Here is a 72,089-nt window from a genome sequence, read left to right on the forward strand (position 1 = left end):
GTAAGTAAGGCCTTAACACACACCACATAACTGCTGAGGTCTTTTTGTACTTGCAGAGTAATTGGTTTTTATCCCAACAACAGCTAATGCACATTTTATCATATCCCTTCATTGCTGCAGGCGAGCAAATGAAAAACTGGCATGGAAAATAAAAGAGCAAAGCACGAAGATCATCCATCCCCGCCAAGAAAGAGAAAGTGGAAAGAGGAGAGTTATATTTATGTACTGTGTGTGTGTGTGTGTGTGTGTGTGTGTGTGTGTGTGTGTGTGTGTGTGTGTGTGTGTGTGTGTGTGTGTGTGTGTGTGTGTGTATGTGTGTGTGTGTGTGTGTGTGTGTGTGTGTGTGTGTGTGTGTGTGTGTGTGTGTGTGTGTGTGTGTGTGTGTGTGTGTGTGTGTGTGTGTGTGTGTGTGTGTGTGTGTGTGTGTGTGTGTGTGTGTGTGTGTGTGTGTGTGTGTGTGTGTGTGTGTGTGCGTGCACATGAATCCATCTGCAGGATGTTGGGGAAGCTCGGCAAATTGAGGTCAGAAGACTTAAAGCTGAGCTTGATGAGAGGGGGATTGAAGAGGAGGATATCCAGGTATACACACAGAGAATAAAGTGGGTGAAATCTCCAAATATTGCTCTGCAATGTCAAATGATTAAGTTTGTTTTTTATACATAGGTTATGTATTACAAAAACACACAAACAGAGGCATTATTGCAGTACTTGAGCATTATGTCAATATTTTAGCATAATGTACAGTTGTATTTCTGAACAGGCCTATTTTGACTATTTTGCAAATAGTAAACATCCTAACATTTCTAACCAGACGAGCTAATTGAAAACTGTATTACTCAACTTACTGGTAATTCACCCTTAACACCCTAAATGCAAAGCAATCAGTAGATACATCAAATATTGCAGTCTGTAGCTGTGAACAAAGTGTGTTGTTCTTTTAGCAGCACAGGGTAGACTCTCTGTTAAGACATGAAACAAGAAACACATCCTTTTTTGTCAGGTTGCACAAATGTTTTACTCTTTTCTTTAGACACATTTTGCTTACTAACTGTTGCTTCTGCTAAGCATACAATTATGCTTGTCAGGCATCTGAAGCCTGGCAAGAATCCTGCACTGTGTTTTCTGACTAAGTGTTTTTCCACTTGATGGAAAGAAAACTATTATTACTGATTTCTACCATAGAAACTGAAAACTCATTATTTGTAGCTGTTATGCTTCTTTCTTCTGCATCCTTTGACCCAGTTTACTGTACTATTGCGACATCGCAGACTCAGACGGTACACGATTCTGATCATTTTACTCTGTTCAACTAGATGGTAAAAACTCTACATATCTCTCCTCTCTGTGACCACATGTTCTCTGCTTTTGCTCTGGCCGACTCCAGAGACAGCGTCGGTGACAAAGCAGTGAACTTTCAGACGGAGCGAGAGTGTTTCTGGAATGGATCATCTGAAACACGGGTCAATACAAACACTCACCAGCACATCACAGACAGTATCACTGAAAAGCAAAGCTGCTACATAACTCCCAGGATTTTATCGGCTGTCATGTTGATTTTTGCTTGTTCTAGGATTAGCATAGGCCTCAGTGTGTGTTTGTGTGACTAATGGTCTGTGTTTTCTGGCTGTGAAATGAGCAGCCTGAAAGCCCTGAACAGCCTGCACATCAGTGTTAGAAGTCAACCCCCCCCCCCCCCCCCCCCCCCCCTTGGGTTGTGCCTCTGGGCCCTGGGCTAATGCAGCCCCAGCACATTTTGTCTCTCCTTTACATACAACCACATTTAGCACTCCTCTCCTCCTGACCCCCACTGGCTGCCCTGCGTCCTCCCCACCTGCGTGGCCCGGCTCCGACTGATGGCTAAAGGCTGTTAACACATTTATGCATTTAGTTGGAAGATGTTGAGGGTGGCAGAGGGAGTTGGAGATCAAAGGACACGGTGCTGCAGAGGAACAGGTCTCACCTCACCGGCACAGTTTGAGCCTCTAGAAAATGGCAAACTTTTCAGCCAACTGACCCGAGGATGTCCTCTCAGACTGACAGAGAGTGTTAGTCATGTTCACCGAGACCACACAGGATCCTTTTTAAGTAAGCATGCCACTCAAGCGATGGTAATGGTACATTTGAAAGTTTGCTAAATCAAAATGTGAATTTTATGTGTTGCCTGGGAAAGGTTTGTGGTTGGTGCCCCACAGTAGAAGCCATCTCATTTTTTTTTTTTTTGGTCAGCCAATACCACCTTGCCTAGAGTAAGCCAGATTTGTGTTACCTGGCATTTGCCTGCAACACATTCCTGTCTGATATCCTCTCAGATTGAAAGCAGGGAAATTGGGGCTGATTGAAGGGATAAGTTTGGCCGGTGGTAGGAAAGAGGCAGAGCGAGAGCAAGGGGAAAAGATGTGAACCCAATCTGCCATGTGTTGACTGTACTGATTAGGGGCTTGTGCTAAGAAGAGCCTCTCTATCCCCTCATTCCTTCTGTTTACTTTGAGCCTCAACACAGGCATCACCGCAACCAGAGTGCCCTCCTCACCCTTCTCCTCTCAGCTTCAGCCATATCACCTGCATCACTGGAAGCACAAATGTGCCTTTGTATGCCAAACTAGTCCAATTGAAAAGATGACAGCTTAACTGGGGCTTGAAGGAGTTTGTTTATCCATTAGAGAAAGTGGAGTCAGCAATGCGGTTGCTAATAAGATCTGTGTATGTCTGAATATTGGTGGATTTACCGTGGTCTGACAGCTTCTCATGTGTTTATATTTGTGAGGACCAGTGGAGAGCTGAGGCAAACTCAAAGCCCATTAAGGGCCGCAGGGTGTGTGTGGACCAAAGTACAGCTAATGTTTTGGGACATTTAAAAGCCTGCAGGGAAGCGAGAGTACAGAGGTGGGCTGAAAGCAAACCAGAGATCCCGGGAATAACAATAAATAGATAAATAAGTGGATGGAATGGCATGAGAGAAGCTAGGGAAATAGCACATCTATTCTCACGCGGCACGTTTGTTTATTTATGGCGTCTGAAGGCCGGGTCTGATGCCTGGGGGGGGGCTGGGGAAGCACCAGCACAGAATTTCCCTCTCAGAGCTCAGAGCTCCCTTGCTTTTATTAAGTGTCATTACCAGTACTTTCAGAAAGCTGGCCAGGCTGAGACCTGACATCCCCTCTACAGATAGTTGGCCATGCATATGGATGGATTTCTGATCCCTCTTATCCACCACTGAGGAGGGGGAATTAGGCCAGCGAGAAGGAGAGCGGGGGGCTTAAAGGGTGCATCCATATCTGAGTTAAATGCCAAAGATGGAGCTATTACTTCAATTGAGGGACATTGTTCATGCTTGGTTTGTTGTTTTCCTTTTATGAACGGGTCATGTACACCCATGTCTAAGCGATCAAATACCTTTTACGCTCTTGTATTTTCATTCCGGACACTTTTATAACATACCCCACAATGCCATTTTAAAATGTGGATTTCCATTTGCATGGTGTTCATTAGCAATTTGCTCTTCCACTCCACTTCACTTACTTTACGAACGTCCCTTGATTGACAGGAGGGGGGGTTGGGTGGGCTTTTTATTTTTATTTGTATAGCAGTGTATGAAATATTCATATTGTACGCTTTTCTGAGCAGAAGTTATCTAGATTCAGTGTAAATGGTACTTGGGATTAGATTCTCACTGCAGATTGCTGTTATTAAGGGGGAAAAGGCTACTCCTTTGAGCAGTCATCTTCCTGGGAGGCAATCTATTTCTCTTTCGAGCAGGAAGAGTGCTGGACCGGGCTCTTAATGCACTGAAGCAAAAGTGCTTTGGTCCGCAACCTTTCACGCCTTGAGCTCTCCTTCATGTGATTGAATAGTTAATAACTATGAGTCGCCTCTGAAAGCTCTGTGCCGTTGGTCCTTCTGAGGCACTTCTCTTCTGTTTGTCTTGTTTGGTTGCTGTACCTGCCCATTGCTGTGTCTGCCTGCACATCTACTTGCCCCAGATGCCAAGTCGACTGATAGCCCACCTCTCCTCCACCACCAGCCCCTCTCACTTTTGTCTTTGTCTCTCGCATGACTTGCCGCTTGTGTGTCTGGCTGTCTTAGTCTGTACATCACAATTTTGAGGGCTTAGGGATCAGCTTTTTCATCTGTTACTTCCTCTTTCTCTCTTTCTATACACATTCACACAAACAGACACACTCACACACACAGCTCATTAGCCCATCCCACGCTCACAGCTCTGGCAGAATGTGACCCTGCCTAATTGTGTACCATGCTCATTTGTTCTCCCTGCATGATGTGACGATTGCTTATTTATTCTCCTCAGGGCTCCCATCTCACATTAAAATGATTGACTCATTTCATTCACTGCACATTTTCAAGCTTTATTTGATAAGCTCATTTCCCTTGGCATTCAAATCCCTCCTTTTCCAATGCTTAAAAGTTATAATGTTACCGAGGCACATTATTATTCATACTCTGGATTGTTTCTTTCAGCTAATTATCTGTGTTAGGAAATAATTTTGCACATGTGATTTTGTTTATTCCAGTGGAATTGAGCTGCACAAAAGGGCAGACATTAACGATAGTGTTGGAGCGGCTGAAGAGCCAATTGTACACAAAGCTGGCAGACGCGGTCAACAAGGAGCTTAACAGGGATTGGGACACTGGAAGCTCGGTCATATAAGCAGAGCACATTTGCATTCTGTTCGAATTTACATCTGGTTAGAGACCTGTTTTACAAATAAAGAAGCCATCGATCATGTAATAAGAGAGTGTTTTGACACAGAGAAGAGCATAACAAGTCATTGCTGATTGGGGATTCGGGCAGCATTGTTACAGAAGGATTTAGCCCTTGTTATTTTTGCCAGCTGACAGTCGATGTTTTCTCCCTCCAGCTACTGTATATCGACCAGGCCTCAGTCACACAGCAGCTGCTGGAAACCTGCTGAGTGCGCTGGAAGGTCAATTCAGACTGAGACTTGTGATAGTGACGAAAACAACGAGAAGTGATACGCTTAGGTCACTAACCTCGTACATATGAGGCGTCATTATCTGTATCGAAACTTTTTGGGTACAGAAATGCCCCAGAGTATCCGAAACGAAGCAGTCTAATGTTTAGTTCATTTTAAACCTAGATTTGAAACTGTTTTGTTTTGCCTAAGTTTGAGTTTGTATGCTGGTTGACACCATTTAACTTTTCTAAACTTATTTCCTTATTTAAGGGAAATGCAGCGATTTATTACCGCACTTACACAAAGTTGGAGGCAAAAAACTTGGATGAATGAAGCAGAGGATGACATTCCCTGACTTCTAGTGCCTACTATCATAACAAAAGATTTAAAAAACACTGGGTCCTGCTCTTCCTATAATGCAACCCAGTAGTTATTTGTCCAACTCTGGGAATCTACCTCTAGAGAATTCAAACAAAACCTGGCCCTAGGCATCATCTTGTTGCTTTATAACAACAATAATAGTTAATATCATTGTGAAATCCCTTGTTCTTATCATCTTTGATCAGCAATGTATTTCATGTATTGTCTGAATTAAGTCTCTTGTGATTTAGTTGTGCTCTGACTGCAAGAGGAGTTTTGGTTAGCAGACTAACATATAATGTGAGAAGCCTCCCCGAGCCTCCGCTGCAGGGTTGAATTTCCGAAGATTTGGATATCACTTTGATCAGATCTCACCTTTCTAATTCCAGGGATGGAAATGTTTCTATTTATGATAGGCACTCAAAACAAACAAATGTAAGAGTTGTTTAACCTCACCAAGTTTTCATGAAATATTTTACTGTACTCTTCACTCAAAATCTGTACAGTTTAGAGTCTCATTTGATGATTAAGGGGATGTGTTTTTGTTATGAATGCTAAGATGGTCTATGCAACTTTAGTTATACCTTCAGAATACTTTTAGTAAAGCTTAAAAAACAATCTTGAAACAGTTCTACCTGAAAATGTCCCCAAATGATCGTTAATTGGAGCCATAGTTAGTTTTTAGTACATGTGAGGTAAATAAGTGATGATCTAAAATAAATAATATCTATATTTTATGATCAAGCTGCTGTACGTCAATTTCTACAGATAAAAAAATTAAGCAATTGATGTATTTTGAGTCACATACAGTAACTACTCCCAGAACCACACACCCCACGGCCAATGTAGCCGAAATCTTATCTTAATGAATATGGGCAGATAGACAAGAAATTGCAGCTGAATAAAATAATAATAAAGGCATCTAAACCCTAACAAGTCTGCCTTTGTTCTTCCACTCCACCCACCACAAGCTGGCTGTGTGAAAGCAGGCATTGTTGCAGCTTTGAGGGCAGCTCTGAGAGTTCCATGCCCATCGGCCTTCAATCACAAGGGATGTCTGAGTTTGACAGTATAAAGTATTTCTTCTAGAACAAAATAAGACCCCTAAGCAATAGTGGATGAGCTGTTAGTAACCATGCAGTCCGCTGGGAGTGAGACCAAGCATGGTAGTACAGTATACACAAAGTGTTGGTTAGGGATAAGGCAATGGACAAGTAAGAAGATTACTGTGTGATGCAAACACTCTTATACTTATTTCTTCTGTTACTCACAAAGGTAAGCTTTATTTAGTTTGGTTAATAATGTTTGTTAGAAACCAAAATTAAAGTTCATAGAAAAGCAGCTGATGATAATAAAATGTTCCCTTGCAGAGATGTAGTAACTGGTTAGTGTTAGAACAGCCAATGTCTTTATTTTGCAGCATTCTGTCATTTCATGAGTTTGTTTGTCCCTTATTATGTTTGACTTTTCAGAAGGTGTCAGTGAGGATTTACCGTGCGCTCACACGGAAGCGGTGAGCGGGGTCTCCAGTCACAGGTCTTAGTAGGTAAGTTATTCACTAACTGGCAGCATGTAAGTATTAATCCCAGCCTCACAGGAAGAGGGCACCATCGGTTTCTGCCTCGGCCAATCAATAGACAACGTTCTTTGTAGCAAAGCAGTCAATACGCCACACTTAACGTGTCTGTGGAAACCAAACAATACCAATAATTGGTATTAATGTATTGGATGTCCCCAAGCATTACATTTAGAGGCAGTTCCCATCGAAAATACATTTAACCATCACACACTGTGCAAATCCCATCAAGGCCTCCGAGGCTCTAGTAGGCTCTAGTAGGCTCTAGTGGTGGACTTTACAGGAATGTTAACACACAATAATGGAGAACAATACAATCAAGTCCTGTTGACATTCTGGGGATTTTTTTATTTCTGTCTGTTACTATTATCAAATGGGTGCTACTGAAATGTCTCAGCTAATGAAATGATAACCATAACATTTTGCTAAACATTCAGAGGATGAATTGTAATACATTTGGCGATTCCTCAACTTACTTTGTCCTACACTTTTACATCTGTCTCAGCTGGCTTTCTGTTTATGGCTATTTCAAATGTAACCATGCTAAGATGTAAAAAGAAAAAAAAAGTGTTCTTTAGACTTTGGAGTAGGTTGTGTTGGGTTGAACTGTTTTGTCACTTGTAATTGGCGATTAAACTTGATTTAAAACAGTGCCACCTGTCATTGTGTCCTTGAAAAACTCTATTTTGTATTATAGTTCAAAAAAACATAGTTGATTTAATCAGTATAATTTACTTGTCTGACTTGAATAGATGTTTTAAATCCCATCCCATCAGTGCTTATTCAGTTTCACACACAAATTATTCACAAGAATATGCAGTGTGTTGCAAGGACACAACACACAAGCAGGCTTTAGTGCACTGATTCGCACCACCTATCAGACTTTGTATACAAAGCCACTCTATCAATGCAAGCGGTGAAGGACAGCCAACAACAAGCATACATTGCCTCCTGCTTCCATCATAAACCACATGTGGGTTCAGAACTGGTGAAGGTAAGGGATTACAGAAGACAGTGTGTGTATGTGTGTGGGGGGGGGTGTGTAACATTCAAAATTCAATCAAGTGAAGGCCATCTCCAACAGGGTAACATGGAGTGGAGGGGGGGGATGAGGGGAAACTCAGCTGAAGTTTCCACTGGGCCTGCTGTGCTCCTAATGCAGCCTTGGATGTAATTGGGTCCCAGAAGGCTGTTCATTATCGGGGGTGAGCGAGGCAACAAAACAGAAAGGGGTGGAAAGAGAAAGAAAATGTCTCATTCTTTGCTCAGTGCCTCCGTCCACGCACCATTATGGGACAAGAGTTAATTAAAAGAGCAGTTGATGCCTCTGTTTTTCTCATCAATCTCACTTCTGGTCTTATTAAGTTCGTAATGACAGCAGAGCTTGTCCCTGTCTGCTACCAGACACACAACAAGGGGGGGTTGGCGGGTGGGGGCGCAAGGCGAAGGCGGGGCGCCTAATTTGAGGGACAGCTTGTCTCATAGTGGTCAACAACAAACATTCACCTTAATCCCTCAATCACATCTCAGGGCACATATGTAGACGTCGGAGGAGAGCTGTACTTTATTTCGGGTGTGGCAGGAGAGCCCATTTAAGAGGCGTGGCTTTGCACCCTAATCCTACGGCTCCCATCTCCACCGCCTCGGAGGCCATTTTAATTCCCTCCATCATTACAGGGACCATCCCTGGAAGGCTTTGGTAAAGGTGACTGCTGACACTCATTCAAAAGGACTATTTCAAAATGTCAGCCCGTAGCAGAGATTTGTCTCATTAAAGTTGCTGGGGTACATTATATCCATCCTGCCTTCGCCTGCCACACTCAATCAAGATGACTTGGAGAATAGAGGGGGTCGAGGGAACGCTCATAATCATGCTTATTTGCATGAGGGTTACAATAAGACAGACACTGACCAACAAGAAAGCAGGGCTGCACAGGGATCCAGCTAAGAGAAAAACACTGCTCGTTGTTGTGCACTACATTGGAAGAAATCAAAGGCAGGCCAGCGTCTTCTTTTGTCTTTTTCCTCCAAATTGATGCCATCTAGTAAGAGCTGTTTGAGCTAAGAGACATCAAGTGATGTCACCCTAACTGTGATGAAGACACTGGAACACCAGGCTTTTGTGACCTGAATATTTACATACAACTTCAATAAAGCCAAACACAATATCCACCCACATATAGCCTGGCACTTCATCTAAAGCGTATCAGCGTCTTTAAGGCTGATGGGATTCAAAGCCCGGGGATCACTCATGTAGATGTGTGACACATCTGGGTTTGAGCGCCGGAGTGAGGGAGGGACAGACCCAGGCTTTTTGTTTCTCTGATCAGTTTCACTTGCCTCAGTTTGCAATTGTTAAGCTGACGATGAAAACAACCATTCTGGGAATTTCATTTCAGTTTATGCTGCTCTGTATTCACATTTAAATATAGTGTACTGCAGAGGCCCATGACCACACACCTCAAGTTGTTACTTGCACGATTGTCAACTGTAAGGACAGTTTAATTAATGTGAAATAATTTCCGAATCAGGAGTTCAATGTCTTTATCATCTATCCTAATTTAGAAGTTTTATAGCTGATTGACAGAAAGTAATTAACTTCAATTTTTATACTATCACTTGATAGTTTCAGTCGAGAGAAAAAAAGCTTCTTAAATTTGAGGAAATACATTTCAAACATTGTGCCTTCAGATTTGTGTGGATTTTCTGCTTGAATTGATCAAATGACAGTGAACGCACCTTCTCTTTTGTTCGGTTGGATACAAACAGTAATTGTAGTGCTGATTAAATAAGTCATTAACTATTGGTTAAGCATAATAGCATCATGAGGATTGTGTTATGTTAAGTTACCTTGGACGTTTTTATGATTGACAAACTAATTATTCAATACTGAAAATGATTGACTAAAATAAGACTTTTGTTATACTATGACATTTTTGTGAAGTCATACTATAGTATGACATAAAAAACATAATTAAAAACGTCATAGTATTGTTAATCAGAGAAATGTCCTAAAAAGGCATAAGAGAAAGAAGAAATGAAAGTCGTATTCATACTAAAGTATTTCATAGGCAGCTTATGTCAGTGTCGATATGTGTGGGCCTGAGACCCCGCCTGCAGCACCAGGGTCAGAGACAGTGGAGGAGAGGAAGAGGTCCGAGTGGCCAGAGGCTGACGTTGGCACCAAACAACACTGACCTGGACTTCATGCCTTCCTTCCTACAGTCTAGATACTTTCAAACATGTTTAGACCTTGTATAAGATAAGCTCAATTCAAGACTTTTGAAGGATCAACTCAAAACTTCTAAACGAACCATTGACCCCTGTTCTATGTTTTATAAGGAAACCAATTCCACGTAGAGAATGAATTCCCTCAACTAGTCTGAATCATATTCACTTATTGAGCTATCATTCATGTTACTGCAAAACTCACTTAAAAATGTACATCTAAATAACATTATTATGTTCAGTGCTTGCAGTGCACAAAGACACATTAGTGAATATCAAATGAAATCACCATGGATTCAAAAAATAGCTAACATTTATTTTGTTTCATTTACAAAAGATGTCAAGACAAAAAAGATTAGCAGTCCTTCTGCTGTGTCAAATCTGTTTTAAAAAGACAAAAGAGAACCACTGTCACTACGCAAACATGGCCCTTGCTAAACTGTTTTGATACACATTGAGCTCCGCGTTATTCTGATCAGCTGAGAGGTCAGAAGAGGGCGTACATCAAGAAACACATTTTCAAATTTTAAAGACACATTTGTTTGGAGGAAACCCACAAAGGAAGCTTTGCTATTCTGAACACAAGGACTATTAAAAATATAACCGTTGATATGTTTTAATCCAGCATGATAACGTTGTCTCTATGAAGAACGCTGTGGTACATTACAGTGGTGGAACAGGGTTGACAGAGAATAGAAAAAGGTAAATTGCCTAAACCTATATGAGTGTGTTGTGTGTTTTCGGGGCATTACAATACAACTCTAGACTCTGAAGACCCTCTTGCCATAAGTACAGTTTGAATAGTGCTTCAGTCTGTAGAAGAGCACTTCATAGTGGCGTACACGCTGTTTAATCCACGACCGAACCAGAACTACTAAATGCAAGGACACAAAGACAACATTGAAATTAGATCACTTTTTATCAGTTTACCTCTGAAAATACATTCAGGATGGAGGAAATTAAACAAGAGCATAGAAAATTAAATGTTTCTAGATCGAGTAAAATCAATACTGAATAGACATTTGTAAAACCACTTTTCAGTAATGACAACATATACATACTGAATTTACAAAAAAACAACAACAAAGTCCTTTATTCCTTAAAATGTATCGCGGTAACAGCTATAGGCTGATGAAGGTGAAGGGACCTGGCTCTGTTTCAGTCTTGTGCCTTATACAAGTTCTCACTCTAGTGGTCTGTTCAGGTACTGCAGGTGATACTGGCCATGCTGGGAGGGACAAATGGCAGCTGGAAGTTACACTGTGTGCTTGTGCTGGTGTGATCCAGGTCGCGGTAATAACGAGTCTAAAGGAGGCAATGTGATTGGTCGACGGGGTTTCTACAGTCCAAAGCGGGCAGGGGTGCGTCTGGGCGTCATGGGGGCCTCGTCTTTTCTTCCTGGCGTGCAAATCTTTACAACCCTGAAATCAGAGAAAGGGAAGAAGTTTATATTAAAAGAGGTTTTATTAGATGCAACCTAATATAGAAACTCATTCTTTTTTGCTCCGATCACTCAAACATTTCCTATACAAGCAGCTGTGGTTAAAAGAAAGGCTGAAGGTGAGGGAAGGCCGGCCTGTCCAGCTTTAAACATCCAGCAGGACCGCAGGAGAGGGAAAAGGCGAGCTGGTGTCTCAGTGTTGGACGCAGAGCCCCTCTGACAGCACAATCTATCATCTTTAATTACAGCATCGTGACAGCCTGACACTGCCCACACTTCCCTCATCTCTCTACCTCAAACACACACACCGGCAGCAATTATGACCATAAGGCCATAACCCCCTTCTGTCACTGTGCCATTCTCTCTGTCTCGCTGCTCACTTCAGGAGAAATGGTTGCGTGTGTCACAGCCTGCTAGTAGTTCCATAACAGCGATTCACACTTGTGGAGCATTTTTTAAATGTAATCAAGGGTCTAAAAAAAAAAAAACATACAACTGTTTTTTGGACAATTCACCACATATTACTGTAAACCATATTGCAAATGTTGTTGTGGACATTGACAATAAAGTAAGTCTTCAACAAATCTTGAAACTCATCAGTGTTCTTTCAGTTCTAAACAAGAGGATCTCAAACTCTCAATCTGTAAGTAAACTGCATTACCAGACAAAAGTACTGTAACCATAACAACCACAACAACTAAATGTGCAAATTTGATGCAAACTTTGGTGAATTTCAACTGATGCAAATTCCAGTAGTCTGCAAATCGATTCACAACCCGTACAGAAATGATTCAGAAACTTTGGAGTCCATTTACCTGAAAAAATGTAATCTAAAAATATAAAGCTGTGCAGCTAATCGGATGATACGGCTTCTTTTCTTTAATATCAATTAACCTACAAATACTTTTCTTGATTGATCAACATCATCAAATTGCTTGGTCTACTAAATGTCAGGAAATAGAGAATGTATCCCATTGCTCTTTCCTAAAACACATTCAAACTTGTTTTTTTCCAAAGCCAAACACTCCTTCACTAATCTTGACACATTTTGTTTTGCGTATTGAGAAATTGATGTTACTCTAAGAGCTAATACTTGTTGTATTGTCCTTTTAAGTGCTTTGCGTGGAACTGAACAGGCTTCTAGCTCCGAGCCCTGATGTGTTCCTAAAAACACTCCCTCACATTTCCACTTTTAAAAACACATAACAACCGACTAATTCACACCTCTGATCTGAGCTGGTGAGCGGGGAGATGGGTGATAAGCAGCCGGCACACGAAGGTCTATCAGAAGGAATCTTTCATGGTGGTCACACTGAACTCACGGAGGAGACTCGTGTGAGGCCTGCCGGAGGACAGCCGAGAGCCCAGGAGAGCCGGATACATTCATTATCACACATCCAGCCACCTCTGCATAAATCTAATTCTTAATCCTATACCTCCAGAGTGATTATTTTCAACAGATCTGTTACAGACACGCAAACTCAGACAGATAAACCAGCTGATTAATTAACAATACAAGTCTTTTTAAATCTGTCTTTATAACCTTATTTCTCTCTGTAAAGCTAGTGGATGGGTGTGAAATTAATTTTTCGGTCTAATTTCAAATGGAACATTCCCCTCTTTTTTCTGCTCTGCTATGGCACAATTTAAATTGCTGCAGTAATGGGGGTCAGCCAGGAGTCAATATTATTTCTTTTTGTCTCGTCTGGAGGGACCAGAGGTGAGAAAAGCTCATCATGAAGAGAGAGAGAGGCTGAGAAGAGAGAGTGGGATACACTGCCAGCGAGGTAGGTAAATGAAATGTTTCTATCTCGACAGCGAATGGAAAATGAGGGCCATGGGGAACTATTGTTAGATGAGGACCCGTGTATGATGAGGAGGCAAGAGGAGGAGAGGTTGTTGCTGACTTACTTAACAGTGCCAGTGTTGGTCTTCTTGTCCTGCTCCTCTCTCCGCGCCTGCAGCTGCTCCTCAGCCATGGACATCTCCTCCTCCATGTTGATGATGTCCTCCTTGGCCCGCCGACGGTTCTCCTGAAACAGCAAACCCAAAAAGATGAGAAAAGATTGGTCTGGCCACAACCATTTCACTTATTTAATGAGTGACCGGAGCTCGCAAGTTGGTGACTTAGCGGTTCAAAGCTAAAATGGTCCGGAAACACAGATCTGTGGGACAAATTAGGAAATCAGCCGCAGCCAAAAAGTACACAGACATATGTGGAAAGTCCGGTCTACATACTCTAAACAAAAATGTATTGAGCATGTACCATCCTCGGCTTGTCTTACCGTTCTGCTTTTTCCCGCCTGTTTGACGCTGTAAAACATGGGCCCAAGTTCTGCCAGCCACTCCCCATCCACTGAAGTCACACACTGCATGTACTCCTGCAACACAAACAACATGTTAATCCTCCACAAACCGTTTAGCATTCATTGTTTCCGTGCTGGCCAAGGCGACGTTATTTTTACCTTGGTGGTCATGACGAGCTCGTGGTAGATGATGTAGTCGGGGGTGTAGCCCATACCAAAGAGGGAGCTGGTGGGATGCAGGTGACATGGCATGCCTGTCCTCACGTTCACATATTCCCCAATGCCCTGGGAGCAAACACAGGAATAAATAACAAATGAAATGTGCGATTCTGAATTCCTGGATAGGAAAATGGGATGCGTGTTGGTGCCTGCACCTATGGGAGCACTGTAAGGTCAAAGCAAAGTAGGTCACATGGGCTAATTTGCTTCTCCAGCTGCCCTAGACAGCAGGGAAATAAATGTGAAGTATATCCAGCATTGCTACGATTGCTCGGGTTAGCCGGCTTCTCATAAGTCAAACGGAGAACCTTGATTATAAAGTCATGATGTTAAATTTCCTTTCAGATTTTAGCGCCGTATTAACTTGAGGCCAGGAGGGATATTTCTCCACTCTGTAATTATGCTGCTATAAATCTGCCACAACCAGTTGCCACTAGGTGAAACATATTAACTGAAGAAAGTGATGGAGGTACCTTGAGTTTGGCAGCCTGGTGGAAGTACGCTGCACAGATGCACTTTCTGATGATGTCCCAGTCTGACCCGCAGGAAATTAAGTTCATCCTCTGCTGCACCATGATGTCCTTTAACTGGGAGCGCACCTCTCGTACCTGCACAACAAACATACGTATTGGGAATTAAACCACATGGAAAACGCGTCCAACCTGCTGGCTTACATTGAATGGCTTCGATGTAATGTAAACATTTGACTGAAATTCTACTAAATTCTAGTTAAAGTTATTCAGTAGAAAACTGAATAGGCCTCTCAGAACATGAATCATATAAAAACACTATAGTCAAAGCTAGAAATAAGTTCACAATTTAAACTGAGAGATTTCTACAAGGTCATCTAAAGGTGTTGGAATTCAAGAGAAAAACTAAATGATAGGTTTTCTTCCAGGGGCACAGGGTGATGACGGAGAGAACCGGTGAAGTCTGACCTTGCGCATGGCCTTGGTGTGGATGAAGTGGTCGTTGCACCAGTTGCTGGAGTAATTGTTGTTCTTCCACTGCATGTAGACGTTGAGGTATGTGAGGTGGTCGCTCTCTGGGACAGAGAACTTCTCCCTCACCTGGTCACTCTCCTCCTCACGACCCTGCAGAGACACACAGATACAGTTTCCATACATCATTAGGATTTTGCTCATTTTAAGGCTGTTTTTTTTTTTTTTTTTTTTTACAACGATCAAGCTCGGTTTTTGGTCTCAATGAAGTATAGACAGGTTTAAAATGGACTTTTATGAATCCCTCGTGGGGAAATTGTTCCTCTGCATTTGACCCATCCTAGTGTTAGGAGCAGTGTGCTGCCATTTTGAATGGCGCCCGGGGAGCAGTGTAGGGAACGGTGCCTTGGTCAGGGAAACCTCGGTAGCACTTGGTCTTGCCGGGACTTGAACTGGTGACCTTCCAGTTGCCAAGCCAACTCCCTATCGACTTCGCCACCAGTTAGAAAAACAATACAATGAGAGTGAACTGTATGTTACATTTACTAGAAGACCACAACAATAAGCTTCAGTTTCGGGGGATCAGTCTCTGTGTATTCATACCTGTGAGCGAGCCATTTCAAATGAAATATGTCATTTGACTTATAGTTAATATAAAAATGTAGATTATTGGCAAATAACATTACAAAATACTATAATTGTATAATCTTGTAGGGGCTTTACCATTCATTCATCCATTCATTTTGCAACCCTGTGATGTAAAATGACAATTAAACATGCAATACAAATGGGTTCAATCACACATACGATAAGTCAACATTATCATACAGTAACTTTATGAGACAAACCTTAGGTCTGTAGAAGATGGCGGGCACAGACAGCATGGAGACGATGATGAGGATGTCCGCACTGCAGGCCATGTCGCAGGACACGATCAGCATCTTGGACAGGGCGGGGTCGAGGGGAAACTCCACCATCAGACGCCCCGTCGGTGTCAAAGAGCCTGAACAGAGAGAAGAACACAATTACGAGGTCAGGCGTGAAGCTTATAAAAGTGCACGAGATGTGAAGTATTAAGAAGGAACAAGACGAGTGATAAGCTCCTTTTCCATCAAAAGCCTGCTGGCGTGAGGAAGAAGCCAGCATAATGTGACACTTATTTGTCTATCACCGTGAGAGAGGATGAACTGCTGACGGTTGAGAATACTTGGAGAGAAGAAAAAAAAAAAAAAAGAGCGAGATCAAAAACTTTGCCAGTTCTGATTTAAATGATTAGACGACAGTGTCTAAGGAGCTTATAAGGAGGAAAAGCAGGGAAGCAGAGCAGCAGTTTGGGGCAGGTAAGCCTTAATCAGAGATAATCTGCTGTTAACATACCATACAGGGAATCATCAAAAGTCCCCCCTCATCCCCAAATCCCTAAATCCCCTGGGATCTGGCTAAGGATGAGACAGAAATGAGACCCGACCAGTCAAATCAAACACAGGATCAGTTACTAGGCAATTACTCCACCGGCTCAACCTCACAACTACCTCCTCGAGGCCCTTTTGCTGTGTCTGCATCATCACCGCAGCATCTTCTAAACAGCTGGTCTCCTGCCTGTGTTTGTGCCGTCAGCTTCACTATGCAGGAGCTCAAAGCAGCGCTGAGGGGGAGATGATACAACCCTGAAATACCCAATACCCCAATACATGTCACAGCTTCATCCTCATCTCAAAACGAGGATGATTTATGTTGCTCTGTTAGTAAGACCTGCCTAGGCCTTTTAGACCTACAACTAGAGACGAGGAAAGAACAATGATATACCATGTTCTGTAATATTTAGAATGACATCATTAAAACATGATGGACAAGTGTTAATATGTGTTTGTTCTGAAACAATTAATAAAATTATCAATTCATCAATAAACAAAAAAATGTAAGGGAAAAAAAATGTGAACAATTCTGTGGTTCCAGTTTCTCTAATGTGATTTTTTTTTTTTTTCTTCTGTGACAGTAAACAAAATCGTTGGGTATGGGACTGTTAGTTCCTTAAAACATCTCATTGAGCTCTGGAAACTTGAACTCTGGATATTTTATAGACAAAACAACCAATTAATAAAGAAGAATCAACAATAACTATATGTTTAAATGTGCATTACATCACACAGCATATTCAAAGTCTATTCAAACTGTTGTTCACCACCCACCTGTGTTGTCCAGAGCTCCCAAGATCCAGAGCTGGTACATGGAGTTGAGCATGTTGTCCTCTGGGGGGGGGTCCATGAAGTGGAAGAGCAGCAGATCCTGAACACCCAGAGACTTTAACAGCAGCACCACGTTGGCCAGGTTGGTCCTCTGGATCTCTGGTATGGTGGTGGTCAGCATCTCGTTCTTGTAGGCGCTCTGAGTGTAGAGCCTGGACAGGGCACAGAGACAGAGAGTGAGAGGAAGTTTGTACGTCACGTTTGATGTTTAACCTACAATTTCAACCATAATGTGAAAATATATGCACACTTTTTCATTTTTGGGACAGAGAAATTGAATAAGCTTCTCTGGGCTGTGTTCATTTTGTGCAGACTTGTAAGTTGGGTTCTAAATAAGCAGTAAGCACCACATGTAGATCTGCTGCAGTAGAAAATTCAGGAAGCTACCATTTAAAAAAAAAAAAAAAATTCAGAGCCTGAGTTATATATAGTAAAGGACCAAACTTAAAAAGGGTCTTCGCAACAATTACAGCTGTCTGAAGTGGGAGATTATAATTACAGAATGATTTGAATGCATATGGAGGTTTTGAGCTTGTGAGTGAGGGCCTGCAGTCACAGCTAAAAGGGTCTTTGAATGGGGAATTCTCCACGCGAGCGGAGCAAACCAGCGTGACTCACTCCTACTCCGCTCTCTAACACATACACACATCTACTCAAACGCTGTATTCAGCTAAACGCTCTCCCAAAAGTCACTCTGTGTACAAGCTTGTGTGTAGGAGTAGGTGGGCAGGCTTAATCCAGAGAAAGATGGAGTTTCATAAACATCCTAGCTCATTAGTGATGCAAAATGTATGTTGTTCTTCACCAAGGTAAATATTGCAAAGGAAAGCAAGGTCAAGTGAAATCTCTTTTGTGGCACATTTCTCTGTCATAAACAAAGTTAAACTGCATGAAATCCTCTGGAGATTAAGGTGCTTGCCCTCTCCCTGCAACTGAAAACACGCTCATGCAACACATCCAGAGCCCTGATCTCAAACGACAGAAGGGAGAAACACACTTTAACAACAGTTATGCTTAAATCATACATTCTCAAACAGAGAAAAGAGGAATTGAAAAAGGAAAATCATATTCAGGTTGTTTATTTGTGAATCTAAAACAAGAGTGGGAACATAATGTACTATATGTTCTTGCTCTCAGCATAAAAATCCCTTCTGTGGTTTTAGAGATTCTTGCCAATGCCAGCTAAAGCGCCATCTTTAGGGGTAGCCTTGAAGGAACTTCAAAATGGCAGAACTTCTCAGCACTGATAGTGGCTGTGTGCATGTTACCTGTAACACTGCCCTGGTCCTGTACGTCCTGCTCTGCCTGAGCGCTGGTTAGCATTAGCCTGGCTGATGGGATAGACCTGTAGAGCATCCATTCCAATGCGAGGGTTGAAAACCTGTAGACAGAAAAAAGAACAGCGCATTACTGGTTAAACGTGCACACAGGAAAGTGCACTTTCAATGACTACAGAGTAAATACACTTCATACAATGAGGCTTTAGCATGGTAGTACCTTAAGTTTGCAGTACCCTGCATCCACGACAAACATGATTCCGTCCACGGTGAGGGAGGTCTCAGCGATGTTTGTAGCGACGATGCATTTCCTCACACCATCTGGAGCCTGGCGGAGGAGAAATGAAAGGCAGTCAGCTTTCGTTTCTCACTTGTAGGACTCATCGATCTAGAGTGTAGAAACATTTGCAGCATCAAGACCAGTGACTACAAACTACAAACTACAAACCTTCTGGAAGATCTTGGCCTGGAGGTCGGAGGGCAGCTGGGAGTAGATGGGCAGCACGGTCAGAGCCGGAGCGTTCTCCAAGTCCTCCAACCGCTCCACGATCTGATCCGAGGTCACCTGAAGGACACACATAAACCTTGAACTACAAACACAAAAAAGAAAGAACGTCCTGTTCCTTGCAAAAGCAAACTGAAAACTTACCAAAACTAAAACTAATTGAAAATCTAATCAATTACATTTACAGGGTTCATACCCTTTTTCACCAATGACTTTTCCATGACCTTTGCCTCATTTTCCATGACCAAAGAAAATGACACTTTCTTTCATGTGGCTAGCAAGCGCTGCCTCGCCCATATTCGAAATATCGAATATTTTTCAACACAGTTTGCATTTAGCACGTCTTGGGTCAATGTCTTTTGCCACAATTGGTACTTATCCTTTAGCAGCCATACATTGTTGAAACTGCTCTTCCCTGGCATCTTGGCAGCCTTATATCAAATAGTATCTGGGATGCAAACTCATCAGGTGTGAAAAAGGTGACAAGGATCCGAGCCCCCGGCTCCCCCACCCCACGGAATATCAGCTTTAAAATGAGGAATAACAGGATTTTAGCAGACAGACCAACCAAAGCAGCTGTGTTAATAATAACAGAAACGCCAAAGAGTCACATCTAATAGAAATATATAAAAGCATTTATTTGAATTGTGTAGCAGTCAGTTTATTATTTTGGCAGCACTGTTGAGCATTTAGAAAATGTATTTTCATGCCTCTGTGCAAGGCTTAGTCTTTCTATCTTTATAGCCACATGGTGTAAAGTAACTAAGTTCATAAACTCAACAAGTACTATACTTGGGTACAATGTTGAGATACTTGTACTTTACTTAAGTATTTCAATGTTTTACTACTTTGTCTACTCCACTAAAATTCTAATTCTATTCTAATACACTAAAATATGTATACGACCTCTGTTTATAGCCTATGAAGAAAACTATTAGAAAACGAAGGCTAAAGCTAACGTTAGCAGATAGTGACAATGTATGCTAGCTAGCTAGCTCGCTCAACGATTCCTTAAATAATATTGCGACAGAAAAACTTTTCAGTTCACATCACGCTCTGCCGCTCCGACAGGGAGCTCTGCTCTGAACACCTGAACGGCCCGTTCTAACAGCTGTTCACCAGCGGTCCAGTCTGTGCCACAGTGACTCCGCACAGTTACTGCTAACGAACGCACCGTAGGTAATGTAGCTGCTGAAGCTAGACCCTCATCCCGGAGCAGCAGAGCCGACAGACAGGAAGACTCGAGCACACAGCTAGCGCTTCATTCTAATATATTAAAACATAACACCATGTGCGTCATGATGGCACATAACAGCTCGCGGCCGCAGATTACTTCGGGTCCCAGGGCCTGGAATTTGCTTTTTGAATTTCCATGACTTTTCCAGGTTTTTAACAGCTTACATTGTGTACTTTGCAGCACATTTCATACCTGTACCACAGTATTTAATGACAAACATTAATATGCCCCAACCATTTGAGATATTTGAGTGATTGAAGTAGTCTCTCACCTCGATATCCTCCTGCCCGGGCATGAAGATGAGGATGTCTCCTATCAGCCCGCTGAGGTGGATCTGCAGCCCCTGTTTTACTGCTGCCTCCACGTAGTCCTCCTGAGGAGTCTACGCAGCACAGAGCACACAAATCAGTCAAGTACTACAACAACAACAACAACAACAACAACACGGAAATGACCCTACAAAGCATAACAGTAGAGATGTTTATTGTTAAATGCCAAAAGTTAGTTCGTGTAAAATAACAAAACGTACTTATTGTCAAGAGGGTATCCTACTTACTGTCATGTGATTATTATTTTTTGGATGATGTCAGATAGGCTTTACCCAAGGCTAAACACATTCTTTAAAGTCAAAGATTTAACTACAATTTTAGATAATAGTGTTTTGAGAATAAATGTCCTTTAAAGGCTTCAGAGATAATTCAAATGATTGCTAATTCCTGAAGTCTGGCATAATAAAGCTGCCCAAAAAATGCTAGTAGAAATATTATAATGTATTGAGGATGTATAGTGAGTTCCTTTCGAGTGATAGTAGAGTAGACACATACCTTGCTAAATAAGATGTCCACGGGAAATGTTCTTCCTGGAATGTGGAAAATGGGTACGTTGCCAAAAAAAGCAGCGAACTTGTCTGAGTCCATGGTAGCGGAGGTGACTATGAGTTTCAAATCAGTCCGCCGAGATACAACCTGATGGGAGACGGACAGAAAAGAGAGTTGAGTGAAATCAGTGTGTGTACACGTAAATATAAAAAAGGGAACGACAACCTCACTTGGTTACGCATCATTTAGTCACACAGCAGATGAAGCTGCATGTATGTCTAGAAAATAAAAAAATAAAAAAGATGTGTTTAAAACACGTAAAATAGTTGTGTACTGACATCACGCAGCAGGCCGAACAGCACGTCAGTGTTCAGGGAGCGCTCGTGAGCCTCGTCCATGATCACGGCACTGTAGTGGTCCAGGTCCGACTCCCTCAGTGACTCCCTGAGCAGGATACCGTCCGTCATGTATTTTATTAATGTTTTCTCTGATGTGCAGTCCTCAAAACGGATTGCGTAGCCCACCTGTAGGCAAACATGTCAGATTAATAAACAAAAAATAAAATGAATAATCTAAGAAATCATGCAACATTAAATTAAAGAAACTACTTAAAAAAAATGTTGCACCAACATTTTTAAGCATCTCCAATGTTTCCCTTTGTTGCTCCTCGGCTCTAACCATGAAGTAGCAACAGACATGATATTTTCCTTTTGACCACTAGATGGTGGTGTTACAGCGCGGGACTCGCTATTGAGTTTGCGCAGGTAGGCCCTTAGAATGTACTATACACAACATCATTGGGCTCCACTAAGAAATGTATTTAAAATGTACCAAGCTAGTTACAAAATGTTGCCAAATCTCGTCAAGGAAATAACAGATACAAAAATGATCAAATGGAAAAATATTTGTTTTACGTTACACCACATCGAAAGTAGCAAGTTTGGACAAATGATCAAGGAAAGGGTTATGACTATTAGACAGTGTACTTCTAATAGCCTTTTCTTTCTGATCAAATGAGATGCTCACAAGTGCTCTACAGTAAGGTAATACGGCTAAGTATCACCAAGGCACGCATGGTTTGCTTAAGCATCAAACAGCTGTCTCACCTCCTCTCCCAGGTTGGTTCCTATCTCCTCGCTGACTCTCTTGGCCACACTCATGGCTGCCACTCTTCTGGGCTGAGTACAACCCACCATGCCGTAGCTGGTGTACCCGTCCTCATGCAGGTACTGGGTCAGCTGGGTGGTCTTCCCGCTGCCCGTCTCCCCAACAACAATCACAATGCTGTTGTCCCTGTAGAAACGATAACGTCATTAGTTAGTTATAGAATTACTCTGCACAGTTTGAATGTCGGACACTTTTTTAAGAGTAAAGACAGAACAACAGGAATACAACTCCTATCAATACCTTATGATGTTAAGAAGCTGCTGTCGGACCGCGAAGATGGGAAGATACTGTCTCTGTTGCAGAAGGGTCTTCTTCTTAGCAAAGTCACTGCTGGCCTCGCTCTTGTCTTTCATGTGGTCTGCAAATTTCTGCTCTGCTCTGTACAGCAGAGAAACATTAACCAAATGATTAATATGGCGAGACATTTCTGTTCATTTAAGGCAGTGAATTTTTAAGCAGAAAATGTTAAAAATGTAATTTAGATCCAAACTTTGCATGGACAGTTCATCACCTGTAGTCTACTTTTCCATCCTCGCCCACCGCTTTGCCCCCGGAGCGGTCTGCTTCCTCTGTCTTCTTGACTCCCATGATGTCCCCCAACTTGGTACCTGCCAATTCCCAATGTTTGTGCTGTGCCTAAAATCCAAATAATTACAGTTGAATCAATTGAGTATGAAGATTATAGCTCCAGTCAGAAACCTTTTAAAATACAGAGCCCTTCGGTGTTTAATTTGTCAAGTTGTTTCACCTCACTGATCGTGGTTCGCAGTTAAAATGTCATCAGGCGACCCGGTATGGTGATCACGAATAAATGAATTACCAAAGTCATGAAGTTAAGACAGCGTTGGCATTTATCAACGAGACAGGTGAAGACCCACAAACCTCATTGACATTTCTCAACAGCAGAGTATCAAGATTGTATCTGCATTGTGTTTACAGCGTCACATTTCTCCAGATGATATGACAATAGTATTTTCATCTAAAATCCTTACGGGTTTAGCAATAAATGTATAAATATCCTAAAAAACAACATGCGTTCATTAATAATCCAACCAACCTTTTTGCGTTCTTTCTGCTCACGATGTTTCCGAACGAGCTGGCTGCCTTTACGAGCGATGATGGCCATGTCAGATGTTGGATCTTTCACAGGGATGACAGGCTCTGGCTGCAGCAGAGAAACAAACACGTAGTTAAAAACAAACCCTTCAAGCAAAGTCAGGCAAAATGATCAGTCTCATATATCATGTGCACTTCCAGTCAAACAACAAGCATGTGCAGCAGGATTTTACAACACTTTCATGACACCACACACAGAGTTTAATCGGCGGCACACAGTACACAGGGTTCTTACACCTTTTCCAAAGTCAAATTCAAGCACTTTTCAAGCACTTTCAAGGTGCATTTTCCAGCATCTTACAGCTGTTGTAAGTTACATATTTATATACACATACTCAAATGATTATTTCCCAACCTCACATTAAATCAGATGTTCTTTATGCTATAAACAACCAAATGTGTGTTTCGTGATAGCCTTCGACACGAGGATGAAAAATTAAAGAAAAGAAAACTACATTTAATATTTCAAAATGAGTGATCTGTACGTAGACTGGGCATCCCATATAACCTGTCTGAGCCAATATAAAACAATCCGCCAAATAACTGTTCAATACATTATTGATGACTATTTTTGAGGTACTTTTAGGTTGGCAGTAAACATAAGGCAGAGGTAAATGGTGTACTTTGACTCCACTACATGTATTTAATACCTTTAGTTACTTCACAGATGTGGATGAATGATGTGAAATATAATCAAGTGTTAAATCAGACTTTAGTTCCACCTGGAGTAAATCCACAAGCTACCCTGCAGTATACAAAGTCATTCATACTAGCTGCATGTTTACCAGCTTTGAGAACACTTTAATGATCAATCATTATAAAACATATCATATATATTATTCTGAAATGGACCAATCTGCACAATGACTACTTTTACTGTCAATACTTTAACTATATTTTGATGAGAATACTTTTCTACTTTCACTTGAGGAACATTTTGAATGCAGGACTTTTACTGTAACAGAGTATTCCTACACTCTGGTACTTCTACTCTAGTACAAGATCGGAGTACTTCTACTTTCACTCAAATACAATATCTGAGTACTTCTACCTTTACTCAAGTACAAGATCTGAGTACTTCTACCTTTACTCAAATACAATATCTGAGTACTTCTACCTTTACTCAAGTACAAGATCTGAGTACTTCTACCTTTACTCAAGTACAAGATCTGAGTACTTTTACCTTTATTCAAGTACAAGATCTGAGTACTTCTACTTTCACTCAAGTACAAGATCTGAGTACTTCTACCTTTACTCAAGTACAAGATCTGAGTACTTCTACTATCACTCAAGTACAAGATCTGAGTACTTCTACTTTCACTCAAGTACAAGATCTGAGTACTTCTACCTTTACTCAAGTACAAGATCTGAGTACTTCTACTTTCACTCAATTACAAGATCTGAGTACTTCTACTTTCACTCAAGTACAAGATCTGAGTACTTATTCAACCTCTGGTAGAGTATTAGCCTGAATTGTAGCGACAAAATCACGCAGAGCTGCATAAAAATGGACTCACAATGGTAACAAGTGGACAAATGTGTACAATGATTTGTAGGTAATTTTGACAACTCAAGACACCTGACTTATACATCTTCAAAGGAAGACTGTGTTCATTCTACAATTACATGGGATTAAAGTCAAATGTAGTTTTACTTGTATAATACTTCAATTTTATATAAAAGACAGTTTGTTTTCATCTGTTTTCAAATAAACAAAGTAATGGCTTTCAGAATATTAAACTTGTTTCGGCAAATTCAGATGATAAATACAACTTTGAAGCTTGTAACGGCATAATTACAAGCAGAGAACGGACTAATGTAACATCACAGCAAGCATAACAGCCGGTGTTTATTGTAAGTGTTTCCCCGGTACACAAACGCAAAAATACACAAACACACTCGTGAGCTTCCCCCAGAACAGTTTACAAACGAAAATGGGTCTTCGGGTCAATGTGACTGATTTCGATAGAGCAAGTCACATTTGGTTTAGGCACGAAACATACTACCAGTAGAAATACATTGCTTTCAAAATCGCTCTGTGTTGAATCAATAGATTATATTTCGTAACTATAACACGAAATGCCGCGAGTGCTTCATCCTCTGAACACCACAGGATGGCGACTGTAACGCACATATTAACATAGGTACGCTCCTCTGAAATGATTGTCCCCTGCAATTATTATTATCCCTCAATCGAGTTCGCTATTCAGCTCGCTAACGTTAGCTTAAAAAAACGTAACATGCAACGTTAGCCTAATCTAAAATGCTCTACTACGGCGTAGGAGGCTACTCGTGGGCTTGACCCTTGTCTTAGCCATGGCTTGTATTTGTCTTCTGCTAGCCAACGCTCCTTGAAACCTCCTGGCACACTGTCATCTATCACTCTCATCAGAATGCCCAGGTCACACGTAACACAAACACTTGCAGGTCGCGCGCATAGCGCGGGAAGTCCGCAGCGGAGCTGTTTTATGTAGAAGCGAAGCAATTCTTTAAGTTCTTTCTAAGAGCGATTTGTCAGCCATGTGACTTTATCCCTGATTGTTTAGGCCTTGTTTACCTGCTTAGTGAATACTATTCTTCCATCCAGAAAAGGAGGAACCAGGTTGTGGACCAGCAGATGAACCTTGGCAGCATTGTCCTCCTCGAAGTCGTCGTCCACCTCCAACCTCTGCACCACACCACTGGTCAGCATACGGTTAGTCTCCCACCGCTCATTATCCTGAGATAGGAAACACAGTCCGTTACAAAGACAGACCAACACAGACAGTAACACACACACACACACACACACACACACACACACACACACACACACACACACACACACACACACACACACACACACACACACACACACACACACACACACACACACACACACACACACACACACACACACACACACACACACACACACACACACACACACACACACACACACACACACACACACACACACACACACACACACACACACACACACACACACACACACACACACACACACACACACACACACCTCGTTGATCTGCCGCCTATGGGCAGATATCCTTTTTTGAGTCTGCTTCTGAAGAATCTGCTCTCTCTTCTTTACATATTCTTCAGAGGTGGTAGTGAAAGGGTTGTGGAACTCATCATATCCTTCATCCATCATGTACCAATCTCTGTCAGCTTGCTGCAAAACAGGGAGACAATCAGAGATGTGTAAATAAAGCCTCATCACCTAAAACTACTTTATAGCTTGAATGAGGCCTAAATGAGGCATGAGTGTGCCGCTCACCTTCTGGTCCTCCACCCACTGGTCTTTCTCATCTTCATTATCAAACATAATTCCTCCCTGCCCATCTTCTTTCCTGCCTGAAGAAGAGAACGATTATCAAATGTTATTGGACATGCGGGATTGAAATGTAAGCTTGATTTTAGAATAGTACCTTTTCCTTGTGATAAACGAGGTGTAGATCCCAAATGTTTCCTGTCATTGGCCCACTCGTTATACTTGTATGATGGGGTGGGCAGGGGTGTGTCGTCAGGGTACCGGCCTCTGACTGACCTAAAGCACACAGCAGAAGGATGTTAGTGTAAAGTTGAATTTGCCCTACATCAGGGGTATTCAACTAAAATTCAACGAGGTCCAGTTAGAGAAAATCTCCCCATGCAAAGGTCCGGAACATCAAAATGTCTAAGTTGCTTTATGAATTAGTGTGATATATATTGAAGTAGCCTGTAGCTTTATCAACGTCTGCATGTAATCAACAACTGACTGCCAATCAAATAAAGAAAGAACAATTCATAAACAACAATATTTATTGTCCATTTTAAATAAATAAAATAAAGTGTAGCAGCAGCTTGAGTTTCCCTTTGTCTTTGTTAACCGCTTCACATCATGACTTAACAGTTTCAGCCGATTATAGAACAATGTCAGTCTTTACACATCATAACAATTGAACAGTTTCTCTTTCTTTCCCTCTGATATTGCAGTCCATCACTCACTTATTCAGTGCGAGAATTGAGCTGGAGCTTGTCCTGCCAGGAGTTTAGATCTGGGCTGAAATGGTGTCAGGGCCATTCTCATACACATGCAGGTGCTCATTGGTTAGCCTCGGTTAGCCTGCCCTGGAACCATATCTAGTTTTAATTTTGATCCTGGTGGACTGATAACATTGGGCTCTGAGACTACTTTTTTTGTGTGACCTCAGTTCTGACTTGAGAGGGAATGTTTGGTCAAACACTTTCTGTTTTGTCCCATAGTGGCGTTTTGGCACTTTTAATGAGCACCACGGTCTCTGAATGAGACACACTGGTTCTGTGCTCCCAGTGGGCAGGATGAACATGAATGAGTCCAGTCAGGGTTAAAAGCTCTGTTCTCACTGTCCACTTTCCTCTTCTTGGAGAGCGCCATGTGTAATTATTTGTCTCTCCCTGTCTGCCGCTAACACGCCTGTTCACTCTCCTCTCCGCTTCTCTCCCTGAATCGCTAATTATTCTCTTCACTCACTTTCCTCTCCGCTTCTCTCTGCCGCTCTCTCGTCTCTTCTTCTGTGTTTCTCTCCCTGTATCGCTCACTCTTCTCTTTCGCCCCCTGTCGGTGGCGGTTAAAATAGAATAGCCCCATTAAATTGAAATCGCCTATTAATGTATTGATTATAGGTCCGGGTCCGTATAGGTCGGGCTCGGGGTCCGGATCCGGTCCGCCTGTTGCCGACCCCTGCCTTACATGGTACAGGAGACGAATGACAGCAGTTCACCTGTCTCTCCTCTCACTCTCTCGGACGGAGCGATGGCTTCTCTCCGAGCGGTCCATCTCTCTGTTAGACGGGGCGGGGGACGGAGACTCCCACTGAGAATGCCGTGAACTGGAATAACCGCTATCATCCTCCTCCCAGTTCGATCGTGAGGGTGTGAAGGAATCTATGTGAAAACAAAATGAGTTGAGACCATGAATCCTTTTAACAAGGACAGTTTTAAATGTGTTTTTTTAAATAAAGCTCGATTACCTCTGGGGCGGTTCTGTGGCGATGACGGCTCTTCTCTCTTACTCCCCCGGCTGATGCGATCAGACCAGCCCTCCCTCTGTGAGCGCTCGCTCCGATCACCGCGCTCCGACCGGCCGCTGCTGCTGCTGCCGCGGCTGCCCTCTCGCTCCCCTGACACAGAACAAAGAATGACTTTGAGAAAGGCTGACTCTTCTACAAATGATGTATTTTAATACTTGATCCTCTTTATAAAAAGGGAATACATCCAAAGTCCAAAATGTAGTGCTACTGTTCTCACTGAAGTTAAGAAAATGAAAAGATAGTTTTACAATAATACGACAAAGCACAATGTATCAAATCTCCACATTTTAAGGGCTTTTAAAAACAAATGTATCATTTTTACAAAATAATTGAAGGTGGAATACAACAAAAAGTGAACTTGCATTGAAATACAAACAAAATGACTGATCTTTAGAATCACCTCTTTCACTCCTTCGGTCTCTCCCCTTATCTCTGCTCCTCTCTTTTTCCCTTTCTCTGTTTTTGTCCTCGTTGGAGGTGGTGTAGACCCCGTGCTCACGTCTGTCTTTCTCTCGCTGCTGGTGTCTGCGTTTGAACTCCTCGCTGACCCCTCCGGGATTTGAGGGCGTCTCCGAACCAGTAACACGATACTTCCTGCTGCAAGACCCCACAAAATAATACACGTTATTAATAATCATATTTGTGTGCTACTACAATTCGTAAAATAGTCTACAAGTATAAAGGGAACTAAGGTCAGCACACATCCAAATACAAGGATTACATATTAAAGAAAGGGGTGTTAATGTTCAAAGTTCAGAGGCAAGGTGAGAGTCCGGGTTCATTTCATCGTTTATTTGAATAGGGACAATGCACATTAATGAACACTTTAGACAAATAATGCTTCAAGTGTAAATATGCCAGATTTTAGCTTTGAGCTCATTTCCATCCGTAGTCCCTGACATACAACATATAAGAACATGACATTTGTAAACATAGCAAAAATAAATATATGATATGCAAAAAGAGCAAGAGCAGCACACACGAGTATTTACCACATGGCAGTACACTTGGTTCAGTATTTTCACTGCTTTAGAGGTGTTTTTCTCTGGAAGGACTCAAAGGCTTAAACTGAAAAAGTGATTGAAAAATTCTCAAACAGCGAGATCCAAGAGTATAGATATCTTAATAATTACATTCAACTTAAAGAAATGTATACTAAATAATGATCATCTCCATAGACTTGGGGGATATATGTTGCTTTTCTATTTATACATTCGACATGATGATCAACAAAATGTTGTTGTGTGAAGCACCATCACTTACCTCTCTTTGTTTTTAACACCACTGTCCTTATCATCTTCTTCTTCTTCTTCATCAGACCCAGAGTCACTTTTACCTTCCTCCCAGTCCTTGTAGGAGGTAATCTTTGACTTCTTGCTATTTCGTTCATCTGCAATAGCGTCTGCTTGTTCTTTACTCTCTCGCTCCTTCCTTTTCTGAGCTGCTAGCAGATCCAAGCCCAGCAGGGACGTGCGTGGAGTGGGAGCCCGAAAAACATGGGCCTCTTCAGCAGCACTCTTTTTCTTTACGATCAGTCCTCCAACTTGATCATCGGGATCAGACCCTTCCAGCCTGTGCATGGACACATCGTCATCCATTATCTGTGGGGAAATAAGGACAACAGTGGAGAATGTGTAAAGATAATAAAGGGTTGCTAATGTCAACTCTGTTTAGGCGTTTAAGTGTTTAAGATCTAATAGACTGTGATATAAAACAGAGAATAGTAGAAAAACCCTAAAGTGGAAAAGCTTAAACAAGAAAATGTTTGCTATTACTTCTTAATACATCGCTTGAAGCTACCTTGGTATCAAGCTTGAAAATACATTGGCATCAAATGTATAGTGAATTAATATTATTTCAGTCTAATAATCAATACAGCCCTTTATTGAACCTGGTTGTACAATAACGTGCTTCTATCTTACATAATTACATGTATTTGGTTCCCAAATGTCACTTTCAGCTGAACGGCAAAAATCTAAGAATCTATTAATTTAACTGAAAAACAACCCAAGAAAAAAGATATTATAGAGTCCTAACTCATTATCTCAGCATTAACATATGTTTGGCCATCAGTAGCTTTAGCCACATTTGTGACATTAACCTTACTCTAAAGTCACAGATAGTAGCTAGTTTTGTATTTGTTTTGCGTCAGCTGTGATGTTGTTTAACAATTAGGAAATGTATTACAAGTTATAAACAAAGGAGTGAATGTTGATATGCTTCAAACGATGACAAGTGCTATAAATCCGACAGCTATTGTGCATTTCTCCATTCATTGCAGTATATGTTCCTTGTTCAGTACCAGATAAGTTAAATGTGTTGCTTACCTCAGATAGAGCAGCTAGCTTGCAAGCTATCCGCTTCTATCCTAGGAAGGCCGGGCGGCAAACTGCGGGACAATGCCGCTTGTTTTTGAGGGTCTAAAATGCAGAAAAATTCACATCCAGGTTAAGATATGAAGTCAAATAATGGGTAGGTAAGTATTCCAGGAATCAATGGACCTGTAGCAGTGACTAGTATATATTTAAACTGCAGTTTTCGTAAACACAACGCATATGTTTACAGATAAGGGAGCAGCCATTGCAATCCCACAATTCTTCTTCTTCTTCTTCTTCTTCTTCTTCTTTGTGGATATGTTGGCAGAATGGGCTTAGTCAGCTCAGCGTTGCCTCCTTCTGGACGGAAGAGTGTCCACACATGATAACTGCTTCCTTTTTTTATAGGTCTATGAGAAAGTCAAATCATTTCTTAGCAAATTGGATTTTATTATTATTGTCCCCAAATGTATTACTTTCCTAACAATTTGGGTTTCAATATTGTCTCGAAATATACTAGTCTTAAAGGAGTGAGAAAAAAGATATATAGTTATAAGCATAACAGAGACACAGGGATAAAATGGGTTAGTACTAATTACTCTAAGAGTCTATTTTATTAAAACATTGTGATCTCTGATCGCTGTTTTGGAAATTGTGTCGAAAATTATTAAATACAATCTTATTTTAAAAGGCTTAAACACCAGAAATGTACATAATATCTGTTTTGGTTTTTTATTACTGCACATATTGTATTCCATTATATTTATATGTAAATACTGCTATATTTGACTATATTTCTATTATTTGAATTATTTTCTAATGTTATTATAGTTTTCTTAAAATAGTTCTCTATCTGTGTTTTTTATTTTTATTTTACTTTATGCACCATTACATCAAGTCAAATTCCTCGTACGTGTCCACCTACCAATAAACCTGTTTCTGATTCTGAAATGTTGGTAGAGTAAAGCAGCTCCTATGTAACTGCAATTCAAATAAATCATTAAATACAACCTACAATTGTGTGCCAAAGACATGCATGAGATATCTTTAAAAGTTAAAATGTAAAATGTGTGGCATGGACTTTCACCTTAAAATCTGTTTGGTTTGTATTTTTTTTACAAAAACAAAGGCACCAAAAATCTGTTTCTGAGTGTTGCACTTGTATGAGGAATTAGCCGGCAAACTATTCAGACTTTGGCATGGTGCGCAGAGGTGTACAGGAATGCTGTGGGGCTGAGGTTGGTGACAGGGTTTGAACTTTATACCACTGTGTGTTATTGCTGCTGTTGCAAGAGGAACCATTTATTTTTATCTGATCGGTTTGTATGACCAAAAGTTATGCTGCTTATTAAAAAATATTGTATTTTTTTCCAAATGACTTCCAACACTATTTGATTATAGTTTAATTAATGCATTTGATAAATTATTAATGTGCCTATGATGAAATCCAGACTTTACGTGTTAATTATTGGTTTGAAGCATTGGCAAATATTGTATGTGTTTATCAGTAGGATTTATATGCTTCACAGGCCCCTTATCTGCAAAGAAAGAGGCACATAGCACATCTTATTCTCCCATACATGTCACCTATGTCACTTAACCGCAGTATTTGTTCCATACATTAATCAAAATTCAAATGCATCAGTCCAATTAGAATTCTGAACTATGAGAACACATGCCCAGCCCTGTAGGTCTTCAACTAAGAACATTGTATTTTACTGGTAACCTGTTTCCCATTTTGTGTTTGCACTGTGTGACAAATTCATTTTTATTTAAAAACATGCAACATTTAGAGAGCATTTTTAAATGTAGACCTACTGGATATCCAGGGGATATTCAATTTAGTAGTGTAACCCAGAATGTGGTATATATTTACACATATTAATTTATGATAGACGATTGTTGCATTCCTTGCTGTATGTAATCTGTATTTTATCACAATTTATTTTCAAATTAGAAATTAGTTTGATTATAAAGAAAAATGAATTCAATTCTCGTATCGTATCGTGTATTGGTTCGCAGTGAATGTGTGCAATGGAAACTAGAATATTATTCCACATGTTATTATTATTTTATATCCCACATAAAAATGTTAGAAAAGCATAAAACAACGAATGAGACACGCATGTATGCGCAATGGCAGCGCAGAGTTGATCACACTACAAAATGTCCTAGTCTCATGATCATCAAATGCTCGATTCTGATTGGATACCGATCATTGGACACCGTTTCATTGGCCAGTTGTGGTGTTTGTGCTTCACGGTAAAATAACACGCATTTCATTGGTCTCTTTCACCGGTCTGCTGACCTGACGTGCCGGGTTAGGTTTTTTTTCTAGTTCCTTACATTTTGTAACGTTAGCGTATGTGTGGATTTGTTTTGTCATCTTTCCTCTACTGTGTCATCAGAAGCTTTTTTTGCACGGGTAACCCACTAGCTTACTACTTGTAGCTAGATAGAGCTACACCCATAGCGGTAAACCCAAGTTAGCGTTAGCTTGCTGCTCTGTCGGTTTAGTATAGTATTTCCATCAACGTTTACATTAAAATGGGCGAGGAAATGAACGACAACACTTTAGGCTGCGGACCTGCTGATAACACTGTCGCTGAGGGAAACGGCCAAACAGTAGAAGCTGGTGTAAAATACTACACACTAGAAGAAATAAGGCTACATAACATGAGCACTGACACATGGCTCATCATCCACGATAAAGTGTATGACCTTACAGGTTTCCTTGAAGAGGTAAGAAAGATTTTTCTTCCAACCGGTTTAAACAATTGTATCACCATTGCTGTCATATTTTAAGTTTTTGCTGTAAACCTTTGGTTGCCTAATTCTGCTAAGAATGACGTCACTTCCTGGAATTACCAAACTGTCCCTGTTATGAGTTAACGTGAAATATTTGCAGACTGTTAAATTAAAACAACGTTATCTGGCATTTAAAGTGTAGAGGGTTTTTGTTTGTGTGATTTCACAAGCTCAAGTCAATCGATATGGCTAGAGTTTCTCTTGGGCAAACTTTCATAACTTCTTGCATTGTTTGCCTATTTTACGTTAGGTCAATGGGGTGTCTAACACACAACAGTAGCTAACCTGTTGCCCATCATTTTTATAAAGGTATTATTGCTTAGTAGTAGAGATGAACCGATATATATGTTTATCATAATAATAATAATAATAATAATAATAATAATAATAATTACAATTGTTATTATTACTTGCAGCAACAGTGTTTATGTCATGGTAAAAATGTCGGATAATTAGATTCATTGTTCATTGTCACTGTTTCAGAGACACACAGGTCATCTTAACCTTACCTAATACCACTATAAGATAAGATAACGTTAAGCAACACTGTGATAAGTGACCAGGGTCATTAGCAATACCAGTTATTGAGCTAGTATTTCTGTGAATGTATTTATTGATATGGATTAATTGAAAACTTTGTTAACTGTATAATATGTTGAGTATGGTGTAAATAAGGAACTGTAATAACTCTTTAATCCATTTGATGATTTCAGCATCCGGGGGGTGAGGAGGTGTTGATAGAGCAGGCTGGATCAGATGCCACAGAGAGCTTTGAGGATGTGGGTCACTCCACAGATGCCAGGGAGATTCTTTTGCAGTACTACGTTGGGGAGCTCCACATGGTAAGATCCAGCCCCTATTCTCTCTGAAAGACCTCATTCTGTTTCTGAAGTATTATTAACTTCAGTGCATATCCCTTTGTCAAATGAAAACTGCCATCAAATCATTAACATTGCTTGAATCTATCCTGAAAAAACTGAGTAATTAATACATGTCTACAGATCTATTTGAGATAGGTAAGAACCAAACAAATTGTTACACAAAAGTAGCTTGGAGTCATAAAATGGTTCCATGCATAATTTGAGATTAACATGGTTATAAGCAAATTGAGGGAGCTAAATCCAATGTTAATTGTTCTGTAACACCAATTAGATTGATCATGTGAGCGTGAGTTTTGTATCCAAAGAAACACATCAAATTGTGGCAATAGGTGTATTGTTCCGCATTTTGAATTTGTCTATATAACTACAAAAACATTTTCCCACTAAGTATCAGCTTTTCTGTTTTGATATGTGTGTTTCATCCATCCCTTATTTTGAAATATTTGAGGCAACAAAGTCTGCTTTGGGATAAAACAAAAATGCCCCCCCCCCCCCCCAGAGCAACATGTTAAACTGGTCTTGTCTCGGGGATAGGTTAACACAAAGGGATTTTTTCAGACTGCTGAAGACTCATAGTGTCATCAGCTTAAATTCATATTACATTTCTACAACAACAAAAGGGGCTGGATTTTGTCCACAATTACTTTAATTGATAGGGCTTATAGGCAGGGATCTCCGTCTGTATTTGTACTAACCATGAATTAAAATGTTCTTCACAGAAAGTAAAACCTGCTCTACAGTAAACAGTGACAGAAACTGAGATTAGACCACAGAGAATATGGATCATTCAAACACGTTTCTTTTGTTAAAGTGTTTATTAAAGGATGTTTAAATAGAATTTACCATGTCTTATTATTTCATTAATTATTAAGAAAACATTGTATGATGGGATAATTATATTCAGAAGGTAATCATACTATGTAATTGTGATAAGGTTGCATTTATTCTTGTGATACTGGTTTTAAATTGAAAGCAGTTTTTCATTGCCCCTAGTCTTTAGTGTTAAAATATCCCAACGTTTCAATTTTTATATATCACTAGCAGCATTTGTAACCGCTGTTTCAAACTAGTCATTTATGCAATTACCCCTGTCTTTTGATGTACTACCTGAGATACTGTCTTAATCCATATTAATGAGTATAATTTGTGTCAGTCAACACATGTCAGTAATACTAATTTATTTATCTTCTTTGCAGGATGACAGATTAAAGCAGAAGCCAAATGTAAGCCCCGTGGTTCATCTGAACTGCAACAGAATTTACAAACATTATACAAATAATTTTTTGATTGTGAATAAGTCATAATATTTTTTTTTTGTCTTTTTATCTGCTAAAGGAGGAAAACGACGCTAAATCAGGAGAGTCCAGGTGAGTCATTATTGTGCCAGTCTAATTGATGTCTTCAATTGTGTTGTGTATCAATGCATTATACTATTTTGTATTATTGACAGCTCAGAAATGGCTATTTAACAAATTACGAAGAAAAGCAAGTAGAAAGTGCTCATTACTCAGCCGAATCCTTGTTAATACGCAAAAAACAAACCCACAACTAAATACTGCTTCATCTGATAAATGGCTAAATGTTTGATTTTCACATATTTCTGATATATTTATTTGTAATTGTCTTTAAAATGTTCAATATAAACACCGATGAAATTACAAATAAGCCATAAACATGTGATTTTATTTATATTTATATATATTTCATTTATCCCATCAGCTCCTGGACCACATGGTTGATACCTGCTATCGTCGCGACTGTCGTTGGCCTTGTGTATCGCTTCTACGTGTTTGAACCCAAGTCTTCTTGAGTGTTGGCATCGTTTTTTCATATTATTATTTTCATCTGGAGGCCTTGAAATTTTTTGACCAAAACCTCCTCGTACTGAACGCACACAATTGTGAGTCTCTGCAACAACAAAATGAGGCCAGCAGTTTGTCCTTGTCCATCTACATAGAGTGCAGACTTAATTGAATTGTCTGCCTTTTATTATATTTGTATTTCATTATCACTATGCCTGTTGTCATTAATGTTTAACATTGTCATTAACTTAAGCTATTATATGCATCAAAACAATTTGTGGCTTTGTATGTTCATACCCATTTGCCTGAAAATAGAACGGTTATGTTAACAGTCTTGTATACATACCCCATGATTTTGCTGATAGAGAAAATGGAAACAGTAAAAGAGACGTCAGTATGCAAAATGGTAATGAGATCAGGATAATAGTTTACCATGACCATATTTTTTACACTGAAATATCACTTGCGATGCATTTTATTAGTTTTGAATAAAGTGAACATTGTTACAGCTACCTTTTTGTTTTAATTGGAATCTGGAGTTTATTTCATTTCGGCACTGTTCTGATTGCATTTATTGCTAAGTTGCAAATGCATATTTCTGATCATGCAATTGTAGTTTCAAATCTTTGTCTGTTCTTTTTTTTGATATAGTGGTGAGTTATATTGTATCAATAATTATTTAAGGTAGATTGTATTCTGACATGTCCTATTTTTTACACTTCTACTGCTGACAGTGAATGATGAGTGAATAGCCTTGAAAGAAGAAATCTGTTTTTTCATTGTTCCGTTTTGAAATGTTATTGTTTCTCACTCTGCCATTTGTTATTTAACTGCTGCTTTTTCACAAATGTATTTCAATGTAATGCATCTTAAATCTATGTTCTAGGAAAGTGGTACTAATCGCAAGAGATTTTAAATTAAATCTGATGTGTGTTGCAAGCCAGAGTGCATACATATTTAATATATCTATTTTAGTTAATTAACCTTTACAAATATGAGTTTGCTGTTCATGTTTTAGCACTACAGAATATATAATGGTAAATATGATCTTTGCATAGCATTTGTACAATCACTCCTTTCACTGAACATACTGAAACAGGCAGCTGATTACCACCTGTCATTTCACAAAAGTTAAACATTTCTGGACATAACTTGCTGCCATTTTAACATGAGCTAACAAATAAGTGCAGCAGAATCTAGTTGGTTGACAAATATTTTCCGTCTTTCAAATGATATTTCCTGTCTTTAATGGCCTCTTTTAATAAAATCTTTCAAAACAAGTGGCTGCTCTCACTTAAATACTGTGTACATATTTGAAGATATTGACTCGAAATATGAATATGTGGTGCAGTTTGTGCACAGTACATTCATGTTAATATATTTGTTAAGGACGCTCACATCTGCGGAAAGAAGTCCGGTCGATTTATCTGTATGCTTCGGGCTCCTTAACAGCCTGTCGGGTGTTCTTTTACCCATAATGACCGCCTCGCTGCACATTATCCCTTACTTACACCATTCAAGGAAAAATTGATCTAAAAATCCCTCCCCTGACATTATACAGGTTTGTGTCGTAGGTACATTTTCTTTTTTCTTTTGCAGATCTAACAAAAATGTCCACGCTATACTGTCTGTATGTAACTATATACCTTTAGTAAAGGTTTTAAAACTGGTTTATTTGCTGACAAATACATTACACATGTTAAATAATGACAAATGAGCATTGACAGGATGAGCATGGGAACAAGTCAAAGTCAACTTTATTGTCAATCTCAAAATATGTTTGTCCATACAGAAAGATCGAAATACTATTTCCCACAGTCCCGAGGTATACACAACTCACAAATTAAAATGCAAGAGCACTCAATGATTTATAAAAAAACACAAAAAAACGTTTACTTGGGTAAGCAGGATATATATATAAAAAAGATGGAAAAAAAAGATGATGTAGCCTATAGTGCAAAAGAGAGTGCAACATTTTCCATAGCAGCAGGATATATTATTTAAAAAAAGATGATGTACATAGTGCGTAATGGGAGTGCAAAATGTGAACAAGGAACACGCCCATAGATAAAACAAGTCCACTCACACAGTCAGCACTTTGTTAGTAAATGTGGCAGCTAATCTGAAAAGAGTTGTGAAACACATGAAAAATGCTAAAGCTGGCTATACTTTTCAAACCAGTTCTTGGCCACAGTCATAGCCGTGGGAACATGTTTCAAATGGGGGGTGCTGTGGGGATGACACCAGGGCTGGTTCTGACAAATATGCTGGCAATGAAAAACCTCTACAAAAGACAAATACACTACAAAAAGAGAAACATATTGACATGGTGGACAGCTTATATAACAAGGCTTCAAATGTATTTAGTATTATAACATGTTTTAATTGGAGGGGTGGACTTCACATCCTCTAGGGGGGTCCGGGGGTGCCCCCGCGGGAAGATTGTTTTAACATTTTAAAGTCAAATGCTTCAATCTGGTGCACTTTGAGCACCCAATTACTAGACTGATCTAGAGGGTACAACAGATCAGTTTGCTTACTTAACATGGGAACATTTCCAATAACCTACCATAGCCAACAACAAATAAATGTAACTTATTTTATTTGTGTTTATATTTTTAAATCTCTCCAGTTTTAAACTATATTTTTGGTTTACTGTCCTATAGTATAAATTGGAATGATTTCAAACCTGTTTTTATTTATCCTAATAATTATAAAAGGTGTGCCTTGGAAATATTTGTTTACATAAATTGTGATCAAAACGTTTGATACTCACTGAGATAACTTAGACTAAAGTGAACTATCCAAACCCTCAGAGTCCTTTACCTCACTGAGCCTCTCAGTCTGACAGGACAGAGCTCTCCCTCCACATTATTGTAGAAACAGCTTCTTATATCCGTTAGCGCAGCAGAAGCTAACAACAATCCCCGCCGGTACCACGGTATCCCCGCGGTATCCCCTCTCTCTATCTCTCTCACTTTGGCTGTGAGCTGCGGGCGCCTGCTAAGCCAACATCCCCCACTTTCATCACTACAGCGCCCATCATACAGGGCAAATGGAAAATGTAACCGGGTTAAAAAAAGGGTGTTATCTTTACTTAATTATGAATGTTGTTACATCAAGGCTGAAAATTCGTTTTTTTATTTTTTATTATATCTTGTTGAAGTGCAGACCCCTTGTCCTCCACCAGGGGGTGCTGCAGCACCCTCAGCACCCCTACTTCCCACGGCCCTGGCCACAGTAGATTAGTGATTATTTATACTTTGACCAAAAAGCTCATTTGAAAACTATTGTAACATAGTAATGGGGGTATAGGCAACATAATAATAATAATAATAATAATAATAATAATAATAATAATAATAATAATAATAATAATAATAATAGTAACATTGCTTATTATGCTTAACAGGAAATATTTGTGATCAAATGTAGGACAGCTTACTTTACGACATTATGGTTCTCCATCATTTGGTAATTATAATAATACAATACATACGTTTACCCTGATCTATTTTTCCATTTCTGTGATATCAGCACACTTGAATAACACTCGAGTCCTGAAAAACCTGCTCCCCTCAGCTGCTTTCCCTGTGGAGAGGATCAGGACGCAGTGATTGAAATAAAAGCCTTCCCATCTGCAGCTCTCACAAGAGCCCTCACAGTCAGCAAACTGCAGCAGCACAAATCAACCCCCATTGATTCATCCTAATTTAAATCAGGCCAGGACATTTCAAGAACTTGATGCCCCCTTGTTGCATAATTTGATGAATTGTTAAGAATTAGAATGAAGTGTTTCAGTTTAATTGAAATAAGACTCTAATATTAAATGTAAAAAAAACATACTTTCGTTAGTTTAATGTGCATCATCACAAGCAAGTCAAAAACAAACAGGAGAATCTTTGAGTAATAGCTAAAAAAAGTCAAATGAATGCCTTTCATTCAATTTAGCACAACAATATTCAATCACATTATGTATGATGATTACATGGAAATGTTTTGCCATGCAATACTTAGTAAAAACACAAGGTGGCAGTACAACTTCTTTAAACGGGCATCTATGATTTGTTCACATTATTACTGTGAAAATGTGACACTGATCAAGACTGCGTGCAATGAGATGGTTTAAAATCATGTCTGGAGACAAATATATGGACACTCCTGCCTTTATTTATTTAAGTATACTTAATTTAGTATACAAGCCTACAAGCCTAATACAATGTTCTAGACATTTTCTGATCTCTGTTGCAGGTTTCTTTCTTAGTTTTTCACTCATAAAGCCATTTTACATCCACGTCAGCCTTGATGTTGTTGCAGCAGTTATGACCAGACAGAATGATGCACTTTTGTGAGACAGCTTATTGTATCTGTGGGAATACATGAAGCCTTCAGATAGACATCATTCCCCATGACTGTATTGCTTGTCATTTTTTTAAGGACTCATCCTCAAGGAGAGCTCAGGCTTCTAATGCACTACACTCCAGGGTCCTGGGAGACCTGCTCGGCTGCCGGACTAACACTTCTAGATGTTGCATGAAAAACTCCGATGCCTGAAAAGAGGTTTGAATCATTCCAAAAGCTTACCTTTTTGTTAAACACATATTTGTTTTTACTTACGATGATATTACAATCCAAATCCTTATTTGTTTTCAGGCACACAGTGATACCAAAGTCGAGATACACTTGCTTACAGAAACACAATGACGGTGTCAAATGTTGTGACGGGAAAGGAAATCTGGAGAGGGGTTTGAGGAATTGACAACTGCCTAAAAGGTTCACTGAAAACACCAAACCCTCACAAAAAGAAAACACCTTTATTTCCCGAGGAGCCATTTAAATTAATATGTTTACTCAAGTATCCTGGAGCCCTACAACACACCAAATCAATATTAAAAAAGCCTTTGAATGTAAAAACAATTAAACTAATGTACATAGACCATGTGGTTACAACTGCTTTATATAAATATGCAAGTACTAAATACAAATTCAGAAGCCAAAGCATTATATTCTCATTTTCTGATTAATTTCAATAATGCTGTTTAACTCATTACCACTGGCTCAATCTATTATCCAACATGGCATTGCGCTAATCACACAATCAAATTCAAATGCTGCATCAGAATACACTTTACAAGATGTAAAACTGATTGAGGTGAACACTTTGTTTGTGCTGACCCAGATGTCTATTCTTTAATTACACAAGTAATTTTAAGTAATACTAAATTAGTATTACTTTGAATAAATAATAAACTATTAGTCTAATAGTTTATTATATTATGCATTACATGCCATTTCCAATGTATTATTTTTCAGTCAATGCTTACAATGCAATTAAAAAGTGATGACACAATTCAAAGGCATGATGCTTTATTTCACAGATTATCCATAAACCAATACATTATCAAATGTTATTTTTTTCAATCATTATAAAATGTGGACTTTAGAAACATAACATGTATAAATACACAGGTAATATTTTAGTCAGTTATTGTTTTTACATAATTTAGTATACACATAATTTACACAAGTTAGAGGACACTCATTTGCAGCTGCACTAACATGAACGATGGTGACACCAAGCAGAAACACAAAGGGCTAAAAAGGTTGTATAAAATGTTTCTGAATTTCAATTTCTTTAGATTTTTGGGGAAAACATTACTCTTGATCAACTTTAAATGTAAATAAACCTTCACTCTGGCAGTTAAACCTATTAAGATAAACATGACATGGGCATCACCAATTTCATATTGGATTAGAAGATACTGAGAGGATCATGGGCTTAATATCTCAAAATAAACAACCGCAGCTTCAGAAGTTACCCAAATTATCTCTTGACGGCACAAATGTGTTGACCTTTCTACAGTGTGGCTGCAAATTACTTTTCTCCTTGCATACATTGAAATCCCTTGACTTAAAGGTTAACTTCTCCCATCTGTTATATGCAAAGGTCTTAGACGCACTGTTTGAAGGGAAAGGAGGTAGACGGCCTCCCTCCTCAAAGTGCTCGCAATCAGATAGTGATGTTAGTTGAAAAATATTTGTATATGAATAGGACTCTAAATATCAGTTTCTTGTGATGAAATAATTGAATATCCTCAAATGTTTGAAGTGAAATATGTTGACAGAGGCAACAAGTCTAAATATGCAACCACTGACACTTTAAAATAAGGCTCATTATATAGCTGTATGCCGAATAATGGTGGGCATTTCTGACGCACAGACAAGGTATATGGCGAACTATAAAACAACTAAAAAAGTGGTTTAAGACAAAAAAAATCTAATCTTGGCAATACTGTTTGCATGAGTAAAACAAAAAAAAATCCAAATAAGTTCTATACTGAGCCTGTGTCCCACTCAACTGAACACTATCTTAAGACTGCAAATGTATAAAAAAAATATATAAAAAGTAGAATGTAATTAATATAACTCAAATTACAATGATGTAGACTGTACAGTTCAATTACTTGCCATTATAGCCTGTCTTAGCGCCATCCCATTTGCACTGCAACTTATCAGACCTATATCTCAGTATCCAAAAGACAGACAATACAAAGGTCACTGACCCCGTCCCTTACCATGCCAGTGTTGCTCTTCAGGTGCCCACATCCTAAGCCAAAGACAACAGTGTGCAGGTGGAGGATACGCTGGAGGAACGCTCATGGACACTGTTGTTATTATCTGTAATTCCCAACACAAAATCGGTATTTGAAGGGTTGCAGCACCCAAGGGTGTCAGCCAGTTTGGGGCAGAGGGTCAGAAGCATCCTCTGGAGCACAAGGTGGAATTTCCTGCGGAAGCTTCGGTTTATCCAAAAGTAGAAGATGCAATTGAGGAAACCATTGGAGGTAGGCAGCCACACCACCACAAACTCAAGCCACTCTGGTACACTGCTTCCTGAGACCGCTGTGGGGCAAAACACATGGGGATTTAAGACTTCTACTATCACTACTAATAATTATAATAATAATAATAATCTTTACTAACTTTCAAATTCCACCATACAAAGTTATACACAAAGAGAGCAAAATAAAACCTGTCATAAATCCATAGTGTAGAAAAAAGGTAGGAAAGATAAAAATATCTACATTAAATATTAATATAGTTCAAAAGGTAATCAAAACTCAAGTTGAATCAGGAAAGTATTTCCTATAGACGTATGTTTAAAAAGGGGAATCACTGACTCAGCCTCACAGACTGATGTCCTCAGGCAGATTGTTCAAAGGCCTCTGGTCCCTGGCTGCAAACATTCTGTCTCCTTCAGTTTTAAACCCAATCTTTGACAGAATACCTCTATACCTGGGGATTACACCTTACTACTGCGTACGTGACTAAAAAGGTCAGAGATAAAGCAAGGAGAGGCCATGAAGAGCCTTAAGAGTAATCAGCTAAATCTATTCCAAAGCATACTGGGAGACTAAAACAGTTTGGAGATCATCAATAGATGTTAGGTTCATTCAAGCATCAATGCTATTACAGAAGCCCAATCCAAGTGTGATGAGATAATGGTCAAAAGTCTGTCTTAAACAGATAAGAGATTATATTTGTATAGGTACATTTACAAGGAGATATAAACATGATTTCACATTGTCTTGTATGTGCTTAAAAGCGAATTAAACTACTTTACAGTGAGGCTCCGTAGCATTTGGACAGCAGCACACTTTGAAGTTGAAGTTAATACTGTCAGCTTCATTTTGCAGGGATTTTCATTCATATCAGATGAATTACAGCCCTCTTTGGAAAAGGTCTTCACTTCTATAAATATTCAGCTGTGACACGACATTCAGTCCTAATTACTCCAAGACAGCACGAGGTCGAGGAAATTAGAAAAATCCTTTTAAAAAAAAAGGCCGTAGTCATGAAACTGTCTTTGCATCGTTATAGTGATGCCCAGAAATACCTAAATACCTTTGACAGACATTTTTCTTTGCACAGTCATAGCTGAAATAAGTAAATAAATAATAAAAAAGGGTAAAGTATCACTGTTTGAACTTTGACTTAGGGCTTTCTCCCTTATTCAAAAAGAGAATACAAAAAATAGATATATATTATTACAATTATGATAACATTTCAGCTGCCTAGGTAGCCACTGCTCAGTAGCTAATTGTAAGATGAATTGCAGGAAGACATCAGGAGCTTCAGATATAAACTCCTAAACTACATAATTGAAGAACGTGGTTATACAAATCAGCAACGGTCATATTGTTACAACAGTTAGTCCACATATGGCACAAACTAACAGGATGCATAAGCTACATTCTCTGTTTTTCTTTAAGATATTACATTCACCCATGATCCGAAACCATTTGTCTTTGTTTTCTTAGAGAAAACATTCTATTTGAGTGTGAAAGGTAGTCAAATTGTGGTTAATTTGCAGACTGGAGCCAAACAAGGTGTTCTCACTATGGAATTTGCAGGAACATTTTAATTTAAAAAAAAATGATGCCAGGGAATTGTTGCACCAGGACAGCCATGATTGATATATTCCACCAAGTTATACTCTTTAATTAATTGAATGCTATACATTGGAAGCACATTTCCAATCGTGGTGTCTTCTACACAATTAGGGAAGATTAAGGGAGTCATCTATAGGCTATATGGAAGGCCTTTTCATAACTTTAAAACTTCTTTTTTTAATGTTTATGTCCACTCATTCAATGCTTACCGTTGTAGATCATAGCTGCCATGCAAGGTGTCCAACAGGCGTAGTATGCTGCCATCACAGGCACGAGCACTCGGGATGCCACATTGTGTCTGCTGCGACGCGCACATGTGTATTTGCTTAGCTTCAGTCTCTGTCTCTTTGCAGCACACCACACTCTCAGGTTTGCGTGTGTCATGATGATGGAGCAGGGGAAAAATATCAGACATGTCAAGCTGAGGGTGTATCCAACATTTGTCGAGTAGGACGGATTGCAGACCAGGGATGCGGTAGAAAAATGAACCTCGATAATCCCAACTGGAAATGATATTGGCAACAGTAGGAAGGGAGGGAAGCACCAGGCAAAGGCAATCAGGAGCAGGGTCCTTTTTCTAGTCATCAGAGAGGAATATTGCAGAGGGTAAAACACTGCAATATATCTCTCCAGGCTTATCGTGGCCAGCGTGTACATGCAGGTGGAGTAGACGGTGGCATTGCAAAAGGCCACGACGTGACAAAGAGCGTCTGGCCCTTCGGTGTAGTCCTTTAGCAGACTCACCCACAGATTCAAGGGCATGACCAGCAGCCCAAACGCAGAGTCTGCAGCGGTGAGAGAGAGCAGGAAGTACCTAGAGTTCTTTGACCAACCAGCCACGGATGAAGTAATAACCAGGAGAACTGCAATGTTTCCCAAAGTGATCATCACACCCAAAACGATAATTATGCTTATTTTAATGGAGCGGTGTGTCTGCTCCTGAAGTCTATGAGGGTCAACACTTGTGAGGGCCGACAGGTTGGAATCGTCAAAAGTGGAGAAGTTGAGCGTTGAATACATTTTTCCTTACATTGGCATTGAAGCGACCAAAACATAGGGCTGATGCAAAAAATAGGGTTTGGAAGTACGCAAGAGTATAAGCAAAGCTGTGGAGTTACATCAGGAAGCAGCGCTGCAGCTGCTTTTAGGCTCAACAATCAGAGATACACCTGGTGCAATCAGGGTGGAAACAGCCCACAGCATCCAACTAAGCAGTTTCGCAAAGTCTCAACTATTATCAACATGAAAGGCTACTTTATAAACTATAACTAGTTGAATGATTGTCATTTTGTAAAGTTTCTTAATATTTACAATTCATTTTACATTTTGTAAATTATATACTTTATATAGGCTAGGTCTCTCAGTTGTATGTGTTATCTCTACAGAATGATACATAAAGGTAGCCTATACTCTTTCTATTTGCTTCATACCGTATGTTATATTAACACAGTACTGACAGTATGGCTACAACTAAAATAATCCTTCCAAATATACAAATGGCTATTTACAAGACAGCTGAAGGGTATTATATTTCAAAAAAAGTAAATAAAGAATCATCTAAAAGAAGTAATGAATTGCAATATTTAATCAGTCACACATTATGAAAACTATGCTTAAGTAATTCATGTAGGTATAGAATCCAAATACATTTATATTTAACGCATGCATATGTGTGTTCAGGAGTTTGGATATGCAACCAATTTGATAGTTTAATTATCAATTAAGAGGGGCTCCTAAAGGCCTTGTCTCAGGGATTGGCAGAAAGGAAGAGTGTAATGGTTTTTTACAAAGGATAGGGTGTTCATTTATCAGGTACATCTTTATACAACCTCATATTCCACAAGTACATTAAGGGAGTTATTAGTTTCTGTAATCACACCTCCTGTGTCATAGCTGTGAAGTGATGAGATGAGAACAATGGTTGCAGCTCTTGTTTAATGCAAAACCACATTTTTAACTGCACACTTAGATTACAGCGATCTATTTATTAAAAGCATGTGACTAGTATATCAAGATAGTCAAAAAATAACATAGATAGAGCATAGTATTTAGGCACACAGTCAAACTGTTAGATTTTCTTTCTGTGACCCGCTACTGATGCAGTTATCTGTAGATATCAGGACTTTTAGATGCAATAGTAATCCACCATATCGATACAGCTATCTGTTAGCAAATTATACACGGGTGCAAGGCTAATCCACACTTCAGTAAAGATTTGTAGAAGCTTACCTGTTAGCTCTCTCTGTGGATTTATTAATTACAATTAACAAGACACTTTCAGCAGCTCAAGGCTTTTAATGCATTCAGAAGGGTTGTCTCTGTAATTGGAATTATTGTGATGTGAGTGTTAAGTGCTGCCTCAACGGTGAGTTCTATACATGTATCAAAAATATCTCAGGAGTTATTAGTATGAAAAAAACATTTTCACACAAAAAACCTTGTATAACGGATCTAAGTATCGCTTAAGAAAATATTGTGTTCTTTGCAAGATGCCTGGGGGAAGCGAATAAAAATGCCACTTTAGACTGCCCCCATTCCATCAAGCTCTAAATTTGCAGTGCAGCCCACCTTGGCAGCTTTCATCAACAACAATAACAATGAGTCAGTCAACAATAGATCACTATTATGGTCCCACATAAGTTGTGCACGCTGTCACAGCCTAGGGAGACTGACGTCTTACAACCAATCATGGTCCAATTTCCACGATCGCAGACCATCAGTGTCATGCTTTTTCTCTACCTCCTGCTCCAATGACAAGCTTAAGTGTTTTGTTTGCAATCCTGAGTGGTAGCTGTCAAATTCTCTCCTTTAAAAAAAACCTGCATGACGCAAGGGCAAAGAAAAGGGCAAGAAAAGATTGTCACTGACCTTTCCCACTCAGGTAACCATCTGTTTCAAAGGTACTCTTCTGTGTGACAGGCAGTCCATTAAACAACACACTCTTCCAGGGTGCAGTCCCACACTTTCCTGCGTCCCCATGGCCTGTAATGCCACATATTATTTCATTATTCCCCCATAACACAATCAAAAGCCATCTTACAGGCCTTAGTGTCACCCATTTCTATGAAGGGTTGAAAAGGATTTTAAACCTTGATAAAAGTAAATTCTTCCTATGACCTTGAGAAGTAGACTTTGTGGAAATAAATGTTAAATGATCTTCTTAAATAATTGTTTTTCTTCGTCTTAATATGCAGAAAAGAATGTTAGATTAAAAGAAAATTCTGGTAGTGTAATTCATATTTTATGTTGACATCTCCTTACAAAGCTCTTATGTTACTGTATGTAAGCTGCTAGTGTGCCATGGGAGGAAACTATACTTTACTAAAAAAAGTACAACACACACACACACACACACACACGCACGCACGCACGCACGCACACGCACGCACGCACGCACGCACGCACGCACGCACGCACACACACACACACACACACACACACACACACACACACACACACACACACACACACACACACACAGACACACACACACACAGACAGACAGACTGTAAATATATATATATTTCTACAGTATATGGCCCCAAGACACACAGCTTTTCTGCTGCCACGGCTGGATCCCCCCTGAGGACAACTGACAGCTCTCTGTGTTTGATATATGTGTTTCTCGCTGTCGTATTGAGTGGATTTCTCTTGGTGATGTCTAACACTGAGGAAGAAGGGATGGACTGAGACTCTTGGGTTAATATTCTCACTTCCCCTCCCCCAGCTGCACAGTCAATTGCATGCCTCTTATCTGATTCTGTCTCATTTTAAAGGGATTTGGAAGCACCAGACAGTCCCAGTCACAGCAAATTCAACATATATTACTAAATTGCCAGGAATGGCATGTTTAAGTAGGCGTACAGTATACCAGATCCATTTATTTATTCCCTAAAATGTTCCAGACTTGCTCCATTAGCTGTGAAATATTCCCTGTTTATCTCCATGATGCTACAGATGCTCACAACCATTCAAGGGTTTTATCAGCATGTAAATCTAATGTTTGTTTTTAAAGAGTTATCTAATCCATATTTATTTTTGAAAGAAGGACGTGCACTCTGAGCCATTTTCTCCTCTCAGTTCATTCACAAAACCAGCTGCTTTTAGAGTTTTTTTGTGTGGCTAAAATCATGTTTTTATGTGACACAGAGTGTGATTCTATGTTGGTCTGTGTGTGGGTGTGCACACACCAGCAGTACTTGCCCAAAGGTGCATGTGTAAATGCAGTTGATCCCAGGCGGACATGAGTGAGATAGAGAGAGGTTGAATTTGTACATGCTTGCAATTGAATATCCTGTGAGTGGGTTGACTCCTCCATTGGCCCTGATACTGTGCAGCTCTTCCTGATGTGGAGGAAGGCAACCATTGATTTTATCTGTCTGAACATGTGTGCTTGTATATGAATGTTTGTGTGGGCGGCAACACTCTAATTCTACCAGTGAGGGTTGATGCATGATGTTTATGGGAGATAGCGTTGTGTTTTGATCGGCAATTGCGTGAAACTTGATTTCTGGCCTGACAGTCTGTCAAACTGATAACGAGGCGATGTCAGCACAGACAAAACCAACCCGGCAGGATGAAAGTTATTAAAGTGGTGTCTGAGATGTATCTTCTTTGTGCCAACAAATCATGGTGTACTCCCTGTTGACTCGAATGAGGAAGAGCTTCTCCTGTGTGCAGAGAGAAGTGCAGAAACTGAAGGGGAAAGTACTATAAGTGGCCTGCTTGTACATAATCATGCATTGCACATATCAAAGGAGAGTTCAAATGTGGTAGGTGGACTGTATTCACATAGCCCTTTATCCAGTCGTTTCCACCTCTCAAAGCGCTTTACATTCTACAAGTCATCACTCATTCATTCATACCCCAGAGCAATGTGCCATTTTGCTCAAGTAAGTTAACATTCACAAAAACTCACACAGTAATGTATTTATATGTATCTTGTTAAGTATGTTGACTGCAAGAGCTGGAATCGAACCCACAACCTTCGGATTAGAAGGCTACCACACTACCTCACAGCCACAGACCCCCAATAGTTCAAATAGCTTGCTGTATAATCGTCACACTGTTGGAACATATGGTTCAAATTAAAGTGACGACACCAAGACAATATTTGTTGTTTTTGATTAAAAAAAAGGAGACAGCATGTGTGTGGTCCCTTTGTGCTAGAAAGAGTAAAACAGAAGGTGAGAAAAGCAACTGTGGGAGTTTATTCATAAGTTCAGTCAAATAAAACATCTTATCTTAGATATTGGCAGAGAAACGTGCTGCATTCTTAAACGCAGTGTGTGAACGGAAATATAGCAATGTGGTGCTCCAAATTAAAAACAATAAAAACCTTGGTAATTTGAGAGGCACATATTGGCCCTGTTACACAATGTCTGTATGACATAGTGCCTCTGCTTCTCTCCGTTGCACAGAAATATCTCCGGGGCTAGAATTTCATCCTTGCATAACATCTATCCACCTCTCCTTTGAAAGTCCTGGGTATTGAATGTCATTTAAGATTTTTTTTACTTATCACTCCAGAAGAATCAGTCGTAAAAAAAGATTTGTTTGGTAACTGCAATTTTAAGTACATGAGCGTGAAATATTGGGAAAGCTGAAAAAGTTACAGAAAAGTAAAGTCTGCAAATATTGAGCTTTTATTTTCATACAGTCCATTTTAAATGTGTACACAAATGTGACTCATTGATAAAGCTTTGATAACGTTTCAGGGAGGAGAGATATTTCATTTGTAAGGGTGAATTAGCCAAAAAATGCTCAATCATAAATGGAGTGTAGCTCTCTGGTGAAAACATTATTATTTTATTTTTGCATTAGACATTATCCAAACCACGACCATCATGTAAGGATGTAGAGGAAAGAGAGAAACATATTGTTTGCTGCACAACTCCAAACCCCCCCAAAAAGGAGGCATTCTCCAAATAATAAAACAGATGCAAGGAATATGCCTCTCATTTGTTTAAATCCCCATTGTATAACCAGTTTAAACTAAAATTCACAAAACAGATGATGATACTTTAGAGCTTAAGTGAAAATCTCCTCTGAGTTTGCCCTCTCTGCATAGCGGATGAGTTTCTCCCTTATCAGTTGGTGCCTGTTGATTTTTCAGAGAAATGTGTATTATTTGACGTCATCCATGTGTGCGTCAAACCTTTGATGCTGAGTAACATGCACTGACTGTCAATGAGTCGCTGAGTGGCTGAAAGAGCTTCCTGGTATAGTTATGGCAATCATTTCCTCCTCTGCAGCTGTACTCATCTAAAAAAAGAAGTTGATCAAAAGTGCAAATAAACAAAGAAAAGCAACAAGCTTTTGACAAAACAGTTTCTATGAGAGAGTCTTCATATAAATAGATATTTAAAATTTCTAAATGACTGTTGGAGGTGGTGAACATGTTGGTGTAGTTACTTCTGAATCACAGCCAATGGAAAAATAAAATACTCTTGCAGTTACTCAAGTGCAGTCAAGATTATGTGAATACTTGTAGTCACCTCAGATTAAGTCTACCCTTAAACCAGAGCAATACAAAAACATATAAAAAGGAGAAAATAAACAAAACTTTTAACTCATGACAAAAAATGTATTGTAAATAAAAAGATGTTCCTCTTTGGACCACGTAGAGTGCAAGGAAAACTGTAACTGGGAAACATTACTAACAGGTCCAGATACTAATAGCTCTTTGAGGCTGAACTAAATGCTAAATTCTAATGTCATCATGCATTTCATTACAATGAAAATGTTGATGACCAGCATGTTTATACTGTCCCTCAGCTTAGTTTTGCATGTTGGAATGAGTCACTTGATAATTATAGTAAGAGTAAGTACAAAGTACAACTGATGCTGGTGGGAATTTAGATCTTTGTCTTTCCATTGATAAACAAAAATTGTAGCACATGTTTGTGCTTGATGAAAGGTCAGATAATCAAGTCCTTAGGATTCATCCTCAGGGGAACATGAATATTGAGCAAAGTTTCCAATATTTCTAACTCTAGTTACGATATATTAGTATGGACCAAAGCAGTGTAGAGCCAAGCTGCTAGTGTTGCTCAACTAACAGTGGAACATACGAAACCGAGGTGTTTTGTGATCAAATGTTTGTAGCTCCAATTAACGTAATGAAATAAATAAAATACATTTAATGTTGTATTTCCATTATTATTATAATACAGCTTCATATAAATACTAACATTACATTTGAGCATTTAGATGTACTAACACACTTCCGTTCAATGGCAGCACATGTTGAAATGGCATTTGCACGACGGATTATGCATGTCCTAACATTTGGACTACCTACGCTGTAAAATGTATTATCTCTTCGATTTACACACGGCATCTATTGCATGTCTGTCCGTCCTGGGAGAGGGACCCCTCCTCTGTTGCTCTCCCTGAGGTTTCTCCCATTTTTTCCCTTTAAACTGTGGGCTTTCTCCGGAAGTTTTTCCTTGTACGATGTGAGGGTCTAAGGATAGAGGGTGTCGTTTTTCTCATACTGATATTCTGAACAATCTGTGCTGTTGTATTAGCTGTAAAATGTCTCTACTGTAGGCTATTTTTATTATTTGTACAGCACATTGGCTCGACCAAAAATCGTTTATAAATGTGCTATATAAATAAAACTTGATTTGATTTGATTATCTCACGTTCTGAAGAGCACACACAAAGATCATAAGCAGTAAGCCTATCAATGTAATGCACACACCGTCAATGTTTTCATCTCCAGTCCCAGGACTGCTGGCAAGCTTAATAATAGGAATGTATTAAATCTGTCTGTTAGGTAAATTACTGTGTTTACCATGCTGACAGTAAATCAGATAGCACATGCAACAGATGAAATCTTGCTGGAGAAAACAAAAAGACATTTAGTCTGAATGAACAGAGGAATCTCATCTGCAGCCCGAGTCTGCAGCACCTGACTGTGATAAGAGCCATCTTCAGGATTCATCTGAAGGCTCGGAAAGAGAAATGTTACTCGTTTTATTACCTGATGACATAGTCCCTGTCCTCGTCAAGACACTATAATGGTGTCTTCACAGCCTTCATTTCAGTCAACCTGTAACACACTGACTATATCACCATTGGTTTAGAAGCAATTATGCCAAGTCAAACACACCTATGCACACTATAGGCCTATGTATTTTACACAGACTTTTTCTGTTTCTTGTCTGCTGGTCGGCAAGAGCTTATACCTGTTTGTTCCCTAACGTGTGTTTAATCATAACTTTGTTTGTGGGAGTATGATGTGAAAGAGCTTTGTGCTGTCAGAGAGCATTCAATTTGTATTGCTGTATACTGTCGTCCTCTCGGTATATGGTATAGGTGCATGGGGTTCTGCATCTAGGAATGTTGTCGCCATCTATCCTTCTTGTATTTTTGTACCTATATTCAGAACAGGAACTCATCTTGGAAAATAACCGGGGAAAAAACAAGATGGTCCGTCTTGTTTTGTTCTGATACAGAAATGTTGTCAACTATAACGGTACGACCATTCATAAATCAAAATGATGCAGAGAAGCTAATTCATGCTTTTATATCTAGCCGACTAGACTACTGCAATGCACTACTCACTGGTATCCCCAAGAAAGCTATTGGAAGACTCTGCAGCTAGACTAACGAATACCAAAAGGAGGGAACACATTAGTCCTGTCTTAGCTACTCTACACTGGCTTCCTGTAACTTTTATAATTGATTTTAAGGTGCTTCTCCTCACATACAAAGCTCTAAATGGACAAGGACCCAGCTACATTGCTGACTCTCTAATAAACTACACACCCGCCAGAACACTGCGATCATCAGATGCAGGTCTATTAGAGGTCACCAGAAAGAGTCATAAGAAGATCGGTGATGCAGCCTTTGTAAACTACGCCCCAAAACTGTGGAACACGTTACCCAACAATATTAGGGAAGCCAATACGTTAGGCTTTAAACTGCCTTTTAAAAATGCCTATCTCTTTACCAAAGCATTTTACTGATGTTACAATATTATACTGCACTATTCTCTGTGATTGACATTGCATTATTTCTCTATGTTTTATTCCCCATGTTTTTATTTTAATTATTTTATCCCACTTTATGCTTTCACTCTTGCTGCTTGTTTTACACTGATTTTATGTCTTATTTCTTATTGATGTAAATCACTTTGAACTGCAATCCCCTGTATGAAAGGTGCTATACAAATAAAGTTATTATTATTATTATTATTATTATTATAACATCTGGCTTCTTGTTTTATTATAACCCACTGACAGAAAAATATGGTCATCCTCAGAGTCAGGCCCCTAGGGTGATTAATAAAAAATAAATAAAAAACAATGTTTGTTTATCCATACTGGCTGGGACAATTCCCTGCACGTTGGATTCATTGATGGTTTGCAACCCCGATGACCCCTTCGCCTCCATGTGTGTTCATACAAGAGAAACATAACCAAACTGAGACAATAGTCACTTCATTTGCTCTTCACTGCGGAGCTATTTTCCTTTTCCTATCCATTTACAATAGAAATCCTACAGACTGTCTTTGTTGAATGATAGAGCATACATCCCTTGCCTTTCGTATCCCCCCTCCCCCTCAATCTACATCCTTTCCTGTTCTGGATGAACTGCTGTTTATCTAATACGAGCAGGTGCTAGCAGAAGAATCCCCCAGGATTTCATCTTTTTTTTAAACTTGTTTACCATTCACATATTGGTGCCCTGTTTGCTATCAGTGTGGAGCTGCCGCCTTTGTGTGTCGTGGAGAATAGGGAAAGATGGATTCCTGTTATCCAAACATTACAAAACGCAGCATATTCTATCACTGAATAAAGAGAGACTGACACTGGCCCATTATGCTGTGGTTGACAGTTACATATATATATTATGGAGTTGTCAGCCTATTATTGTGTGATAGCTTGTCAGTATGTAGCAGTTTATGTAAAATCTACCGTGTTCTTTATAAACAAACCAGGTCCATTGTGGTGGTTGTTTTTTTGCCATTCTGTCTCTCTCTACCATTTTTAAAACCATTATCTTTCACTTTCAGGTTGCACAAAACCAAAGGTACAGGGTGTCTGTGTCTGACCTTTTAAGAGAACATTATGTCCTGTGTTTGTCGGGAACCTCGTGAATAAAACATAGAAGGTATTTCATCCAGAAGAACCATTGGTAAATAAATGTTTTCAGAGGTTGCATATATATAATGAGTTTGTAAATCTCTGAGGTCGCATGTACTGTTATACAAAGTACGCTGTCTTCCTAATCGAATATTTGTTCCCAGCTGTTTGAAATCTATAAAGGATAGAGTGCTCATCACTATATCCTTTAGAAAAATACATGACAAAATACGAACACATATCCAAGAAAACCTTAAGGTAAAGAATAAATTGCTGACATTTTGAAAGTAATATAAGAATGTTAACCCATTTGAATAATCACAAAAAGAAAGTCTCTATGTAGACTTTTAAATGATGTACCCTTTTCAATTTCTCAAAGACATTCAGGCAAACATTTGTGAGTACAGATAGACAGACTTGTTTAGCTTTTATGCAACAGTTTGTCGGTAAAGTTTGTGACTCTTACAACCTCAGATCCAGTGCCTGGATACGGTTCCAGGTACCTGCTGTGCGGACTGAGGCTGGGAAAAGGAGTATTTTTTATTATGGTCCTTGGTCTTGGAGTGACCTTCAATCACGCCTCAAACTGACGGCACTTGTCTCAATAGCATGTTTTAAATTGAAATTGTCTGAGGTCCTTACCACCAGCTGTTCTTGCAGTAATAAGTAGTGCACCTTTCTTACTGTTCTAATGTGCAGAATGTAGTGACTGATTTTTCGTCTTTTGTTTTCGTAGTTATGTTCTCTGTATTTTATATGTTGGTGTTATGTGTTATGTGTAACGTTGCTGCCTTCTTGGCCAGGTCAGCATTGCAAATGAGATTTTATCTCAATGCTTTTATCTGGTTAAATAAAGGTTAAATAAAAAAAATATATATATAAAGCTCCCCTGCTTGTTTTTTCATTCATTTTAAAAGATTTTTCAGTTTTGCACATGCACCTAAATATAAACGTTGCTACTACATATCAGTTTCTTTGAACACTCTAGGACATATTTATCACGTATTATAAAAGTGGAATTGTGTAGGCTGCCAAGATTTCCAAAGCAAAAGTCCCAATTGATGGCCCACTATAGAAAATAAATAACTGAGTGTTCAAGGTCCTTTTTAATTACATTTCTCCTGGATTAATTATTTAATTATAATGAGCAATAGATTCAAAGCCTCGGGCAGATCAAGGATGTTACTGCTGTCACGGTTGGACCATGAACAAAGTGGCAAGGCAGCAGGATAGACAGAAACATACTGAAGTGGTTTTCACTCCCAACTCAAAACAATCAACAAAATAAAACAAAAATTACTCATGGACTGCAACTCAACAAACTATAAAAGTTCCCTTTTTATTCTAATGTATGTAATGTCAACCGCATCAAACTGCGGCATCAATTATCTGGTAATGTACAGGTTTTATATAGGCTGATATTTCACATATGCGTCCATTTATGAATCATTAACGCAGCAATACTGTGGCAGCCTTGGTGATAATGAATATGGATGTTGGCAGCATCTCTTCTGTCGAATGGAGGCCTCAGTATGGGTGCGCTGGCATGGAGCGAGAAATGTGGTTTTTGGCCGCTGTTGCATCCCATGTGTCACAGACTTGACAACTCTCTTTCATCCCCTCCATTTACTGTCATTTCCACTTGTGCTCGCCAACAAGAATATGAGATTGGACAACAACAACAAAAACATACTAACTTTAAATGAATTTGCTGATAAGTTTGAGAGAAGAGAAAATAGATTCTATACAAAATATAAGTTGTGTTTGGTCAGTAAAGCTAACAATAATAACATTACTGTTTTTTATTAAACGCAATGTATCACATTAAAGCAGACTAATGAACAGCTATTGTACTATAACATCATCACATATGATACATATTACTGTAAACTGTATATATGTGTATAGATACATATACATTAGTATTAATGGGTTGGGACTTTGTGTTGGATAGAAATAAATAAAATAATGTCTGCAATAAATTACTTGTGCCAGTGGCAGAGCTCTGATAATGAGCCTATTAGCTCCACTGCTGGTGCTGTTCAATAACATGTGAAGGAACAGGTGATTAATATTGTACTTTTTATTTGAGTGTATAAATGTATTGTAAAAGGGCTGTTGTTTACTGTAATCAAAGTGAAATATATGAAGCAGGTCATAATGAGGCTGTACAACAAACTACAATTTTAATCAGTACATTTTCACTGAGAGCAATGCTTTCTTTTCCAGGATCCAGCTGCTGCCACCCAAACACATTTACACCTGAAAGCTTTCCACTCTGCCCAGTACAACCACAATTATGTTAATGAGCAAGACCAAAATGTGTCCAGTTGGTCGTTAGCATGTTCCAGCTAGTGATGGATTCCATTCTCACAAAGCATTCATACTGTATATAGCTATTTTTTCTCATTTACACAATATATTTATATATATTTACAGCTGCATATTTTTTCTATGTGTGTGTGTGTGTGTGTGTGTGTGTGTGTGTGTGTGTGTGTGTGTGTGTGTGTGTGTGTGTGTGTGTGTGTGTGTGTGTGTGTGTGTGTGTGTGTGTGTGTGTGTGTGTGTGTGTGTGTGTGTTAACTCTTGGAGCTCATTTACAGCTCTAAGTTTCGATTGAGTCCAGGCACTCTGACCCTAAATATTAATAACCAGTAACATCAACGCTTGTAACGTTTTGCGCCCTATAGCCAGCCCAAAATAAATGCATGATAGGCATTTGCACAGGACAGGTGAAGAGAAGCAGCCATATTACATTGTTTATTTATTAATAAGGCCAGAGTCTCTGTCAGCTCAATATAAATACAAATCAGGTACTAATTAGATTATGTAAGCAAAAATAAATACTAAACTTCACAAACCTTTTAAAATAAAAGCAAACAGGGTGTAAACATGGCTGTTATTGACTTTTAGGAAGAAATTGTGAAAATGATTTAGCCCTCCATCTTTAATAATTTTTTTACACTGCTGAAAGATTGGTAGGCTTACTTTTATGACATTGTGAGAACCCTTGCTATTCAAATATTTAAAAAAGATTGCTGGTAGAAGGCCAAGTAGAGATAACTTGTTTACATGTAGATAAACTGTATGGAGGCTTAGACACTACTTCCTGCAAAACAACCTTCTTGAGATACAAGTTAATCAACTCCTATGCTCCAACTCCAGCTTTCCAAATCACTGGAGCACACGGAAAATAAATCATATTCTAATATCATGATATGAAATCCTGAGATTAACTTTAGCAAAGCAAGGGCCAACTTTAGAAAGTAGACCCAAAAGAGTAAAATAATGAATGACTTTGAGAGCGAATGTTGAAGGAGACTTGTCTGGGAATGGGACTGGATAGTGAGAGATGGAGCTGTCTGCCACTGACCAATGACTACATGATGATGCAGGAATTCTAATTATCAGACAACTCATTTAGTCTGACAGAATGATTCACAGCCACTGGAAATATGTGTGTCCATGGTGAAACTCAGTAGCACGCAAGCACGCACGCATGCACGAACGAACACACGCACACATGCACGCACACACAAACGCACGCACGAACGCACAGACAGACACACGCACAAACACTCACACGCACACACACTACAGCTACTATATTGGAAGATATGTTTGCTTGTGTGTATAAAAGGTAGACAACTAGAGAGTTTTCTTTTTTAAATGTTAAACTAATTAAACATTTGAATTATTCTATGTTTTCAAATTGCAAAAAAACGCAAATACATTGTTCTGTGTCCTTGAGACAGTTTATACATTTGCTGTGAAACCCTTGTATGTCTCTCCTTTTATTTTATTTTATCTCTACTGTTTTCTACTTAATAAAGGCATTAAATACCTAAATATAGTTGATTTAATGTTTAGCTTGTAAACATTACACATGACAGTCTGAAAGCAAGGGCTGCTGTAAATATTTCTTTCATATTTCACTCAAGAGTTTTCCAATTTGCAAGTGAAATTATAGTTTATTGTGACACAAACCACATTATAGTAGATTGCCTGTGGGAAATGTAGATACATAAATAGCTTAAAAGTTTGGTATGCATGGATACTTTCATAAACTTTGAGAAAACAACACCATGTGCATTGTAATGACTGACTCACCATAACTTAAGATATGTAGATATTACAAACTCTCTGTAAATAGTATTTCTTCAGATTTGTAAAAAAATAGACTGTACTTGATTTGCATTAAAACACACACATAGGAATTAATGTTTTGAATAGTGAGATAATCAGTTATTATCAGTGTTTATCAGCCCATGGCAACTCCATTATGTTAATTTAGAAAACACGGTTGTAGCACCAGCAGTGATAAATAACAAAAGCCTGGAGCTGTATTTTCCTTTATTTCTCTATAAAGGGTTTCAGATTGTACAATATTTCATTTGTGCTCTGTTGTTATTTTACATTCATATGAGGTCACATAATAAAAATGGCATTCAGAAGAACCTTCTGCTGCCGGAACATTGTTTAAAAAACAAAAACATGTTTCTCATGCCGAAGTGAAGTCAACTAGAGTCAGCTATTTTGGTGGTATTGTAGACAACATAGTTCTTCTTTTCTTCAATACACTTGATTTTGTTTTTTTTTCTCTTCTCTCTGCCCAAATATATTCCACACTTCAGTGCCCTGATAGAGGATCAGAAATTGGCATAATCTTTGACAACATCCCTTCAGACAAAATCTGTGGTAATGATAACGCGTCAGTCAAACATTTCAAAATGTCAGCACATCGATACGAGGCACGGCGTCGGTGGAGGTGTGTTTGTGCCAGAGGGAGAATAATAGAGAGAATTTCAGGGATGGATTTTTCTGCCAGAGACATATCAAACTTTCTTTTGAAACTAATCCTTGGCCTGAACATCTGAAGTAATTAGTATGACACGAGACAGAGAGTGTGGCTAGACTACCATTCTTCACCTTTTCTTTCTGTCATGGCCCAGTCTGTTATTCAATATAAACTGCAGGCATATTTATTTGCATAGTGAAACTGGTTTGCTTGCCACGGTCAAATGATTGAATTGGAAAATAATGGGTTTTGTTTGTCTTGTGTTTACAGATCTATATGTTACTTAAATATATATTTACAAATGGAAACAAATACAAGAGAAATATCAAAAACGACTTAGTGTCAATCAAGGACCACCACGCATTCCTTTAATCTCTTTCGCTTTATTACTTAGAAACCGATGACCAAAATATTGTATTTGGTTTGTCCTTGCCTTCCGGAAAAGCATTATATTGAATACTTACTTCCACTTTGGAAAATCAACTGTCATAAATCTTCCTCATTGTTAAGATCAGGCAGGATGAAGACTTCTCATTAGCCTTTAGATTAGATTTGTTAAAAGCCTTTCACTTTTCATATTCGCTTTCCTCTGCACAATGACCATTTATCTCCCATTAGTTGATGAAATCGTCATCCTCACATCCTTTTATCTCCCTCCAAAGTTATTTTTCCTGCTTTGAGCTGTGTTTCATATTCTTCTTTGTTTCCAAAATATGGAGAGTATCATTCTTCTTCTTCTTTTCTTTGAGGACCTTTGTGCTGCAAACCTTTGTTTGCTTTCTTTTTAAAGAATAATAGGCATCTTTTTTAAAGCTCTTTCCATTTTTCATATGCTTTGAGCTTCACCTCAAGTTGTTGCATGGTTCTGTCATCTTTGTGATTTTCTCACCTCTGTCAAACATGTCTGAATGAAAAAATATATACATTTTACTATCTCAGTTTCTTGATCCCATTTTCTCCTGGATTATTCCATGTCTGCCAGACGATGTTTAAGGGCCTCCACCTCCCTCATGGATATGGCCGTCTTTCTTTCTCTAACCTGGCCCAGTCCTCTTTGTGGTGCTCCATCTGTTTGTGCAGAGACTGTGTCTGTCTCTCCTGTCCCTCTAGCCTGGTGACAAACACTTTGCCTACAGTCCTTGAGCTTCCTGCCAAACATAAAGGCCCTCAAACACCTCAGCCTTGTCTTCCAAGTGTGACTGGTTGATTCAGTAATTCAATATTTCTGGGTTTGCTACAGTGGTGTGTCTAATAGCAGGTCGTCGTCATGTTTTTATCATCAAAATATAGTGATATTTGATTTTCTCCATATTGCCCAGCTCTAATTCAAAAGCATTATATTTTTTTTGTATTTGTGGTTATATCAGTGTAATCGTGACAGGGATTCTTTACCTTTGGAGGAAATCCCAATTTCACTGAACATGTCTACATGTATTTTATTACAGAAGTGCATGAATGATTTAGCCAAACTCAAGGCTTTCCCTTTAAACACACACACAAATCAGTAAACGTTCATGGAAAATCATGCATGACATCAACATTGGAATGGAAAGATTGAAATATCTGACGCGGTGTGAACATGTGCACAGAGATTAAACTCATACAGTATCAACCCCATTATCTAACGTATCAACAAACAGGTTTATTTCCCAAAATGTGCTCTTTAAAGATTCACACTGCCCAGTATTACCCAATCATATACGACCAGGATGTTATGGCACTATTCAAGTTTTCTTACAGTAAGACTCTCCAATGGTTCTATATCAACTTGACTACATTACAAAACTGAAATGTTCATTGCAGTATGAATAATCTGTCAATAATTGAGTTTTATTTTAAGTTATACAGGACTGTCTCAGAAAATTAGAATATTGTGATAAAGTTCTTTATTTTCTGTAATGCAATTAAAAAAACAAAAATGTCATACATTCTGGATTCATTACAAATCAACTGAAATATTGCAAGCCTTTTATTATTTTAATATTGCTGATTATGGCATACAGCTTAAGAAAACTCAAAAATCCTATATCAAAAAATTAGAATAGTTCCTCAGACCAAGTAAAAAAAAAAGATTTATAACAGCAAAACACAATCAAACATTTGAAAATGTCCATTAATGCACTCAGTACTTGGTTGGGAATCCTTTTGCACGGATTACTGCATCAATGCGGCGTGGCATGGAGGCAATCAGCCTGTGGCATTGCTGAGGTGTTATGGATGCCCAGGATGCTTCAATAGCGGCCTTTAGCTCATTAGCATTGTTGGGTCTGGTGTCTTTCAGCTTCATCTTCACAATACCCCACATATTCTCTATGGGGTTCAGGTCAGGGGAATTTGCAGGCCAATCGAGGACAGTAATGCCATGGTCAGTACACCAGTTACTGGTGGTTTTGGCACTGTGGGCAGGTGCCAGATCATGCTGAAAAATGAATTCCTCATCTCCATAGAGCTTTTCAGCAGACGGAAGCATGTAGTGCTCTAAAATTTCTTGGTACACAGCTGCATTTACTCTGGGCTTGATGAAACACAGTGGACCAACACCAGCAGCTGACATGGCTCCCCAAACCATCGCTGACTGTGGGAACTTCACACTGGATTTCAAGCAACTTGGATTTTGCTCCTCTCCAGCCTTTCTCCAGACTCTGGCGCCTTGACTTCCAAATGAAATACAAAACTTGCTTTCGTCTGAAAAGAGGACTTTGGACCACTGTGCAACTGTCCAGTGCTTCTTTTCCTTAGCCCAAGTCAGACGCCTCTTCCGTTGTCTTGAGTTCAGAAGTGGCTTGACCATGGGAATACGGCTATTGTAGCCCATTTCCCGGACACGTCTGTGAACAGTGACTTTTGATACCTGGACTCCAGCTTCAGTCCACGGTCTTTGAAGCTCCCCCAAATTCTGGAAGCGACTCTTCTTCACAATGCTGTTAAGGCTGCGGTCATCTCTCTTGGTTGTGCAGCGTTTCCTGCCACATTTCCCCCTTCCAACAGACTTTTTGTGGATGTGCTTTGAAACTGCACTCTGTGAACAGCTTGCTCTTTGAGAAATTTCTTTTTGTGTCTTACCCTCCTGATGGAGGGTGTCAATGACGGTCCTCTGGACAGCAGTCAGATCAGCAGTCTTCCCCATACTTGTGATTTAGTTTACTGAACCAAGCTGAGTGTTTTTCAAGGCTCAGGAAACCCTTGCAGGTGTTTCGAGTTAATTAGACGATTCAAGTGATTCGTTGAACACCCTACTAGTATACTTTTTCATGATATTCTAATATTTAGAGATAGGATATTTGAGTTTTCTTAAGCTGTATGCCATAATCAGCAATATTAAAATAATAAAAGGCTTGCAATATTTCAGTTGATTTGTAATGAATCCAGAATGTATGACATTTTTGTTTTTTTAATTGCATTACAGAAAATAAAGAACTTTATCACAATATTCTAATTTTCTGAGACAGTCCTGTATATCCATGATTTCCAACATGTTTTCACCCGCTTCACCTCTTTGATGGCAGGATGGTAAACCTCAGTGTTATAGTTGCTGAAGATCAAAGGTATACATTTCATAGTGGCTGCTTCTGCACTTACAGAAATGACATTTTGGAGGATTTAGCTATCTGTATTCTGATAAATTCACTTTGTAGATTATTTAGAGAACGCAAATGATATATGATTGAAAATAAATATGATCTTAAAATATTCCCTGCTGAACCAGTGAATGGTGTTGTTGTGCAGAGCTGCTGTTACTATTCGTTGGACAAATAAACATTGCATATGGTCTGGGGGGTCTTTGTATATTCAAAGAAACAAACAGACACAAAGCTCATCCTGATGCTCATAAGCATGATAATAAGCAATGCACATGAGGCAAAATCCCCCCACAGATCACGTATTCGTCTCAAGAAAACATTCCAGTGTGAAGTTTTATTATTCACAGTCGGCTGCCGAGCGTTTATGCCGGGGAACTTTCTGACCCAGGGTCAGACTTGTCCCAGCTGGCTTTAACTTCGTCACTGCGACTTCTCGCTGACCTTACACAGGCTGTCTATCAAATTATAATATAATAAATAAATACAGCATAGTTGAATAACCCTGCTTTGTCTGTCTGCCTGTCTGTCTGTCTGTCTGTCTGTCTGTCTGTCTGTCTGTCTGTCTGTCTGTCTGTCTGTCTGTCTGTCTGTCTGTCTGTCTGTCTGTCTGTCTGTCTGTCTGTCTGTCTGTCTGTCTGTCTGTCTGCCTGTCTGTCTGTCTGTCTGTCTGTCTGTCTGTCTGTCTGTCTGTCTGTCTGTCTGTCTGTCTGTCTGTCTGTCTGTCTGTCTATCCGAGGTACACAGTTAACATTTCCAATATGATCTTTTACTAATAAATTCACTTTTTTAAGAGTATTAAGCATAGAACAAGAACTTACTTTGAGGCTTACATTGATTATCGACTTTCTGCAAACACACTACTACACTACCCTATTGCAGAGACATACAACTTGAGAATTGTTATCCATCACTGTGAAATATGTGTAGCTTGTGTTCTTCAAATTACCAGTGTGTAGTAAAGCAGCCAAGCTTGTCATACACATGCTCTGCAGAAGAACATTATTTAAATGACAGAACATTATTTAGAATTCAAGACCATGAAACTGTTGTTCTTCTTAATCGAAAAAATAGCAATTCTTACATTATGTTGCTATTCGAATCAGCACACTAATGTGTTGCTTTATGTCACACAAATGCATATTTTAATTAAATATTTGTAATATTAATACACGCACTTCTGCCAAGCAATCTTTGTTTATCAATAAAAACGATTTTGCTGTCAAGATGGTACACTAATTAGAAAGGTTTAAACAAGGTTTCTATATTGGAACCACAGTATCTGTTGTATAATAATTTACGTAATTGATTGTTTTGTTTTCAGGGGAACATGATTGCATTGAACTGTGTAATTACCTTGTAAAGCTCAGAAATTGGAATAATACACAGAGCAATCTCTCAAAGTGACCACCAATGGCTAAATGAAGCTGGATTTCCAAGTGAATGCCACATACACAGCCTGGCAGCATCCTGTTTTTTCCTTTTTTTATGTATTTGAGAGTGAACTGCAGAGGTCGTAGACTACTCAGACCCCTGAGGACAGCTGCTCCGTGTGAGTTCAGGTGGCAAACAAAGCCTGGAGCAACCACAGCGCTCCAGCTCTGCGTCACTGGTTTAAAGATTTCTTAAATTCCCCATGCTTTTTCACCAGGAGGTTAAGAATATCTGATGCACTTTACTGACTGAGGCTAAATGTTAAATATTCCCCGGTTGTCGCTGATACTCACAAACTGTCCTCCAAACACAGTACACGTTTTGTTGCAGGCACAGTCAATATCCATCCATGTTTTTTGGAGTTAGACTTCAGCTGTTTACTCAGATTCAGTGTGCTTGCGTCCTGGCAAACAGCTCAATACAAACAACAAGAACAAATATGTGTAGTTGTATCAGATATTCTGTTTGGACAGCACAGTATGAATGTGGCTTAACACCCTCAAACGTGCAAAGAACTGCCTGTCTGTCCACTAAAAGTGACACCTAATCTGCCAAGCTGCCAATGTAGCTGGGGAAGGGTGATGGTGGAGACAGACAGGGAAAAGCATATTGGGCAAGCTCCACATCTGACCTTCACCACACAGACCTGTGGAGAATCGATGGCATTGATCAAAGAATCGTTGTACAGACCAAAAGGTATAGGAAGAATAAAAACAGACCAATATGTTGCTAGGCTGACAAAAAGCATAGCTGATTTATTTCTTTAAAGGTTGCTTTTTCAAAGATAGATAGAGTGGGGATGAGGCATTCCTGTTAATCAAGTACTCTTTAAATTAAGTGGAGCACTTACTCGTAAAATCCGTTGGTCTGCTTTGCTATCGGAAGAAAGCCATGGTTGCTTACGTTTGTGCATTTTTTGTGCCAATTGCTACAGTAGGTTCATTACATGCTCCCTTACATCTCAATCGTATTCCCACCTTTAAGCGTTTTGTGGCTAATGAACAATTACCTTAAAAATCACATCTCTTTGATGCTGCATATTTTGTCATCAAAACCTTTTCTTCAGGAAGATATTTCACTGCATCAACACAGAGTACCTGATTCCATGCAAGGCAAATGAGAGCTCTGAAAATAAAAATTAAATGACAGCGGGGGTTTGGGGAAGGCTTGTAAAGGTAGTCGTCATTCATTTGGGGAGTAAGTGCCAAAGGATAGAGGCTTAATCCAGGAAATGTAGATCTGCATAAATCTCAAACCTACTCCCTCAGCAATTCATTGCTCAAATTGTCTCTTCCTCATCTCCAGGCTTACTGAGATAGTATGAAATCCCTTGCATACTGGCTGCGGATCGATTGTCCAGACTAAGCAGAAATTTGATCTATACAATTTCCTCAATAAAACAGGGCTCAGTGGCGTGACTAAAGGCATGAGAGTGCCAGTCGAAGTGTTTCAGGCAGATGGTGTGGAGGTGTAGCAGGCACAATACTCAAGGGGAGCCCTGGTGTGATGTACTCTGTTAGAATCTGGATCCAACCCTGGGGAGCAGGCAGAAGTTATGGTGTTAATTTTGGATGCACTCAAAGATTATGGTACGGTGTTTTGTTCTCTACAAAGTATTTTCCTTCTCCGACCAATCTGATTCTCACCTCTCACTGCTTATGACCATAGGCTTATCAGAATCAGAATCAGAATACCTTTAATAGTCCCACAGAGAGGAAATGTACATTGTTACAGCAGAAAAAACACACATACATCTTAATGTTACATATTTTGCATATGTTACATGCATAAACAAGAATTAAGTTTAATATAATAAAAAACATAATAAAATAAAAAGTTACACAATTTACAAAATACACATCCTGTAACTGTTCTTAGGATTTAGCAGCCAGGTATATATTGCACAGTTATTAACGGGATACATATGTTGTACAAATAGCACATATTGCACATAGTTGGTTGGTATTTAAAGCTCCCATGTCATGACCATTTCTACTGATCATAATTCCATTGTTGAGGTATACTAAAATAGATTTATATTGTGCAATTTTCCAAACTCACATTGGTTTCTAATACAGCATCTCTGTAAAGGGGGGGGTGGGGGGGGGGGGTGATCTACTAGGGGCTGTGCTGGTTAAATAGTCTGACCGCTGCAGGAAGGAAGTACAACAATGAAAAGGCTAATGGGTATTATACAATTCTTTAGCGCCATCCGCTATGCCAAATTGATAGACATAGCATGATTTCTCTAAAACAAATCTGAAATAATATAAACTGGTGGTCATAAGTGAATACTTGTTGGCCCATTTAGAACCACACATGTGGAAAAAGAAAGCTGGGTATACATTTAGCTGATTATTGGTGAATAATCTCTTGGGGATATTGCTGAAAACACACTGAAGAGCAGGTGTAAACTGATGTAAACTCTGCCAGATGTTCAAAAACAGATTTGGAGAGACTTAACTCAGCTGCCAAACACAACTCTCAGCCAACTTTATTCTAATGTTTGCCTCTGCCTCTAAACTATGATTAAAACTTACTTTGTTTGTGTGTGTGTGTGTGTGTGTGTGTGTGTGTGTGTGTGTGTGTGTGTGTGTGTGTGTGTGTGTGTGTGTGTGTGTGTGTGTGTGTGTGTGTGTGTGTGTGTGTGTGTGTGTGTGTGTGACAATATTGTGTATTATCATACGTCAGTGTTTGTGCAGTCAAAACAATGACAATACATTTCACATTAACATTTATAGCATCCACACCACCTTGGGTAAAGAGAAATTGAGTCTCATTTGTTGACGCAAAGCATTTTATGGCCTCCAGATTAATCTATAATTCAAATGGGACTCGGACCCCTTCACTCCCATCAGGACATTTTGTGCTTGCAAAACACTAAGACATTAACAACATGACTGTGGCAATGAGTGCTAATGCGAGATGGCACAAAGGACAAGGGCTTTAAATCACAAAGGAGTAAGTCCTAGATGAAGCTTTCACTTTTTTCCACACACACACACATGGGCAAACATTTAATGGACCAACAGAACCATTATCAAAACCCTGATGGGCTATAAACTGTTTTTCTGCATTACCCACTCCTCCCCAGATCATTTTGTACTGGTAGCATTATAAATCTGTATTAGTGTTGGTGAGAAGAGAGGGTTACATTTCAGTCAAGGAACTGGCCCAGTTTAATTAAATAAATGCTGCCGGGATTAATCAAACAAAAATCTTAATACCAGGAATCTCATCTCCATACAGCATCAACTTTAACAACCCATTCATCACTTTCATTATAGCAGTGAGATTAATAGAGGGCCATAAAGTAAAACACATGGCTCAATTGTTGAGGCTTATTTTGTTTCTCATATAACAAAGTTCAGCTTTTCCAGGTTTCTCTATCATAAAGTGGTGAAACTCTATTTATCTATTTCCTTCACTCAGCTGGTCTCCTTCAAATAATCGAAAGGACACAAGCCACAGAGCACACTTTGCATGCTGGGAGATTTTGCCTCTATAGTTTCAGTCAATGACACCACATGATAGCCTCTGCAGATTGACACGTCAGATCCCTCTACAACTGAAACACAACCCAATTCTCACATATTTAGAGGATTTGATTGTGGGTCTAAGCAAGGACAGGTTTTCCAGAGAGGATTGGCAAATGTGTGTTCAGCCTAGCATATTGTGTGTGACTAGATTTACAGAGAAATACTACACTAACATGTATTAGGATTTGTTAGGAAAAATATCACTCGTCACCAGCTTGGTCTTCAATATCAGGATACATGTATTTACAATCCTTGCAAGAATGGAAGTAGTCACATACAGAGCTGCATGGGACAAGTAGTTCCCAGAACAGTGTCCTTCACATGCTTTATTTACAAGGTAGGCCGTTATTCAGTCACAAGATACATGTAAACCGGTTCAAAGCAGTATGTAATATTTAGTTCAGATTAGCTAAGGCCTGCGTAAACAATAAACATGACAGTCATATGTCTATCTCCATAGAGGCTGAATCATCATGTTAATCGTTGTCACATAGCTATCATCTGCCTAAAACAGTGTGTCCTGATGCTCTTCTAGGTAATCATACATCCTGTTACGTACACAGCTACGTAGGGTCTTTGTTATCATGTGCTACTCTGATATTGGAAGAGCACATTCAGTATTTTCCCAACAGAATGGTACATATAACACATACATCAGTGGAATGCAAGCAATGGCAATATTATATACTTAGTTTATTCAACCATTTCTCTAAATAGAGGTAGAATCAGATTGTGAAATCTTGATCTTACTTTCTTCAACTCACTTTAAACCCACTATCGGGATTATAAAAATAATAATTACATTTATTTAATTCACAGTAGATGTGCCAAAAGATTAGTGAGGGCCAGCATTAATTTGAAACACTGTTTTGACTTATTTCAAGGCCCTGCAGCAGGTATCAAACTGTGCCAACATAAATCTACTCTGACAAGTTACACCTTTCCCCGACCTAACTTTACTTTAATATACTATCAATTCTACGGTCAGCGCAGATACACAAATACTGTGACATGACCTTGGCTTTAAGAAATCTGCTGAGGTGACAATGCTGTGGCTGGTCATTGCACGAGGGACAACAACATTTCTACAAAGTGCCTACATATAAAATGCACTGAAATAAAGTGTTTACTGTGATCTATAAAAGCAGTAAGATGGTAAATGAAATGTTATTTTATACCATGGCCCACAAATAGTTCAGCTGTAATCCAAACAGTCTTGCAAATGGTCAATAAAATACTTTTCACACCATTCTCTAACATAGAGAACTATCCTCAAACAAACCAGACACTTTGTATCACCCTATATGTCTGCAGTATATAACTGCTCAAACTATTTTAACAGCCACTACTTAGGAAACCACTATGGTATAAAAAGCGTTCTTTAAATCATGACTCTTGACCTGTCCAACCAAATAACAGCCAATAAAGCATGAATGTTTCTGTGACTGGTGCTCTAAAACACTTTATTTTTCCATTTGGGCTTATGCTTATCAAGAAGCTATGAAGCTAAGTTATGATACTGCAGCAATGCCACTCAATTAAGAAATTATGAATGAATTATTAAGTCTTATGATGAAAAGCTACTAAATAGACCTGAGGCAGTGGTTTTGTGAAATGCTGTTTTCAAAGTCAAGAGTCCGTTTTTAGGTTGACCATCAAGAAAAACAAACATGAAGTATCACTATTAACTTCTTACTGTAATAATAATAATAATAATATAATCCTACACAGTCACAATATTTTCAGTCAAATAATTTAGACACATTGCAATCAGAATATGATGACAGATGGTGGGTTTTTTTACGTCAAAAATCTATCTAATCTAAATCTTGATTGGTCTGCAGAAATATGTGACATGACACACCCACTTTTAAATAGAGGAAGGAGTTCAAACAAAACAGAAATAAAAACTCTTATGTGCAATAATCAAAACTGTTCTGACTTGAACCCATTGCTCATTGTAAGAAGCTCTTTGAGAAACAGGGTTCAGATTGTTTAAAGCTGACCCACTGCAGCTTATTCCCTCTGTCCCAGAGCCCTAAACAAAATGCTTTTCTCTTCAGACTGTGAGAAAACAGGTGCTGACATTACTTCCAATGTTTTTTAAATGTCCTTCAATAATGTTTTGTCTCAGCGATAACTGTCAGCATCTCCTGTGATAGAGTAAAGAGCTGTGATTAATACAAACACATCATGTGGTCTATTCCACAGAAAAATAGTGACAGATGTATTTATCCACTTGTCAGTTCTGATAGATGGCGCCGCTGTCATGAGTTTGCAGTTAGAGGCAGATACCATCAGTGGCCATTAAAAGAAAATGTCTTGTTTTGACGTTTCCCCTCACATATTGCTCAGGGACATTTAGGGAAAGATGTTAGCAATGCATTATTCCCACAATGGATCTATTGGTCAGGACAGACTGCTCTGTCTTGTGGACAGCTACAAAAATAAATATAACCAGCTGTCTAGTTGGGAGCATTTGTCTCACAGAGGTTTTGCTGATGTCCTTATAATTGTTGGTTTTAGAAAGTGTCCACCGGGCATCAGAGGACTTACAAAGGCATCTAAGCATTAAATACTTGCATGTACATCTCTTTCCTTTATCTCTATGTCTTTTCCAACTGCAGCCTTTAATCTTATTACTTTTACATGATTAGGTACTTTGTTGGGGACCACCAGTAAAACACTTTGTACCAAATCTGTTTAAAAGTCAGACTACAAAGACATAGCATATGGCACTGCAACCGATACTAATTACCCCTGTAAAGATAGCATTACTCTGTGGACACAAACTATTACATAACAAATGCATTAAGAAATATATATTAACACTATGGTACTGATAGTGTGCAAAGCATTAACATATGAAACTAACACACATATTTCGTATGGTAATTTATAACTTACATTTGGCATTTTATTATTACTGCAACATAACCATTTGTTGATTATGTAAAAAATATACTTTAATGTGCACTTACTGCAGCTACAATGACTGTATATATTATTATTTACACTGTATTTATTTCATTAGTATTATGGCATTGCTCTACTTTAATAATCAATCTACATGAATCTAACTTTTACCATAAAAGTTTTCAAAGAATGATTCCAGCAATTAAAACTCCTTAGTACATCGAGTGACAATAGGACAAAAGGTTGATTACACCTACACAAAAGCTTCCGGTAAAAGACAAAGCAGACATCATTTAATCATAAAAGGTCAGCAGAACAACGAAGAACCTTTGCCCGTACTCATAATAATGTCCAATTACATTTTCACTGTTATGAGCAAGATCAAGCCCCATTTTTAATAGGCTTTTAATCTTTAATCTTCTGCTTGGAAAAAAAAGCTAGAAAGAGATCACTTCCCCCCACACTTTATTAGATTACAATTTTCAGTGTGTTTAGCTTTTCAGTTTAAAGGTGACCTATCATGCAAAATGCACTTTTCTACGTCTTTTCTACATGAATATGTGTCCCCGGTGTTCCAGGGAACTCACCAAGTGTCAGAAAACACAACCCTCTCTATTTTCCTCCATACCCAAATCTCTTAAAAAGGGGCTGCAACGGATCTGATAGAGACTGATCCAGATTTGAACACTTCTGTGACGTCACAGAAGTGGCGCTACGGCTATTAGGCCAACTCCACCAATCAGGAGGAGACAGCCACGGACATTGCCGTTCGAAAGCGCTGGAGACGCTGTAGTACATATGCCAGGCCTGTAGATGGTGCTGTTCTCACAGAATCAGCCCATGAAAAGACAGTGTTAAATTGAGCGAAATGAGGAATGGCTAAAATGCATGATCTGTTTGGTATTTTGAAAAATAAAAAGTATAAATATGCCTTATATAGGTATGGTCCTACACCATATTATTCAAATATAGCATGATAGATCCACTTTAAACAAGACCTATAAATAGTGATCTCAACTTTTAGTGAAGCCAAATCATTGATA

At 39.1% G+C, this 72,089-nt stretch overlaps 3 protein-coding genes across 5 annotated transcripts; 1 reads left to right on the plus strand and 2 right to left on the minus strand.

Annotated features, from left to right (window-relative positions):
• Positions 1-10,998: 10,998 nt before the first annotated feature.
• Positions 10,999-31,066, minus strand: dhx38 (DEAH (Asp-Glu-Ala-His) box polypeptide 38). Of its 3 annotated transcripts, XM_079666493.1 has the most exons (29): positions 30,989-31,025; positions 30,753-30,845; positions 29,689-30,026; positions 28,826-29,022; positions 28,366-28,515; positions 28,117-28,279; positions 27,867-27,950; positions 26,803-26,921; positions 26,652-26,728; positions 26,391-26,546; positions 25,929-26,090; positions 23,313-23,420; positions 22,767-22,891; positions 22,496-22,633; positions 22,195-22,381; positions 21,427-21,612; positions 21,095-21,235; positions 20,542-20,652; positions 18,977-19,093; positions 18,749-18,856; positions 18,520-18,632; positions 17,195-17,403; positions 15,854-16,008; positions 15,003-15,158; positions 14,538-14,672; positions 14,005-14,130; positions 13,825-13,920; positions 13,451-13,572; positions 10,999-11,519 (listed from the first exon to the last, which is right to left on the minus strand). In XM_079666493.1, the coding sequence occupies exons 3-29, from the start codon at positions 30,021-30,023 to the stop codon at positions 11,438-11,440; spliced, it is 3,858 nt and encodes a 1,285-aa protein (XP_079522619.1). In that variant the 5' UTR covers positions 30,024-30,026; positions 30,753-30,845; positions 30,989-31,025; the 3' UTR covers positions 10,999-11,437. The 3 variants fall into 3 exon arrangements, with proteins under 3 accessions (XP_079522619.1, XP_079522618.1, XP_079522620.1); XM_079666492.1 differs by having other exon boundaries at positions 30,753-31,066; XM_079666494.1 differs by lacking the exon at positions 27,867-27,950 and having other exon boundaries at positions 30,753-31,065.
• Positions 31,067-32,995: 1,929 nt separating this feature from the next.
• Positions 32,996-37,511, plus strand: cyb5b (cytochrome b5 type B). Its single transcript, XM_079666222.1, has 5 exons — positions 32,996-33,482; positions 34,262-34,390; positions 35,626-35,652; positions 35,765-35,796; positions 36,149-37,511. The coding sequence occupies exons 1-5, from the start codon at positions 33,288-33,290 to the stop codon at positions 36,237-36,239; spliced, it is 474 nt and encodes a 157-aa protein (XP_079522348.1). The 5' UTR covers positions 32,996-33,287; the 3' UTR covers positions 36,240-37,511.
• A 4,079-nt stretch (positions 37,512-41,590) lies between these two features.
• On the minus strand, positions 41,591-45,867 carry LOC307030071 (adenosine receptor A2b). Its single transcript, XM_079666289.1, has 2 exons — positions 44,894-45,867; positions 41,591-43,134 (listed from the first exon to the last, which is right to left on the minus strand). Exons 1-2 carry the CDS (start codon positions 45,702-45,704, stop codon positions 42,839-42,841), a joined length of 1,107 nt encoding a protein of 368 aa, XP_079522415.1. The 5' UTR covers positions 45,705-45,867; the 3' UTR covers positions 41,591-42,838.
• Positions 45,868-72,089: the final 26,222 nt, after the last annotated feature.

Source organism: Notothenia rossii (genome assembly GCF_949606895.1).
Source record: "Notothenia rossii genome assembly, chromosome: 2".
Taxonomy (NCBI): Eukaryota; Metazoa; Chordata; class Actinopteri; order Perciformes; family Nototheniidae; genus Notothenia; species Notothenia rossii.

What these genes read in the sequence shown, in the direction of transcription:
- dhx38 (XM_079666492.1), bottom strand. Translation starts at nt 30,023, where the DNA reads ATGGATGACGATGTGTCCATGCACAGGCTGGAAGGGTCTGATCCCGAT. An exon ending in ATAGGCGGCAGATCAACGAG is followed by an intron (nt 26,091 to 26,390) that starts GTGTGTGTGTGT and finishes TTCCTATCTCAG; the next exon opens with GATAATGAGCGGTGGGAGAC. An exon ending in CCGGGCAGGAGGATATCGAG is followed by an intron (nt 19,094 to 20,541) that starts GTGAGAGACTAC and finishes TGTGTCCTTCAG; the next exon opens with GTGACCTCGGATCAGATCGT.
- cyb5b (XM_079666222.1), top strand. Translation starts at nt 33,288, where the DNA reads ATGGGCGAGGAAATGAACGACAACACTTTAGGCTGCGGACCTGCTGAT. An exon ending in TTACAGGTTTCCTTGAAGAG is followed by an intron (nt 33,483 to 34,261) that starts GTAAGAAAGATT and finishes TGATGATTTCAG; the next exon opens with CATCCGGGGGGTGAGGAGGT. An exon ending in ACGTTGGGGAGCTCCACATG is followed by an intron (nt 34,391 to 35,625) that starts GTAAGATCCAGC and finishes TCTTCTTTGCAG; the next exon opens with GATGACAGATTAAAGCAGAA.
- LOC307030071 (XM_079666289.1), bottom strand. Translation starts at nt 45,704, where the DNA reads ATGTATTCAACGCTCAACTTCTCCACTTTTGACGATTCCAACCTGTCG. An exon ending in GGCAGCTATGATCTACAACG is followed by an intron (nt 43,135 to 44,893) that starts GTAAGCATTGAA and finishes TTTGCCCCACAG; the next exon opens with CGGTCTCAGGAAGCAGTGTA.